The 72,089-nt window shown below is 33.4% G+C and overlaps 2 protein-coding genes across 2 annotated transcripts; both read left to right on the top strand.

The window, feature by feature from the left end:
• Positions 1-24,190: 24,190 nt before the first annotated feature.
• LOC141687433 (uncharacterized) lies at positions 24,191-25,334 on the top strand. The gene has a single exon (XM_074492708.1). It carries the CDS (start codon positions 24,327-24,329, stop codon positions 25,311-25,313), a length of 987 nt encoding a protein of 328 aa, XP_074348809.1. The 5' UTR covers positions 24,191-24,326; the 3' UTR covers positions 25,314-25,334.
• A 31,302-nt stretch (positions 25,335-56,636) lies between these two features.
• Positions 56,637-58,933, top strand: LOC141686619 (LOB domain-containing protein 25-like). The gene is made up of 2 exons (XM_074491649.1): positions 56,637-56,862; positions 58,093-58,933. Exon 2 carries the CDS (start codon positions 58,125-58,127, stop codon positions 58,704-58,706), a length of 582 nt encoding a protein of 193 aa, XP_074347750.1. The 5' UTR covers positions 56,637-56,862; positions 58,093-58,124; the 3' UTR covers positions 58,707-58,933.
• The last annotated feature ends 13,156 nt before the right edge of the window (positions 58,934-72,089 follow it).

The raw sequence follows: 72,089 nt of genomic DNA on the forward strand, positions 1-72,089 counted from the left end.
GCAAGAAAGGGTATTAAGGAATAAATTTGTACCGTTAGTAAGAGTTTTGTGGAGAAACCCAGTAGTTGAGGAATCAACCTGGGAGCTTGAGAGTGATATGTTAGAAAAGTATCCTCAGTTATTTCCATAGCGTGATTCTGAGGACAGAATCTTGTTAAGGGGGGGATAATGTAACGACCGAGAAAATTGCGCTTGTATTATATTATAATAAAGGTACATTATGTGTATTATTATGTGATTAAATGTGTTGAGTCATTAAACCCTAATTTCTATGTGCTACGTGTTGTCTATTTTGATCCGAATGTGATTTGGATATTTATTGAGTATTTAATCGTAAGTTATATATTTTATATCAAAATCCGTACAACTCAAACAGTGTTTTAAAAGCCCGTATTTCAAACAAAATCATTGGCCCTATTTTGCCAAAAACGACCTATACCACATCGCTATTCTGAACCCCTAGACGTTTTACAAATTTACCTTTTTCGCGCAAAATGACTTTTCCGGACCCCTTCGGGTACCAAAAGCCCCACAAAAATCACATTTTTATTTTTATATGATCATGAAATTATCATACATCATTTTTCTTTGCATTTTGGTAATATTCATAATTTTTGGGAATTTTTAGCATTAATTTTGTATTTATTGGATATTTAAAAATTCATTATTAATACCCAAAAATTATAAAAATTGGGGCCAAATATTTTTATTAGGTGTGTAATTAGACCCTTAATTTTATTTAGGGGTATTATTTTCCATAATATAAATAGCTGATTTATTATTAATTAATTAGTTAATTATTATTAAAAATTCTGAAAATCAAGAACAAGGAGTTGTTGGTGAAGAACAAGCAGGGAATTAAATCTCAGATTTCATAGTGATTCTGTTGTCCGATTTGATCATGTGAGTAACCAAAACGATCCTCTCAATCTCTACTTTCTATTGATATAATCAATTTCATGTTTTATAGTTTCGATTTTCAATTCGTTTTCTTAGGGTTTATGCTTGATTTAGGGATTTTCGATTTAAGAATTCTTTGTTTGTTTTGAGGAGTTGTATAGTTTTATAATGATGCTGGGAATGATTTGGTATAGTTAATTTGATTATATGACCCCTGGAAGGCTATAACCGAGTTCTTGGTTTTTATAAAATTTTGAATTCGTTTTTATCAAATTGTAGATGTTGTTGGTTATTGTGGATAGTTGGGTTAGATTAAGGGACTCTGTAGCTTTGATTTGGCATATCAATGTTGAAGCTTGGGGTACGAACGAGGCAAATTTCCTTTTCGCCGGAAATACGGCAGTGACAGGTCGTCGGTTGGCCGTAGAAGACGGTGGGGCTCCGGGACGGGGTTCGATTGCAACGACGGGGGGAGGGGAGATCGTGGTGATGGAGTACAGGGTGAGAGGGGGGTCGAATCGGTGAAAGCTGGAGGTGAAATCAAGTCGCCGGAGTGTTGGCCGGAAACACCCGCTAGTGTCGGGCTTTTTCTGGGCAACCTGCTATTCTTGATCGACCCGAGGTCGACCCGGTTTTGACCCGGGAAACGACCCGGGTTTGATCCAAAAGAACCCTGTCTGATTTCCAATTTCCTGTTTCTGGATTTTTGATTATTTAGTTATATTTTTAGAAAATCAAAAAAAAATCAGCTTTTATTAAATCTGAAAATTAAATAAAAATTTGTTTTTAAAATCTGAAAATTTTATATATAATTTCTAAATTATTTTATTAAAATAGAAATTCAAATTTTATTATTTATTTTATTATTTAGGTAATTATTTAATTATTTAGTTACTTGCTAATTATTTAATAAATAATTAATTAATTAATTAATTTATAAGTAAAGATTAATAAATCAAATAAATTGATTAGTGATTCAATAATTAGTTAAATAATGTGAGTAACTCGTAGTGATACGAGTAGTCGATCGATGTGTTGAATTATTATTCGAATGATAATTTATTTATTCGAAGAGTGTCGTAATAATTATTTGTATCGATTATTTAATTATAAATAGTCAATCTTATCGGATAATTGATAATAATTTATAAATAATTGTAATAAATTGTAATTAATTCTAATAATTAAGGATTAATTATTTTAAAATGCAATAAATATCAAATAATTATTTAAAAATATAAATAAGGATTATTCTATTATAATTAATTATTTATAATTGATTATTAATTAATTAAATCATGTTCAATTCGTAGTAATTAAACCGTTAGTCCGATTTAAGTAAAACTGTGACGCCCTCCAAACCCGGGGTCTAGATTTGGGGGTCACTCGCCAATAAACCAAAATAAAATAATCACAACGGAATAATATAATAAATATGACCCCTTGCTTGCAACTGGATCAATCACAGGTTATAGTATGGAAATGCACTAATACAAACCAAGTGTTATTACAAACCATTAGTCTAATTAGTTTTACAAATTATTCAAATTTTATTACAAACCTCTAGACTTATTCAAGCGTCCCAAAACAGTCTATCTGGAAAATACACCGTACTACCTACAAGAACTTGACTTCTGATCAAACCTGGATCTCAAGCCTGCTCTGGCTTAGCTGAAAGATTATATTGATAAACAAGTATGAACGAAAGAAATACTCAGCAAGCAGTATAAAATGTGCTTGAAATGATAAACCACATTCTGATAATAATTGAACAACAGAATAAAATCAGTAATATTTGATTAATAATAAAAGCTTCATAAGCTATCAACAATAAATGATAATTTTTAGATTGGAATCTAAATCCGACGGACGTACTATCACATGCTGATCAGCCCGTGTGATAGCATAAGGTCATGATTCATAGAAACATGTCCCCAAAATAGGAGTACTCAAATAAAAAGGCAATATACCTGCCTGTGGCAAAAATGGTGTCATAATATTTCATATAACACATAGAAATAGCCCTCCGCTGGACCGTCCGTCCCGGTCACTTACGCATTCATCCAATCCATAAAACATTTTGATCAAAGGAGCCGAATCATAGGACATCCTTAACCATATAACTCTCCATTTCTCATGGTCCAGAGTTATCTCAACAATCGATGGCAAAATAACCAGAACAATTAGTTATTCGCTAATCCCAATTCAATGTTCCACTGTATAGAGTGATTTATAGCGAAATATATAAAACGTTTAACTATTCTGAACTTAGAATAGTTTGGAAATTAAAAGAATATAATTCAGAGACAATATTAATTGAATGATAAATTTTACTATAACTCAGCTTATAACTGATGGCTACTATCTCCGTCTAACACTTGACTGAACTCCTTGCTACTCGATTCTATAAACAAAAGAACTATCTTAATTGACAGAACCAAACTCAATCGACGTAACTATACGTCTTGACATCTACCCGATCGTTTATAACTAGCATGGTATTTTAAAACTATAAACAGATAGCCTGCATTTCACGTAGCACATAATCATGGCATTCGTATAACACGTAATCACATAATTCATGTAATATATAAGTCGGATCGTTAAAAGATACGTCTCAGTGCGTTCAGAATGAAAATTAAGTCAATATTAACATTTACCGATCAAATACCGACTCAAACTGATACACAAATCAAATTACATTGCAATACAAAAGAAATTAGGGCTCAAAAGTATTTTTATTGGAAGCGCAATATTTTTCTGAGTCTGTACGCGTTCGTTTCGTATTAAACGGACGAACGATTTAATTATTATGAATAAAATAAGAAATAAATAGATTTAAATCAATTAATAAAAATATTAATTGATTTTTATATACCAAAATATAATTTTTAAAACCTTAAAATAATTTTTAGGAATTATTTGGAATAATTATAAATAATTTACATTTATTTAACTATTTATAAATAAAATTAATTGATTAATTGATTTTTAATCAATTAATTAAATTCATAAATAATTAACTAAAATAAATTATAAATAATTAAATCAAATTATATTTTTGAAAATAATTAAAGAGAATAATTTTAGGAATTTAAAATAATTAAGAAAATAATTTTTAGAATTACAGATATTAAGTAATTGATTTTTGAAATTAAAATAAATAATTTTAAAACAGAAAAATGAATTTTGATTTAAAAATAAACAAAAACATAGAAACAGAAACTCAGGGCAAGCATAACCGAAAAATGGATCAAAGGGCGTCCGTCCAAGAACACGGCCGGAGTTCTTGAAGAAAACCGCCGGAATCTGGGAAAACCCAGAAACCGGCCGGTGAGATTCGAACTCCGGTCGAGCTCCGGCAGGCCCCTTAGAGGGTCTAAACCACACGAATCACCCCGTTTTTCTTAGCCAAAACATTCTAAACAATCCCCTAACCCTCATGGCAGTCTCAATTCGTCCAAAATCATCCCGGAACTCAAGTTCCGATCAAAATCGATCCCCCTCCGGCGAACCAATTCGGAAAAATCCGAATTCGATCAAATCTCCACCAAAAACAACGTTTCAAGCATCAAAATAAAGCTGGGATCATTTGTAACCTAACTACATCATCAAATACTAACCCAGATTCAAGAACAACCAGAAAAATCAAATCAAAAAAAACCAAAACTCAAGAACGCGGTTTCAATAATCCTGAATTAAAACGATACAACTAAGTACATAAATCGATCATAAACATCATTCTAAAGATGTCTGTAACATCAAAATCAACTCAGAATCATCCGAAAACAAATACGATTTTCAAGAATAAAAAAATAAAAATTGACTTTTCGATTTACTGTACCTCAGATCAAGATATTGGTATCAATGGGAAGCTCTCTTCGAGAGGAAGATTTTGGTTACTAGCACGTCTGATTTGGTTTCCAGAATCGATCAAAAATCGTGTTTGAAGTTGAGGAAGAAATTCTCACCCCCAAAGTTGTTCTTGGTGTTTATGAATTTTCTGAATTTTTAATAAAATAAAATGAATAAATTAATCCTGTTCAGCTATTTATATTAATTCTGAAATTATATCCCCAAAATAAATTAATGGTGTTTTTATCCCTAAATTACAATAATTAAGCCCCAAAATAATAATTAGAGGGAATAATTTTAAAAACGATAAAATACAAAATTAATGTCAAAATTTCCCAAAAATTGTGAATAATTCAAAAATGCAAAAATTAAGGATATTTGAAATACAAATAATTTTATAAAAATAAAAACATCGATTTTGTGGGGTTTGTCATCTCGGTGGGGTCCCGGTCCGTTGATTTTTGAAAAACGGAAACGATCCCTAAATTATCAGAAAATCCCGAAAACACGTAAAATACATTCAAACGCACATAAAATCAAATAAAACGGGTATCTTAATAAAGATGCTGATAAATACGCATCCCGATTGCAGATAAGTTCATATAATTGCAATTTAAACATATTTTTAATCAATTGAAAACATTTCTGGCCCGCACGAAACACACATAACAGTTATAACATCTCATATCATGGCATTAATCACTTTAAATTTATAAAACACTTAATATTTATTTATTTAACATATAATATTCACATAATTTTCCCGGTTATTACATCCTTCCCCCCTTAACAGGATTCTGTCCTCAGAATCATCCTAGGTAAACAAATGAGGATACCTGGATCACATTTCGCTTTCCAACTCCCAAGTCGACTCTTCAACCTTGGGTTCCTCCACAAGACTCGCACTAAAGATACAGACTTATTCCTAAGTACTCTTTCTTTCTTATCTAAAATCTGCACTGGTTGCTCTATAAAAGACAAATCTGGCTGAATCTCGATTGGCTCGTATTCTATCACATGGTTCAAATCAGGCAAATAACGCTTCAACATTGATACGTGGAACATGTTGTGAATATGCTGCATGTGAGGTGGTAACGCTAATTCGTAAGCAACCTTTCCCACACGCTTCAAAATCTCAAAAGGACCAACATAACGCGGACTTAGCTTTCCTTTCTTTCCAAATCTTGATAAACCTTTCCAAGGAGAAACTTTTAATAGCACTGCTTCACCAACTTCAAATTCCATATCCTTTCTGGCAAGATCAGCATATTTACGTTGATGATCTTGAGCTGCCACTAATCGTTTCCGAATGAGTCATATTTTCTCTTTCGTCTGCTGGATCAATTTTGGACCCAAAATCTTTCTCTCACCAACTTCTTTCCAACATATTGGAGATCTGCATCTTTTCCCGTATAAAGCTTCGTACGGCGGCATTCCAATGCTGGCATGATAACTGTTGTTGTAGGAGAATTCAACCAATGGCAAATGTTCGTCCCAACTTCCTTCAAAATCTAGAGCACATACCCTTAACATGTCTTCGATAGTCTGAATCGTCCTTTCACTTTGGCCGTCTGTCTACGGATGATACGCGGTACTCATGTTCAGCTTCGTTCCGAGACAATCTTGAAAACTTCTCCAAAATCTTGAATTAAATCGAGGATCTCTGTCTGAAACTATGGATACTGGAACTCCATGTCGGGTCACAATTTCCTTAAGATACAACCGAACCAATTTATCCATTGAGAATCTTTCGTTGATAGGAAGAAAATGCGCTGACTTCGTCAATCTGTCAATAATAACCCAAATAACATCATGATTTGCCCTGGTCCTCGGTAATCCAACTATGAAATCCATCGCTATATGCTCCCATTTCCATTCTGGAATGTCCAATGGCTGTATCAGTCCACTGGGCCTTTGATGTTCCGCTTTGACTCGCTGGCAAGTATAACACTTACTTACCCATTCTGCAATTTCCTTCTTCATGCTTGGCCACCAAAAGTTTTCTCTTAAATCTCGGTACATCTTCGTACTCCCGGGGTGAATTGAATATCTAGAGTTGTGATCATCTCGGAGAATTTCATCTTTCAGCTCGGCTACGTTGGGTATCCATATTCTGGAGGAAAATCTTAATATTCCTTTATCATCCTTTTGATTCCCTATCTCTTCTCCTGTCAAACTGTCTCGTTCATGGCTCATAACTTCTTCCTAACATCTTCTTATCTTCTCTAATAGTTCTGGTTGAAAAGACGTTGCACACAATACCTCTGTAGACATACTTAGGATACTAACCTCTATTTCTAGCTTCTCAAATTCCTTGATCAACTCCTCGGATGAAGTTATCATATTTAATCTTTCTTTTCTGCTCAGCGCGTCGGCCACCATATTTGCTTTGCCTGGATGATAGTTAATAGTACAGTCATAGTCCTTGATTAGTTCTAGCCATCTTCTCTGCCTCATGTTCAACTCCTTCTGGGTGAAGATATACTTCAAACTTTTGTGGTCCGTGTAGATCTCGCACTTTTCCCCATAAAGATAATGCCTCCAAATCTTCAATGCAAACACTATAGCTTCCAATTCAAGATCATGCGTTGGATACTTTTCTTCATATGGTTTCAACTGTCTTGAAGCGTAGGCTATCACCTTGTCATGCTGCATCAAAACACATCCCAATCCTTTGTACGACGCGTCACTATAGATCACAAAATTTCCTTGTTCATCTGGCAAGACTAGTACTGGAGAAGATACTAATCTATACTTTAATTCCTGGAAACTCTCCTCGCACTTCTCGTCCCATTCAAACTTCTGGTTCTTCCTGGTGAGCTTTGTCAACGACGTAGCTATCTTTGCAAAATCTTGCACGAATCTTCTGTAGTAACCTGCCAATCCCATGAAGCTTCGTACTTCCGTTGGTGTCTTTGGTCTCTCCCAGTTGATTATGGCTTCAATCTTTGCTGGATCCACTTCCACTCCTTTATTGCTAATCACGTGCCCAAGAAATCGTACTTCTTTCAACCAAAATTCACACTTGGAAAACTTTGCGTACAATTCCTTTTGTCGTAGTATCTCCAGAACTATCCTCAAATGCTCTGCGTGCTCTTCTTCTGTTTTAGAATAGATCAAGATGTCGTCTATGAACACGATCACGAATTTATCCAAATATTTCTTGAATACTCGATTCATCAGATCCATGAAAGCTGCTGGTGCGTTGGTTAATCCAAATGCCATCACTAGAAACTCATAATGCCCATATCTGGTTCTAAATGCGGTCTTTGGAATATCTTCCGGCTTGATCTTCAGTTGATGATATCCGGATCTTAAATCTATTTTAGAAAACCATACAACGCCTCGCAATTGGTCAAACAAATCATCGATCCTCGGCAACGGGTACTTGTTCTTAATAGTCAGCTTATTTAGTTCTCGATAGTCGATACACAGTCGCATACTCCCGTCCTTCTTCTTGACAAACAGTACTGGTGCGCCCCATGGGGATACACTGGGTCTTATAACTCCTTTCTCCAAGAGATCTTGCAGCTGAGTTGCCAACTCCCTTATCTCCACTGGTGCCATCCGGTACGGAGCTTTAGAAACTGGATCTGTTCCGGGTGCTAGGTCAATTGCAAATTCAATTTCTCTATCGGGAGGTAATCCTGGTAGATCGTCTGGAAAGACATCTGGAAATTCATTGACAACTAGAATCGCTTCTAGTGCTGGAACTTCTTTGCTGGTGTCTACCACATGGGCCAAATACGCTTCACAATTCTGACGCAATAACTTCTTCACTTGAGTTATCGTTAAGAACTTTTTCTCTTGCTTTTTCCCTCGAAATACCACCTTCTTTCTGCTATCCAATGCCTGAAGTCTTACTTTCCTATTCTTACAATCAATCTGAGCGTTATTTTCTGACAACCAATCCATTCCTAAGATAACATCAAATTCTCCTAACTTAAAAGGTATTAAGTTGGCATAGAAATGATGTCCTCCTATCTCAATGTCACACCTCGAGCACACTTGGTCGACGGGAACTTGATTCTTATTAGCTAACTCTATCATTAATGCTTGTTCTAACAACTTAACTTCGCAATGCAACTTATTGACAAAACTTTGAGAAATAAATGACCTTGTAGCTCCAGAATCAAATAAAACTTTAGCATCTACGGAGTTGACTGGAAGCGTACCTACAACCACATCTGCACTCTGAATAGCATCCTTCATAGACATGTTGAATGTTCTGGCTTTGGGTTGAGCTGGTGGTCCTTCAATCCTTGGCACACTCTGAGATGGAGCACCTGTAAGCCTTGGTTTGTTACTTGTTATACCTTGTGTTGGATAATTTATGGAAATATGCCCTGGCTTCCCACACTTATAACAACCAGTTCCCAAATTCTGACCTTGAGTCGGATTCTGACACATATTAGCAAAGTGTCCCTTCCTGCCGCACTTGAAACACGTCACATTGGCATTACAATTCCCAAAATGCTTTTTACCACAGAATTGGCAATCTGGCACTAGTGGACGATTGGGCCTCTGCTGATTTAAATTTTGAAAACGGTTGCCTTGTCCTCCATTTCCTGATTGTGGTCTTCTGAATCCCATATTCCTATTACCCTGAAACTCTGGCCTTCTGTTGAAACGGCTCTGGAAATTACTTAGCTGCTGACCTCCTTCTGAGGTTTCTATCTTCCTTTTCTTCCCATCTTTTCCTTTCTGAGACATATCACTCTTACTTTCGATCACCATTGATTTCTGAACCACTGCCACATATGAAGTCAACTCAAACATGGCCACTCTGTTCTGAATCCAAAATTTCAATCCCTGCTCAAACCTTCTTGCTTTCTTTTCATCTGTATCAACCTGGTCTGGCACAAACCTTGCCAATTCAGTAAACTTAGCCTCGTACTCAGCCACAGTAAGATCACCCTGGGTCATATTCAAGAACTTAATCTCCATTTGATTCTTCATATACCTCGGGAAATACTTCTCCAGGAACAGCTCTGTAAATCTCTCCCACGTTATAAACTCACCTCCTTCCAATGCTCGTGTGGATTCCCACCAATAGTTCGCCTCGCCCTTCAGAAAGTAACTTGCAAACCTGGTCTTCTGTTCAGTTCCAGCTCCGACTAATTCAAAAGCCTTTTCCATCTCCTTGAGCCATGCATTAGCTTCCACAGGATCAGCACTTCCCTTGAACTCAGGTGGCTTTACAGCTTGAAACTGCTTAAAAGTCACTACAGGTGGTGTTGCTGCTTGCTGCTGTTGCTGCCATTGTTGCTGCTGCGTAAGATGTAACATTTGCTGTTGCATCAGTCCCAACATCTGGACAATCGCTGGATCCATCCGACTCTCGGTATGATCCTCTCCTGAATTATTCCTTCTCTTTGGTGCCATTATTCTGGTAAGAAAACAAGCAATATATATAATAATCTGTCAAGCATTATGTTAAATATGTAGCAATTCCTTAGCATATCAAAATTCGCAAACACTATCTCTTCTCGAAATATCATAAACTTGCTACCATATTAACACAAGCGACATGATTATCACATAATCCTGCTTATTATCTTGAGAATAATAACACAAAGAAAATTTAATCCGAATTATCCGAACTTTTTAAATCCTTGCTTGAAATCTCAACTAAACCAACAAAATAGCAGGGCAATGACACAAGTCCTAAGGCTAAACGCAAAACAGGGAACCTAAACACCTTAACTATAACCTAACCCAATGACCTAAATTTAATCCTATAAAAGCTAAACTACACGCGCCTATCTTATGTGATTTTCCTATGACTCATTTATGACAATCCTAAGCCTGTTTCAGTGACCATAACCTGTAGCTCTGATACCAACCTGTGACGCCCTCCAAACCCGGGGTCTAGATTTGGGGGTCACTCGCCAATAAATCAAAATAAAATAATCACAGCGGAATAATATAATAAATATGACCCCTTGCTTGCAACTGGATCAATCACAAGTTATAGTACGGAACAGGCACTAATACAAACCAAGTGTTATTACAAACCATAAGTCTAATTAGTTTTACAAATTATTCAAATTTTATTACAAACCTCTAGACTTATTCAAGCGTCCCAAAACAGTCTATCTGGAAAATACACCGTACTACCTACAAGCACTTGACTTCTGATCAAACCTGGATCTCAAGCCTGCTCTGGCTTAGCTGAAAGATTAGATTGATAAACAAGTATGAGCGAAAGAAATGCTCAGCAAGCAGTATAAAATGTGCTTGAAATGATAAACCACATTCTGATAATAATTGAACAACAGAATAAAATCAGTAATATTTGATTAATAATAAAAGCTTCATAAGCTATCAACAATAAATGATAATTTTTAGATTGGAATCTAACTCCGACGGACGTACTATCACATGCTGATCAGCCCGTGTGATAGCACAAGGTCATGATTCATAGAAACATGTCCCCAAAATACGAGTACTCAAATAAAAAGGCAATATACCTGCCTGTGGCAAAAATGGTGTCATAATATTTCATATAACACATAGAAATAGCCCTCCGCTGGACTGTCCGTCCCGGTCACTTACGCATTCATCCAATCCATAAAACATTTTGATCAAAGGAGCCGAATCATAGGACATCCTTAACCATATAACTCTCCATTTCTCATGGTCCAGAGTTATCTCAACAATTGATGGCGAAATAACCAGAACAATTAGTTATTCGCTAATCCCAATTCAATGTTCCACTGTATAGAGTGATTTATATCGAAATATATAAAACGTTTAACTATTCTGAACTTAGAATAGTTTGGAAATTAAAAGAATATAATTCAGAGACAATATCAATTGAATGATAAATGAAGATATAATATTTGCATAATATGATTCAAACTAAACATCACTTGAACAATAAGTGAAGTTAGGGATACTTGCCTGGTATGCTCGATAACCTCTTACTATAACTCAGCTTATAACTGATGGCTACTATCTCCGTCTAACACTTGACTGCACTCCTTGCTACTCGATTCTATAAACAAAAGAACTATCTTAATTGACAGAACCAAACTCAATCGACGTAACTATACGTCTTGACATCTACCCGATCGTTTAGAACTAGCATGGTATTTTAAAACTATAAACAGATAGCCTGCATTTTACGTAGCACATAATCATGGCATTCGTATAACACATAATCACATAATTCATGTAATATATAAGTCAGATCGTTAAAAGATACGTCTCAGTGCGTTCAAAATGAAAATTAAGTCAATATTAACATTTACCGATCAAATACCGACTCAAACTGATACACAAATCAAATTACATTGCAATACAAAAGAAATTAGGGCTCAAAAGTATTTTTATTGGAAGCGCAATATTTTTCTGAGTCTGTACGCGTTCGTTTCATATTAAACGGACGAACGGTTTGATTATTATGAATAAAATAAGAAATAAATAGATTTAAATCAATTAATAAAAATATTAATTGATTTTTATATACCAAAATATAATTTTTAAAACCTTAAAATAATTTTTAGGAATTATTTGGATTATTTATAAATAATTTACATTTATTTAACTATTTATAAATAAAATTAATTGATTAATTGATTTTTAATCAATTAATTAAATTCATAAATAATTAACTAAAATAAATTATAAATAATTAAATCAAATTTTATTTTTGAAAATAATTAAAGAGAATAATTTTAGGAATTTAAAATAATTAAGAAAATAATTTTTAGAATTACAGATATTAAGTAATTGATTTTTGAAATTAAAATAAATAATTTTAAAACAGAAAAATGAATTTTGATTTAAAAATAAACAAAAACATAGAAACAGAAACTCAGGGCAAGCATAACCGGAAAATGGATCAAAGGGCGGCTGTCCAAGAACACGGCCGGAGTTCTTGAAGAAAACCGCCGGAATCTGGGAAAACCCAGAAACCGACCGGTGAGCTTCGAACTCCGGTCGAGCTCCGGCAGGCCCCTTAGAGGGTCGAAACCACGCGAATCACCCCGTTTTTCTCAGCCAAAACATTCTAAACAATCCCCTAACCCTCCTAGCAGTCTCAGTTCGTCCAAAATCATCCCCGAACTCAAGTTCCGATCAAAATCGATCCCCCTCCGGCAAACCAATTTGGAAAAATCCGAATTCGATCAAATCTCCACCAAAAACAACGTTTCAAGCATCAAAATAAAGCTGGGATCATTTGTAACCTAACTACATCATCAAATACTAACCCAGATTCAAGAACAACCAGAAAAATCAAATCAAAAAAACCCAAAACTCAAGAACGCGGTTTCAATAATCCTGAACTAAAACGATGCAACTAAGTACATAAATCGATCATAAACATCATTCTAAAGCTGTCTGTAACATCAAAATCAACCCAGAATCATCCGAAAACAAATACAATTTTCAAGAATAAAAAGATAAAAATTGACTTTTCGATTTACTGTACCTCAGATCAAGATATTGGTATCAATGGAAAGCTCTCTTCGAGAGGAAGATTTTGGTTAATAGCACGTCTGATTTGGTTTCCAGAATCGATCAAAAACCGTGTTTGAAGTTGAGGAAGAAATTCTCACCCCCAAAGTTGTTCTTGGTGTTTATGAATTTTCTGAATTTTTAATAAAATAAAATGAATAAATTAATCATGTTCAGCTATTTATATTAATTCTGAAATTATATCCCCAAAATAAATTAAGGGTGTTTTTATCCCTAAATTACAATAATTAAGCCCCAAAATAATAATTAGGGGGAATAATTTTAAAAACGATAAAAATACAAAATTAATGTCAAAATTTCCCAAAAATTGCGAATAATTCAAAAATGCAAAAATAAAGGATATTTAAAATACGAATAATTTTATAAAAATAAAAACATCGATTTTGTGGGGTTTGTCGTCCCGGTGGGGTCCCGGTCCGTTGATTTTTGAAAAACGGAAACGATCCCTAAATTACCAGAAAATCCCGAAAACACGTAAAATACATTCAAACGCACATAAAATCAAATAAAACGGGTATCTTAATAAAGATGCTGATAAATACGCATCCTGATTGCAGATAAGTTCATATAATTGCAATTTAAACATATTTTTAATCAATTGAAAAATTTTCTGGCCCGTACGAAACACACATAATAGTTATAACATCTCATATCATGCCATTAATCACTTTAAATTTATAAAACACTTAATATTTATTTATTTAACATATAATATTCACATAATTTTCCCGATTATTACAGAAACGAAAACCCTTAGACTCAGAAAAATGAAACGAATTCAATAAAATTAATTGTAAGTCATAATATCTTCCGAAAGAGAGTCGTCTAATGATAGTTAATTGTTTATAGGCCCTAATATAGGTAGAATCGAGTCAAATAAATCCCAAAAAATTATAATTAAAATCAAATAGGGTTAGTTAATACAGGTATGAGTCTGGTATCGATTCTAAAAATATTTATAAGTCCAAAAATCAATTATATGCTTTATGTGCTATGTGCTTTACATGATTATATGAAACTTATGTGTTATGTAATTATATGTTTAGATATGCGAGTCAGATAGAAACGTATGGGTAGATAATTAAGGTTACGTGGTATCAATTCGAGATATGCGTATGAAGTAAGTTATCTAAACGGCTATCTTTCTATGATTGATCCAGTATCAACAAGGCAGATCAAGCAGGAGACAAAAGGTGGTGAGTTGAACCAGGTTAAGTACGCGCAAGGCAAGTTTTTCCCCTATTCTAAATCCGGAATAGTGAATTATACCCCATTTTTCATATCAGTTACACTTTGATAATTCTTGTTCATATACACTGTTACACAATTATTATTTCTTGTTTCTATTTCATTTCGATTCTTGATTTCTCCCAGTTTATTGAATCCTCTATTCATATTCCAGTAATTTTATCCTTGTTATATATACTCTGATATATCCTGATGTTGGGATATATCAAAAGCATTCCGATTATTCCGGATGCTAAGCTTTGGACTGGATGGTTACGATACGGACGGGGTTTTACCCAGGCCTTTAATTAATAGGCCATAGTTGCCTGAGTACTCCTTATGTTGGTTGGGTCTATGCAGTTGGGTATAAATCCGCACTGTATCCTGACTGATCAGCGGGTTATAGTGCATATGTTGGTTCTTGTTTCCAGTCTTGTTCATTTGGCACTCGCCAGTATTGGCAAATTATTATTCTTTACAGAAATAGAGGGTTGTTCAAACCAATAGCTTACCGATCCATTTATTCTTATCCTTTACACTATATATATATATATATATATATATATATATATTGTTGCAGGCTTGTTGAGCAATTTTGGCTCATCCCCTTTTATTGTTATTCCTATTGTTTTTCAGTTAAGGTAGAGAATGAAACCCATCAGAACCCGCATAGTCAAGAAGCGAGTCAAGCAGCGGGACCCTCTTATATCAAGAGTGTTCATCCCTATCCCATAAGAGAGTTTTGAGCTACCAGATCAGGTGTAACAAGATAAGTAATAGTGATGAGTTGAATAAAAGTTGTTTAGTATGAGATGTAAATAGAATAAAATTTTGTAACAAAGAGAGTTCTTAAGACAAATTGTTTTTAAACTGGTTTGTAATAAAGTTAGTGTGTCGTTCTTATTTTCAAATCTTAACCTTAAAAGATCCTGAGTAGTAGTAGTTCGGGGTAATTATTTTATTTATATTCCGTTTGTGCAAGATTAGTGAGTAGTTAATATTAGTAATGACCCAAATCTATACCCCGGGTTTGGAGGGTGTTACACTATCTGTAGGACCATTGTGAAAAATATGAATTGTTGATGATAAGGATGGAGCATAATGACATCATGCTCTGCAAATTATTCAAGACCTACCTGAAGGGATCTGTCTCGATGTGGTACAAATCCCTCAAACCCAGGTCCATCGGGCCGTATGAGTAGTTGAAGAGAAAGTTCTTGAAGTACTACTCGCTTCTATGCTGAAAGGCGAAGGACACCGAGGCCCTGGTCCCTTGTAGACAGAGGGAGAATGAGGAACTAGGGGATTATTTGGCTCGGTTCAAGGAAGAAGCTGGTATGGTCGCAAATCTGGACAAAGTCAAAGCTATGAGCTTCCTTACGGTAGGGCTAGACCCCTACAAAGGTAAAAAACTTCGCTACTCTCTTTACGATTTCCCCCCAAATTCCTAAATGATATAAATATGAGGGGTGAGAACATTCGACGAAAGATGAAAAGTATTGGGGTTACAAAAATTCCCGAAGGGATGACCGATCGAAGCGAGGAGAAAAATATGAAAGCTCAAGATCTGGGAATGACCGAAGGTATAGTAGGAAAGAAGGAAGAAAGGAGTCTGGCCTTGGGGCCGAACGACGCCAAGATAGAGATTCGACTGTATTCACCCCTCTGAATGCATCGATCTACAAGATTCTCCATGAGATTAAGGGAAAACCTGGGTTCGTTCGACCCGCCAAGATGAAAGTCCTAAATCATAAGAAGAACCCTGACAAGTACTGCGATATCACAGGGATAAGGGGCATAATATTGATGAATGCTATCACCTTAAGAAGCTCATTGAACGAATGATCAAAGAAGGAGAACTCAATCAGTTCGTCCGAAATCTGAAGGACAGACTTGGGCCGAAGTACAATCAGGAGGAACCAGAAGCTGAGGTGCCCGAACGAAGGGACATGATAAGGGGCTAGGTGAAGACAATATCTGGGGGTAGTGTGTTGGACAGAGATAGCAAAACTGTGAAGAAAAAATATGAATGACAAGTGTACAACCTCTATCAGTTCGTCCAGGCGAAGCCCCACATGCCTATAAATTTCAGTACGGAGGATTATGAGGACATCATTCGCCCCCATGAGGACCCCCTTATGAGAAATTAATAGTCATATCACATGTTTTAAACCCAACATGTACAACTTTAAAATAATAGTCATGATTAAAACTCAAAATCATCGGAGAAAAAGAAAAAAAATAGTCGATTTGAATAAGAAGAATACGAGAAGAAACAATAATCATATCACATGTTTTAAACCCTAACATGTGAAACTCAACCCGATATAACTCATCATCAACCTATCCTGAACCGAACAATAACTCTTGATACCATGATAAATTATAGAGAGGAGGAGAAAAGTAGGGTTTTATTATAATATGACATGTTCTTGATTACAATGAAAGAGGTGCTTATATAACTAACAACCATACATAATAAAGGAAAATATCCAATTAGGAAAACTATTATAATAACGAAATTATCCAATAATATAATATCATTATATATGTTAACAAGACATGATCCAACCCAATTTTTTTGATATATAGAACATTCGGAGGTAGGAGAAACATAAAAGCAGGGTCGATAAACATTAATTGGCTTGTTTTATCGTGTTTTCTTTTCAATACATGATCGTAAGATAATGTTAGCTTACAGAATTAAGTTAGGAGAAAAAATTCAGAAGCTAGCCAATGTTAAATTTATTTTCTCCACCCTTGTCGATAGGCTTCGGCTTAATTCGGATTTCAAATAAGAATTTGACCTAATTTTTATAATAGACTCGGAATTTGATTTAAATGATTTTCTTTAAGTATTACATTAATTTTAAAATTTCCTAAGGTCAATTTCAAATGAAGCTAAAAACTATATCTGCTATTAGATGAAATTAAATATTTGAATGTAAAACATAAAAATTCTAAAAACAAGCAATTTTGAATTATTTCTTGATTGATCGAGTCAATTGAACCTCATTAAATTCATGCCATCAAATTTTAGGTAAACACTCCCGATATTTCATTGATGTGGTGAAATTCCTCTGTATGTTTGGTGGAATACGATCAAAGAGAGATTAGAATGGTGTAGCCTGGATGTTTGTCTTTCACCATACAAGGTCATTTTTATACTATGAACAAGTTTTTGACTTGCAAATTATTCGATTCCATTGCTTTTGATTCAATCATATACAGGCAATGCCAAAGCAGTGTCGGCATGTGTGTATATAATAAAAAGTATATCTGCAGTCTTCTTCCAACTTGGATTTGAATACGGCAGCCATCATTATTTTATTTACCAACATTATCTGTCTCACCTTTATTTCTTTTTTAATCAAATATCTTTGATTAGTTTTCGCTTTTTCAATATTGAATATCTTTGTTAAGTTCGAAAACATAAATAATTAACATGTTTTATGTGTGGCGGCAATGCATGCTGGCAATGCAGAACTAACGTAAGGATTAAATATATATTTATATTTGAAGTAAAGTAATGCCTCTACTTTAAGTTTGATCTTCCTTTTTACTCATTTTTTCCTTATTCTACTGTTCATTAATATATGAATGCAAGTGAATTTTGTTGGTTGATATTAAATTCTTAAAATATTTAATTTAATTATGATATTTTATTTAAGGAAATATAATATTTAATCGCAAGTTAATAAATCGGAATACAAATAAAGAACGGAAAGTTTCTGTGTTTTTTATTTTTTCATTTTTACAATACTGAAGAACGAAAAGTTGGAAGTACAATCAATACAGGTAAAAAAACGTAGATCGTAAAAAGAAAAATCATCTTTAAATTATGTCTGTATGGACTTAGAAACAAGGACGAACCCACAAACTCTTTTTGGTCCGGCATAACAAATACTCCCTCACTCACATTTTTCTTGTTCTAACAATTAAAAATTCATATTTTATTTAATTTAGCCCAAATAAATAAATAGTGGCCATAATATAGAACCTGGATAGTCATATTTCCCTCATTTTTTTTGTTCATATCTTATTTATCAGGACTATTAAAAGTTGGCAACTTTTTTGGGATAAATGAAAATAGCAATAGTGGACAAGAAAATTGGGATAAATGCAGTAATATGCTAAAACAGGTCTAATAAAGGCAGCTTGAGGTTAGTCAAATATTATGTTAGAATATTACTATAATATTTTGAATTTTTGATTAGGGTAAATTTTTTACTGCCTTGAGATTTTATAACACAGTTCCTTACAATTTGTACCTGCTTGAGATTTCATGGCACCGATTCTTTATAATTTGTCAGAGCTATTATTTTCTTAACATATTTCAAACACATCATAAATGATGTTTTTTATAGGCACTTCTGGTTAGATCCATACAAGTAGCAACTCTCTTATATGGTCTGTCGAAACCAAAATGCCGGGGAGACTGGCTTCATTTTAAGCCATACTCGTACATTGATTCATTACCAAAAGTGCATGGAATTGGAAGCTGCATATAAATGAAGAAGCTACATGCTGTATATAATTACTTGGATTAAACTCGATCCATCCAGTTTGGTATATCACATACGCGATCGACCATATAGAAACCGAAGCTACATATAATTACTTATTACTATTGTTAGTCTAAGTATGGTCCCTGATTAGACTTAGAAGGTACCCTGATATGTCAAGGCTATGTGATTACAACTTTTGACTTTAACATGACATGAGAATAGAATAGGTATGTAGACTAGGAGTGTAATGCATGCATGGATAATGATTTATTTAGAGGGACCAAACAAGGTAGCTACTAGCTAGGGGAAGCTTCATACAATAATATCTTATTGAAGGAGCTAAGATTAACAGAAAATAACCCAATAATCCCCTTTTGAAGTTAACTGCTTTTGATTATGTGACAAGATAAATTCCACTAAACCAATTCATGAAATTATGAAAGATTAAAATGATGAGAATATTGGTATTGCAGTAATGATATCAACACCTAATGATGCTAATGTCTTTCCTACCAAGTACTCATCAAATCCTTCTTGGACAAACTCAGCCTCTTTTTGTTACTACCCCTAGAGAAACTTGCATATGCATTCTGAAAATTATTATAGTCATAATTTTACTATTACACCCCTCTTATATAGTTTGTTAAATTACTAGGTTGTGGGTTACATGGTTCCGGGTCGAGTTACTTTAGTTGAATTATGGATGTGGGCGTGGCTTAAACATGTCATTTTTGTTGCATCATTGCAAGCTTTTGAAATTATGTAGTAGCATTTGAAAACATACATGGAAAGGAAATGTTTATTTTTCTGAAGTGTACTGGTAAAATGAGCAAAAGTTGGAGAAACGAAAAGGGACCAGATAATTTGGGAAAAGAAAGGTGACGAGTTCTCCGAGCTTTACTTAATAGTCTTTCAGTGATCATCATTTAACCTTTATGCCTTTTATTTCGGTAAAAATAATTTCGAAGGGTCACCCGTATCAGGAAAATACTATACGTGATAACTTCAATTCACGACCCCGTCTTTCTACGCCGCTCATGTACCCTTCTTGAGGTGTAATTGTATTGAATATCTGCAAAACAACATCGAAAAGAGATTTAAACCCCCACAATGTTTTCGGTGTGAAAATAAAAAATGATTTTTGAATAATGAAGGTAAAAATGTAAGGTGATTGTGTGTGCGTATGAATTGTGTAAGAAAGAGTGATTAATCTCTAAATCTCTCTCCCTTGGACTATTTAAAGCCCAATGGTAGGGTTTAGGGGTGGGTATCTTTCAATCAAGGACGTTCGTTGTTGGGAGTAGAGGACGTCTGGCTTAAATGAATGCCTTACACGTGTCACATCAAAAATTGCCGAGGAATGTTTCAAGGATGCTCTGACACGTGTCTTGATCATTCCCGTTATCGGTAATCAATAGTTGTCATTGTCACGTGTCTAGACTCGCGACTCACGTATTATGCTCTAGTTGGGCCGTCTGGGTCAGGGGTTGTGAGGATATTTGGTCTCGGGTCGTGCATGAGCCGGGCCCTTCTGGTCCATGACTAAACTGGAGCTGGACCTACCCGGAGCTGGACCTATCCGGTCCTAGACTAAGTGGTCCAGAACCCGGGTTGGCTTGGTAGAGCTGGACTTACCCGGTCCTGGACCAAGTGGTCCAGGCCCGGGTTCAGTGAAGGCTTATATCCCATCATTTTCCCCCACTCTCAGATTTTCTGAATGAAGGAGTAGAGTAAAACGTCTTTGAGAAAAAAATTGGAGCTTTCTTGCCCCCCAGTCCGGGTTGTGTTGTAGTAGACCAAGCCAGATTATAGGATGAACTTTAGCAGGATTGTAGAGAAACTTTTGAGCTTTCTTTTCCCCCGGTCCAGGTTTTGTTGCAGTAAATGATAAGTGGATTTTATATATACTTGGAAAGCTTCATTACAAACTTAAGTTGGTGTTTTAGACTCAAGTTATTGGTATTTTTGAAGTATTTTTTGTGTTATTATATTGCAGGCAGTAGATGGAGGAAGAAAGAAGTTTAATTGAAATATGTTGAAAAGAGGTCAGAATTGCAAGCCTAGGACATTCTCAAATTGTAGAAAATCTCTTTAGTTTCGCGTGGGCAGTTAAATCGCCTAATTCTGACGAGCAGAATTCAAGATACGGTCAAAAGAAGAATCAGCAGAAAAATCCAGAAGTCATGCACGACCGCCCCCAAAATCAGCGCGGCCGCCCCGCCTTTCTGCCAAAAAACCAGCGCGCCCGCGCTGATTTGAGCGCGGCCGCCCCACCCTTTTTGCCCCAGAATCCTGATTTTAGTATAAATTGATGATTTTGAGGGTCCAGGTCCACTAGGGGCTTATATATACAAATAAAAAGGCGTTTTTAACAACAAGGAGCGAATGGAGAGCAATACGAAGACCTAGAAGAGCACATGACAGCTATGGAGGAGAAGACTTTTGTTTTCTTTAGTATAGTTGATACTTGGATGCTTGTTTTCGATTTATCTTTGAACCCTAATACTCTTATATTGTTTATTATCATGTTTTCATTGGAACACATGGTGACGATGAGTTCAGTTATGAACTAATCGTTGTCATGGAGGTCTAACAGATTTACTTATGGATTTCTATAGTTAATTTATTTCAATATCTTGGTGTGTGGTGATTGATTGATTTGCTAGTATTGGTTGTGCTTATTCATCTTATGTGCGTAGCTAACATATAAGATATTGTGTTAATCTCTATTGAAGCGAAAGTGAATATAAAGGTTTAGAACTTATCATGCTAGCATAGGTTCATGTATTTATTATGTATAATTCGTAGGTAATTTTAACCATCTTGCTTGCCCTATGTAATCACGATAGATAACTTGTTCATTAAATCTTAATGTTGTCAAATTCTATAGACATATAGGGTCGCAACATAATTGGTGTCTATTCAGCTTCTATCTCTTTTGTGGATGTCTAGTAGTAGGTATTCGTACAACGAAAGTAGGCATTTACTAGTTTCGTGTTATCTGATTAGTTGTCATCATCATTGTATGCTAAGTTTAAGAACTATGACTTTGAATGAAGTATTATTGAAGTTAGAATCCCATGTTTGTCTCATATAGTTAATTCAATCACTTTTATTCTTAGTTAATTGCATGTTCGTTTAATCTTAGTTATAAACATCTCAACTTGTTATTGTCTTAGCATTGAGCGATAGCCATACCATTGTTGCATATGTGCATAATCTTAAGTTAACTAATTGCGAACGCGTGTTTTCGTGTAATTTTAGCGCGTGTTTTTGCCTTAACAGTAGACCAAGTCGGGCTATGGTATGAACTTTAGCTAGCTTAGAGAAAATTTTGAGCTTTCTTGCCCTCAGTTCGGGTTGTGTTGTAGTAGACTAAGCTTGACTATGGTATGAACTTTAGCTGGCTTGTAGAGAAAATTTGGAGCTTTCTTGCCAAATCATCGCTGGTTATACTGGCCACGTGCTCGGCATTAGTCAGAACATTGGCATACTTGTACTGATTAAACTCAATGAGGGTCCGGGCATAAGTGGGTGAGACTATTCTCTCCAGGGTCTGGGTTTCAGGTGGTTGGTCTTGGGGGAGGTCCTGGTTGAGGTCCGGGTCTGGTTTAGATCCTGACCCTATCTCTGCGTGCTCACAGAAGATCTTCCAGCTAAGGTTTTACCTCCTATAGCTATGGTTTCGATAAATCAAAATGTAAGAGTATAGATTTGCAAGTGAAAAGATTTTACGAGAAATATATTTCGCAAGCAACAACTAACACCGGACTACAAGATTTGAAAATAGATCTACGGTTGCTTTCAACATGAATCAATATCAACCAACACAATAACAGTCAAGTTATGGGGTCAAGAACAGCCAAATTTAGGTTTAATCTAGCAACTGAGTATTCAAGAGTAAAGCAAATCTGGGTTAATACCTAACTCCTTTGCTGATAAGGGTCTATGAATTATTTTCATACTGCTTTCAATAAATTAAATGAGTTGTCACATTTCACATGGTTGGCAATAATGACACGTACATCAACAAAATTAACAGCCTGTACATCTTCATCCACAACTGTTAAGCTTATCAAAATGTTATTAACTTTTCATTATCACCCAACTACTTACACTATATAAATTTTACACCCTTACACATATTTCATCCAAACATTACTAGGATGTCATCGTCCACAAATCACAAGTGGTTGCTACAAGAAAGAGATGACGAATATCGTAGTCTTAGGGTAAGCGATCCAGTATAGTAATTTGTTGGTGTACGCCGAGAATGAACATTTCGACGAGAAGAATCTGAAAGTATTACACATGATCTGATTGCGATGAGTGTAAGGGTTCCAATTTGTCGTTCCCTATCTATATATCCTCGCTCTGAGGAAAATCTTCACCGGTTTGAATTTAGTCGAAAAGTGGTTAAAGCTGTGACTCATATTCGGAGAGAAAATAACCGAATATTGTTGCGTAGAAGTCGTTATTATATGTTCGAACTAGCACAAGATTCCGTTCGTGCTTCTGGTAGAGAGTTTACGGAAGCGGAACAACACAGACTATTACAAAATGAGGATTACATTTGCGATGACTACATGTCCGATGAACAAATTTGACTTAAATATTTTTCATCTTTTTTATGTTGTATTACTATTTTCACCAGTTTCATGAATGTCCTTCCCATTTCATAATTTTATTTTCAATTTATAGATGTACTATTTCACACACTTGTAGTACCATTTTCAGACGGTACAAATTGCTATGTTTTCAATTTTTTTTTGAAAATAATTTTATTTTTAATGCGCACAACGCATTAAATGTACGTCTACATCAAACAAATAACATTTTTATAAATTATATAAAACTACACTTCTAAAATTCTTGATTGTGAGGTCTCGTCAAGAAAAAATATATTCCCCCATAATACCCTTTTTCAAGCAACTAAAACCATACAAAAAAAATAAAAAATACATATTACAAATAGGTTTACATCACTACTCAATAAAAAAAGAATTAAACCAAAATAATTTTTTTGAAAATTAAATATGAGCGTTCCAAAACATGCACTCACATAATTTTTACGCTCGACTCGCAAGTCACCTTTTTTTAAGTTACAGAACTCATATATATACAATTTTTTGATTAAAATAAAAAATATATACCAAAATAATTTTTTTAAAATTTAATTTGGGAGTTCAAAATATGCTCTACACAGACAGAGGAGGAAAGAAAAAAAAATTAAAATTACCCCACAACACAAGTAGTTTTGGGTGTCTGTGTGACGGAACCTCGTGGCATTTGTACCATCTTCTAATCTTCTGGTTCCCAACCGAAAATCCAAACAATCCTACGACGCCGATGTCAACAACACTTGCACTTTCAACTACTCTCAACCGTCTCCACACTCCTCTTCAAATCCAACCAAAACTCTCTCACTCCTCAACACCTTCATATTTAAACCTCCGCCACTCTCTTAAACCCCAGCTCATTGTAAAAGCCCAACAAACCCGAAAACTTGACCCGGAAACAAAATCCCAAGATGGTATCGCAATTGATTACGTTAAAACATTGGCTAGTTTCAAATCCAGATACAATTTCATTCGGGTTATCGAAGTTTCTAGAAGATCCGACCACCCATTTGCCGGGTCAAGGCTTCTTTTACTTGATGGACCCGGTAATATTCATAGCATTTCTTATCTTTTTAAGTCTTTAACTAGTACTTATTTTGATGTGTTTGCTATTCTCCCGCCAATTTTGCCTCTGGGTCCTTTGGGGATTCTCGGGTTCGGAGCCGGTTCAGCGGCCCGGTTGATTTTGGAGATGTACCCAAATGGGGTTATTCATGGGTTTGAGATTGACCCGGATGTGGTTTCAGTTGGTAGAGAGTTTTTTGGGCTTGCCAAGCTGGAGAAAAAGTATGATGATAGGTTGTTTGTGTATGTTGGGAATGCTTTGAATGCTCGTGTCGAAAATGGGTATTCAGGGTTTTTGGTTGATTTGTTTGGGAAAGGGTGTTTGATTCCGGAGCTTCAGGATCCGGGAACGTGGGAAATGTTGAAGAAGAGGTTGAGAAAAGGTGGGAAAATAATGGTGAATGTTGGTGGGAGTTGTGTTGAACCTGAGGATTCCAGAAGAGATGGGAGGGTGATTATGGAAGAAACTTTGAAGGCAATGTATGAGGTTTTTCCGGGGGAAGTTTATGTTATGAGTCTTGGTAATGGTAAATATGATGATAGTTCTATTGCTTTTGTTGGTGAAATGCCTAATCTTGAATTATGGAGAAATGCATTGCCTAAGTCTCTTAAACTGTATGTAGATATGTGGAAACCTTATTCTTCAGTTTAATATACGTAATTCTTAGTTGTAGCATTGTTTTTTAGTGCTATTAGTTTAGTTTCTAGGTTGTAGCATTGTGATCATGCATCTTTTGTAGCGTCGATGATTCATGTTATTGGAGGCATGTGTCCTTGAGTATTGGACTGAAGTCGAATACTAGTATTGGGCTGAAGTCGAATCCTCACTGTAATGCAAGTTTCATGTGGTAAAATGAGTCACAGTTTAAATTGTTAATATTTGGCTGATATTTCTGAAAATGTTGTCCAAAGGTTAAAGCACTACCTCTTCTCTTTGTCGCAAAGTGGAGCTATTGTTTTCTGTCACCAATTTTTACCACTTTGTTCTAGATTTCTGTCGTTATCCAAAGCAAAATTGACTTGGGAAACCAAATTATAGGTAGTATCAGTTGGTAAATATTTGGTCTAAAATTATGTGAATTTTGTAAAGAAATTTTCACTACTTAGGTTTCAAGATGTTTACTTATAGAAGTTATTAATTAAGCAACTATAGATTAGTCAGTAGTGTCATGATGTTGAGCTGATGATATAATTGCAAATTCCTGTCATGTTCAAGTGAAATATGCAATTCCTGCAACAGATAGTATTACCTAACCTTTACGTTTCGATTTTCGATATGCTGGCATTAGTTCTGTCTTAATTTTATTAAGGTGCATATTATATAATTTGCAGTTCTTGCTTGAGACGTTATGCTACAGTCACACACAAAAAAACTACCTGTATACCCTGTTTAGTTATTATCAAAAGCTGGCCAGAAGGTATATTGAAGAAAAAGAGTACTTTAATTCCATTAATATTAGTTAGGAGAACGTTGTGCTGCCCATAGTTGTCGTATTCTTTGGATAGCCCATCAAAAGGCAGTAGAGTTGCATTTCAACTTTCAAGCTTCAAGTTTAACCGGTTAAGTGCTTGGCTGTGGTGTTACCTATAGCATCGAGTACTCATATAGGTCCTTTAACGTTGACACTCTTGGATTGAATTATAATTTTATCCTAGGTAAAGGAAGGGTGCGGGGGCTACTCTTCTAAAACGCAAGCAAGCTGCTTCAAGAAAGCCTCAGCATCGTTCTTAGTAGGATCGACTCATCCTTAGCAGAGTACCAAAGAATTTTCATTCTTTTCCATTATTACATGCAGCTCTAAATGTTTGTCATCTTTTATGCAAATAGTGCTAAATCCTAAGCGTTTGTAAGCTCTTCTAAGGCGGAACTTTGTTAGCCCAGGACAAAAGATAAATATTCTTTTCAAAATTGAATGATTTTAGGATTTTGGCAATGAGCAATCTAATACTGCAGGTTTCTTCACTTGATACGAAATATGCTGTTTTTGTTTTCTTCTGGAGAGCCTAAATGAGGTAACTCGGGTAAGGAATACTGCAATACCATCTGGCGGACTGGCATCCCATGATGCACAACTGTCTTAAAACATTTATGTCATAGTTAACACTTTCCTAACTATTAGTTGACTGAGCTAACCGGGAAGAAATGTAATAACATTTCGGTTAAATATCAAATAGGTAATTGACTGCTTACAAAAGATTCTAGTAATTTTTTAATTATAAATTTCACTCAAACTGATTAGTAGTTAAATTAATTTGATAATTTCGTTAAAGCTGGAAATTAAAATTACCCAAAATTAAAAAATAGTAACGTAAGAGGGTAGAGCTCATTTTGTGGTTTTAATATAGTTATTAAAATTTGATATTTAACTTACAGAATGATACTCTCTCCGTCCCTAAAAACGTTTTCTCTTTGTGTTGTACACGTTTGCCAATACACACTTTTGATCGTTAATATCTTTAAATTTGTATTAGTATTAAATATAAAAATTTCACTGTATTAAATTACTGATAAATACGAATCCAACGAGATCACCCATGACTATGTTTGATATTATAGATTAGACGTAAATTAGTAGACAATCGCTTACCGTGAACAGTACCGAAAGTCAAAAGAGGAAACGTATATTGGGACGGAGGGAGTAATAAAATTGGGTTTTAATTCTCCCAACTTGAGTTATTTTTGAAATTTCAAATAATCAAAAACAGACTGAATCACGATTCCATGAGGCAAATAGCTAATTTTAGTAACCATATATAAGTTCAAAACAAACTCTATCCTCATAAGTTACCATTTTTTAGGTACTTTCAATTTTCAACTTTAATTGAATGATTATATTAAGTTAATTGATGATCAGTTGAGTCAAACTTGTAATAAGTAACCGTCACCTCCTCATAATATTTAACCCAACAACCTTCTCTCAAACATGATAGAGTGCAATACACATTTTCTGGGAGAACCCATCACAATGACCCTCGTCTCTAAACTGAAATTGAAAGGCTCGATAGATATGTATTATATTCTAATTGTCAAAGTAAATGAGACATTCTCTTATACAAATGAGACAGTCCGTTTACAAATGAGACAAGGAATGAGACAGTCTCAAAGTCTTTTCCTTGATTACAAATATAGTGATGAGGATTAAGGAATGAATATGTTATTTTGGATTTGCTTATGCGTACTTGTGGTGATGTTCAATTGGAGAGGATGCAAACATGGGTTATGAAGCTTACTTGGACAATAAGGAATAAAAGAGCGATACTTGAAGTTGGACAAGTAGCTGATTATTATATAATTATTAATTAGAATTTTGCTTTCAAGTTTTTACCTTTCACTTGAAAGGGTTTTTCTTATTTTAAGCACTTAGGATTTTATTTTCCTATTTGGATTTGATTTTTGTCTTTTTTCTATTTGGGTTTGGATTTTCAATTTGTTTCCTGGAAAGATTCAGATATTGGCTAATTCAAGCTGATATTGAATTTCTCTTGGAATCCTATTGGGTTTGGGTTATTGTCTAAACCTATAAATACTCTTCTCATGTAATCTTTTAAGGGAGACAATGGATGATATAAAACTTGTATTTTGAGATAAACTATGAGTAGTTTTTCTTTTCTCTAAACTTCAATTACTGGATTGTTTTGAAGATTAGATTCAAATTACTTAGTTTGTGGATTGATCTAAGCAATTTGAGATTCAAAGTTCACGTTTCTGGATTGATCGTGTTCTTTTGAAATATCCTCTTCTTCTCTTATCCCTTTTCTTCTTCTTCTTCTTTTCTTTCTTTGTGGAGAGATCCACATCAATTTGTTTTTACCTTTCACTTGAAAGGATTTTTCTTGTTTTAAGCACTTAGGATTTTATTTTCCTATTTGAAATATCCTCTTCTTCTCTTACCCTTTTCTTCTTCTTTTTCTTTTCTTTCTATGTGGAGAGATCCACATCAATTTGTTTTTACCTTTCACTTGAAAGGGTTTTTCTTGTTTGAAGCACTTAGGATTTTATTTTCCTATTTGGATTTGATTTTTGTCTTTTTTTATTCGGGTTTGGATTTTGAATTTGTTTCCTGGAAGGATTCAGATATTGGCTAATTCAAGCTGATATTAAATTTCTCTTGGAATCCTATCGGGTTTGGGTTATTGTCTAAGCCTATAAATACCATTCTCATGTAATCTTTTAAGGGAGACAATGGATGATATAAAACTTGTGTTTAGAGATAACTATGAGTAGTTTTTCTTTTCTCTAAACTTCAATTACTGGATTGTTTTGAAGATTAGATTCGAATTACTTAGTTTCTGGATTGATCTAAGCAATTTGAGATTCAAAGTTCACGTTTCTAGATTGATCGTGTTCTTTTGAAATATCCTCTTCTTCTCTTATCCCTTTTCTTCTTTTTCTTTTCTTTCTTTGTGGAGAGATCCACATCAATTTGGTATCAGAGCCAAGGTTTTTTCTCCAATTTCTTAATTGTTGGGAGATCTAGGTTTCAAAAAAAAAATACTATTCACGAGTTACTGTTCACGGGGTACTGTTCGCGAGTACTGTTCATCGGCACTGTTCACGGGCACTGTTCATCGGCACTGTTCACGGGTGCTATTCATAAAAAAATTCAGATTTTTCTTATGGCTACCGTTGAATTGCTTAGAAATTTAATTGGAAAATTGGATGAGATTGATAAACGTACTCAAAAGCTTGCTAATTCAACGAAATCGAGGTTTGATGAATTGGATAAAATTTTTAGTTAAGGTGAAAGATAGTGATGAAGTCTATGATCCTGGTATCAGAGCTTGGTTATTTTACAGGTTTGGGTAGCATAGATGATTTTGTTAAATGGGTTACACAAGTCGACAAGATTTCTGCTTATACAGGTTGGACTGAGATGAGAATATTCAAGATTGCAGCGCTTAAACTTTCAAAGAAAGCAGGCTTGTGGTTTGATAATCTAAACACAAAAAGAGTTAGATCTGGAAAAGAAAAGATTATGACTTGGACATCTCTGAAGAAGAAACTTCGTGCAAAATATATTCCTTTGCATTATAAATTCGAATGTAAAATGAAGATGACATCCCTCTCTCAAGGTACTATGAGTGTTTCTGAGTATACTTTTGAATTTTATAGATTGCGCCTTATTTGTGACTTGGAGGAGACGAAAACAATAAAAATTGGAAGATTTATTCTTGGATTGAATTTGCCTATTTATCGAAAGGTTAAATCAAGTCCATATATCTCGTTTAATGATGTATGCAATCTTGCTTTGGAATTTGAATCTTTTCAACAAAACGAGAAATTGAAGTCTTCCCTTCACGAATTTACTCTTTCACAAGAAACTAAAGAAGAAGACTTTGTCAGTGGGGCGAATGTCGCGGGTCTTGTTGTTGATTACCAGGTGTTACATGCGGCGACTACATCAAGTTTGGATGAAAAGGATGAACCAGTTACAAAAGAAGCTATGATAGAGAAGCATGAAGAAAGAAAGTCACTTGTTGAGAAAATTTTGGTTGTTAAAAATAATCAGATAGATGCATCGCCTAAATTTGTGTGTGACGACATTGTTGAAGGAGAAGAGATACTAAAGGCGAAGTTCGAAACTAAAGAGGTTGTGTATAAGGAAAACAACATCATCATCATGGAACACATTGATTTTCTAGGGGTAGAGAGCTTGTTGAATGCACCTATCTCAACAAACTATCTTATTCTTCCTAGTTTACTTCCTAAGATACTGGTCATGGAATTACAATTTAACGCTTTCAAGTTCTACGAGAAATCACCTCGTTATGTGCTTATTCTTAAATACTTGAGAACTCGAGGACGAGTTTTCTTCAAAGGAGAGGAGAATGATGAGGATCAATGAATGAATATGTTATTTTGGATTTGGTTATGCATACTTGTGGTGATGTTCAATTGGAGAGGATGCAAACATGGGTTATGAAGCTTACTTGGACAACAAGGAATAAAGGAGCGATGTTTGAAGTTGGACAAGTAGCTGATTATTATATAATTATTAATTAGAATTTTGCTTGCAAGTTTTTACCTTTCACTTGCAAGGGTTTTTCTTGTTTTAAGCACTTGAGATTTTATTTTCCTATTTGGATTTGATTTTTGTCTTTTTTCTATTCGGGTTTGGATTTTGAATTTGTTTTCTGGAAGGATTCAGATATTGGCTAATTCAAGCTGATATTGAATTTCTCTTGGAATCCTACTGGGTTTGGGTTATTGTCTAAACCTATAAATACCCTTCTCATGTAATCTTTTAAGGGAGACAATGGATGATATAAAACTTGTGTTTTGAGATAAACTATGAGTAGTTTTTCTTTTCTCTAAACTTCAATTACTGGATTGTTTTGAAGATTAGATTCGAATTACTTAGTTTCTGGATTGATCTAAGCAATTTGAGATTCAAAGTTCACGTTTCTGGATTGATCGTGTTCTTCTGAAATATCCTCTTCTTCTCTTATCCCTTTTCTTCTTCTTCTTTTCTTTCTTTGTGCGGAGATCCACATCATATAGCACCTGAAAAAAACCCTTTCCCAAACTATCTTGCTACCTAACCCACTGTTATTCCTTAGCCTTCTAACTTCCTTGCTATACTTTAAAATCAAGCATTTCCACAACCCGACACAAAGTTGATATGAATACACGAGTACAAGAATAAACAAATTAATTACAACTCAAACTATATCTTGTTCGACTGGATTTGTATTTGGAGAATATTGAACAAGAAAGTATTTTCTGATGAAGAGAAAATAGACGTGAAAGCATCAATCAGCAATCTGAAATACTAGAGTTGTATTTATAGATAATGTCTAACAGATGTTTGTTTCAAACAATGGATAAGATAACCGATATATTCAAAACAATTTTATTTGAAGTAATTTGAATTAGTCTGTTAATGTATTTGTAGAAAGATAAACTTAGTTAAAGATAATGATTTGAAAGATTCAAACTAAGTTTAAGATAAGGTTTGTTTGAAAAGAAGTTTATATCCAGTCAAACGAAGATGTACATTAAATCCTAAACCTTATCTGCTAGAATGTTTCTGGAAACTGCAATCTTGTTGAAAATTCTCATTCTGTTGTATTTGGTTCATAATCAGAAACTCTGGAAACTAACAATCTCCCCCTTTTATGATGATGATAAATCCCCCTATCAAAAATACTTTAATCCCTGTAGAAGAAAATTAGTAGCAACATAATGTATAACATATATAATATGAATACAATAGTATAAATGAGACAATCTAATTTAGACAACTAAATGATATAAGATAAGGATGAATGAGACAAGAGACATAAGATATAAATAAGACAATCAAAAGAGATAATCTCAAATATATAAACTTAATGAAACCAAATAAAGAACAACCCACCCATTCAACCAGGGTATTCAATTGTCTTAAATATCTAAAATCATTCAACCAACATAAAACCATAGTCAACATAACATCATAGTCTGAAGCAAACAAAGTTCACCTGAAGAAAACATTCAAAATATTCAAACATTTCCTCCCCCTTCATCATCGTAAAAGGGATCAATCTGAATCTTCTGAAGAAGACAAGTCCACCCGAGTCTTCCCTTTGTCTTTTCTAGGGCCTGAAGCTTTATCCTTTGCAGTTGGAAAAACAGGAGCTGATCCATATTCAGACTAGAGCTTGTTGAATGCATCATATGTTGGTGCTTTGTCGTCTCGTTCCCAAGCCATTCGAAGATCTTTTCCTTATATTCGTCCTTTGTCATACCAAAAACAGAGGGTGGAGGGATGACAGGAAGTGGCAAAGGAGCAGTAATCTCTTCAAATGTGCAGTCCCCAATCCAATCACGCTTCTTGTGCCAATACATTTTTCCTTTGTCCTGCATAGCGGACAACTGCTGCGACACAAACTTGGTTTCCGAACCCAGCTTAAAGAACAACTTTACAAACTCTTTCTCCCAGGCCTTTGCCGAGGACACCATACCCACTTAAAGGGTTCCAAACTCAAAATCCAAGGTTTTAGACAGCTTAACATCATGAGCATGCAAGACGAACAGTTTTGCATTAATAGAATCAAGAGAGGAACAAACAAATTTTTGAAACATTCAAAACACGCATGAATCATATTGACTTGTGAAGTTAGTGAACCAAGGGTTTCAATAGAAGCAAAGTGTTGATTAATATTGGCCAACGAAACAGAGTTTTCATTTAATTTAACCAATAATGAATTTAACAAAGTGTTTGTGGGTTGATCGAAGGGATCAGACACATAGTTCGGGGATTTTGGAATACTACCGACATGCTTATGAGTTTCATCAAAAAATAACTCATTGAACTCGGACACAATCAAATTATTTGCTGTTAACACAAATAAATCAAATACATTGATGATTTTCTCAGATTTAACAGAAGCAAAAGACAAACAGAAATACCGAAAAACTTTAGAGAACAAGGCTGAATAAGGCAAATGCATCGACTCGTGAGTCGAGCAATGATGCATGTTTTTGATTATCAAAGAAGACACATCACATGGGACCGTTTTAACAAACATTGACAGTAAAATCGAATCTTGAAAACTAATTCGATCTTGACCACTTTTACTAGGCCACAAATTGGTATGAAACAATTTAAACAACAATAAAGAGAGTGGAGTTAGAACTGATACCGAGGGTTTTACAGAGACGCCAATAAAATTCTCCCCAACAATAGCCTTAAGTTGTTCCTCTTTTCCTCATACTGAAGCCCCAGAACATCCATAAACGCTTGGTGTGTAGTGAACGAACACACTCCTTGATCAGACAATCCTCCTATTCTGGCAAGCGCGTCGGCCTTGAAAACAACAGGAGTCCTTCGAACATTCGAAAACACCATTCCTTCTTGAAGTAACTGAAAATTGGCATAAAACTCTCGAATGAGTTCTGAGTAGACAACTTCATCCGGTGATAACAGTGACTCACATCCTTGAAACTTGAACAAATCGAAAATGCCAACATGGATCAAAAGATCAACATCACATATACGCTCTTTTATAATAGGCTTTGATAAGATTTTGGATCCGCTTCCTTTTGTATGTTGTTCAAACGAGTTGGGAGATGCATCGCTGGACGCTTAAGAATCAACGACATTAACACGGCGGCGCTTAGAGCTTGATGCACCGGCGGTTGGGGTTTGGTGAGCGGTGGATCTCGATCGAGTAAAAGGGGTTGATTTACCGTCCATGGTTAAAGAAAGTAGAGGGTTGAGAGAGAGAAAGTAAAGATTTTTAGAGAAAATGGGAGGATGTAGTGAAGAAAACGAAGAGATTGAGAAAGAGAAATTATATAAGAGTGAGAAGCCAATGAGTTAGAAGTGGAAGTGGAAACGAAAAGGAGAAAGATGAGATGTACTGAGATAGAAGTACATGCACGAAGAACGAGGAAGTGATAAGTCAAATCAAATAGATAGCCTAAATCTATTTGCATTCCACACGGAGAAACACACGGACAAAAATAATAAAACAATTATAAAACTAATAATAACAAAATCACATACATAAATACATGTAATAATTATGCATTAACACGGAACTATATTCTCTAATAACCACACGAATAAAAGATACCATAAAAACACACAAATATTATAAAATAATGCACAAATAATCACATAAAAATTACATGGAACACATACCTAATTCATGACGCATTACACAAAAACGATCTTCAGCTAAAGGCTTAGTGAAGATATCTGCACGCTGTTTCTCAGTGAATATATAAATAAGCTCAATATTACCTTTAGAAACATTATCTCGTACGAGAATGCATGACAAGATTTTTAGAGACATTAATTACAAAGGTATTATCACAATAAATAGAAATATTTGTATAAAAAAAATACTAAAATCCTGCAATGTTTGTTGCATCCATAAAATTTGAGCATAACAACTACCAGCTGCTATATACTCTCCTTCTGCAGTAGAAAGAGCTACATATGTTTACTTTTTACTATGCCATACAACCAAACAATCTTCTAAAAATTCACAAGCACCATTTGTGCTTTTTTTATCAACCTGGGACCCTGTATAGTCAGCATATGAAAAACCGATTAAGTCAAAGGAAGATGAACTAGGATAAAATAATCCCAACTCACTCGTACCCTTTAGATATTTAAAGATACGTTTAATGACATTCAAATGTGATTCCTTAGGTTGAGACTGAAAACGTGCACATAAGCATACACTATACATAATGTCACGTCGTGAGGCAGTTAAATATAACAATGAACCAATCATACCTCGAAATTTAGTGACATCTACAGGTTTACCTTGTTCATCCTTTGTGAGCTTAACTGAAGTACTCATTGGAATCGACTTAGGTGTGACATGTTCAGGTGCAAACCTTTTAAGTAGATCCTTAATATATTTGACTTGGTGAATAAATATTCCTGCATTAGACTGATTAATTTGCAAACCTAGAAAGTACTGCAATTCAGCCATCAAACTCATGTCAAATTCCTTATGCATGCAGTTAAAAAACCACTTACACAAAGATTCATTAGAAGATCCAAATACAATATCATCTACATAAACTTGAACTAAAAGAAAGTTTATCATGTTTATGAAATATAAAAAGAGTTGAATCGAGTGTACAGCGTGTGAAACCATTGTTGACAAGAAACTGACTGAGACGTTCGTACCAACAACGAGGGGACTGTCTCAATCCATAGACAGATTTCTTGAGCCTGTAAACATAATTAAGGTACTTTTCATGAATAAAACCTGGAGGTTGCTTCACATATACTTCTTCCTTAAGATAGCCATTAAGAAAAGCGCTCTTGACGTCCATTGGGTAAAGTTTGAACTTCTTGTGAGCTACAAAAGCCATTAAGATTCTAATAGCTTCTAATGAGCTACTGGAGCATATGTCTCGTCGTAATCAATCCCTTCCTTTTTGTTGTATCCCTGATCAACTAAACGAGCTTTATTGTGAATGATATTTCCATCTTCATCCTTATTATTCTTGAAAACCGAATTGGTACCAATGATCTTGGCATCTTGAGGAGGTGGGACAAGTTCCCAAACATCACAACACTCGAACTGATTAAGTTCTTCCTGCATTGCAACTGACTAGTGTTCATCTGTAACAGCTTCTTGAGCATTCTTTGGTTCGAATTCAGCAACAAAAGCATAAAATACACACAAATTATGAAGTCTGCTTCGTGTAGAGATTCCTTGATCTAAATCAGTGAGAAGATTATTTAGTGGATGATTCTTCATAGTTCTAGATGATTTAGGAAGATGAATATTACTCATCTATTCCTCATTAGAGTTGTCAGCCTGGAACTGAATATGAGTTATCTCATTTGAATGAGACGGTCTCATATCTGCTTGTGAAGATTTATCCAGAGGAGTAGTAGAGAACACGTTTGAGACACTATCAGGATTCTTTGGAGAGCCAGAAGATTTATCTGAAACTTGAGAAGAACCTGACGAGTTATCAGAAGACTGCGATGGACGTGGAGAGTCTTGACTGCTTGATTTTTCAGAATGAGACTGACTCTTTTCAGAATGAAACTGTCTCATTTTGGGATGAGACGATTAATCCGCAATGTCTTCGTCAATTTGAGATATATTGCTTCAAGATTCATTGAAAGCAATATTTATGGATTCTTCTACTTTGTTCTTGACATAATTAAAAACTCGATAAGCTTTGCTTGTTGTAGAATAACCCAAGAAGATTTCTTCCTTATGAATTGCTTGCCTCAATTATTTTGAGTATCTAAAATAAAACACTTGGAACCAAATACTGGAAAATAACTAATGTTAGGAGTCTTTTTCTTAAGCAATTCATAAGGAATTTTAAGCAATATAGGAAGGATAAGAACTCTAATAAGAACATAACATGATGTATGAACAGCTTCAGCCTAAAAATTACGAGGAAGCTTACTCTCATGCAGAAGAATTCTTTCTGTCTTCTGTAATGTCCTGTTCTTGCGTTCCACTACTCCATTTTGTTGAGGAGTACGAGGAGCTGAGAATTCATGAGTTATCCCTCTCGATTTGCAAAAGGTTATGAAATCCTTCTCGAATTCACCTCCATGGTCACTATGGATAATCTTGAGCTTATATGGATACTTAGTCTCAAGGTTAGTAATAAGGTCTTTAAACTCAATAAAAGCTTCATCTTTAGTGCGTAAAAATAATACCCATGTAAAACGTGAGTAATAATCAATTATGATAAATGGATAATTTTTACCTCCAAGACATACATACCTTTCAGGACCAAAAAGATCTAGGTGAAGAAGCTACAAAGGATTAGTCGTTGACACACGATTCTTAGCAATAAACTATGTTTTTACCTGTTTTTCTAGCTGACAAGGTGTGTATTGACCATGCACTCTCGCGTCGTGTAATGTCGTATGTATTGTATGATAGAGGTGTGCCAAGCAAGGTTCAATCTTCTTATATTTCAGCTTGGGCAGACCTCGTACCAGATCATGAGAAGATATCTTCTGAAGGAGATCCATGTGAACAAGACCTAGATGTCGATGCCAAAGATTCTGCTGATCTTGAATAGTAGCAAGACAGATTTCTTCCCGCTGTTCATCAAAATCTAACACGAAAATATTCCTTTTTCTTTTGGAAACTAAAGCAAACTCATTAGATTGAGTACCAATATAGCATACATCTTTATCAAACTTAACTTTATAACCAGCATCGGTAAGTTAACTTACACTAATAAGATTGTATTTCAAACCATCTACTAAACGAATGTTAGAAATAGCAAACCTGTCATTACCTAAGGTGCCTTTTCCAAAAATTCGGACGGTGTTAGAATCTCCAAGAGTAACTAAACTACCTTCCTTGGCAACTAAAGATAGAAACTTGGATTTATCACCGGTCATATGATGTGAACAACCACTGTCGATGATCCATTTATTTCGCGGAACATGGACCTTCAAGCAGACCTGCAAAAATTGCATTATCTTTTAGGTACCCACTTAACCTTGGGTCCTTGTTGGTTAGTATCACATATTTTATATAAATGTCTATCTGATTTCTTAATCCACATCTGAACAATATGAGTAGAAGCGTTAGCAGATTTATATCTAGCAGACGATCTATAAGACGAGTTAGAAGAGTGGCCCTTGATACCACATAATCTAGATTCAGAAGTAGTGTGACCAGATTTGCCACAATCTCGATATTTCTTATAAGGCATCTTATATTTCATTGGAGCTCACTTGTAACCACCTTGAAATGCATGTTTCTTGTTTGATTCGCATCCTAATCCTCCTTTATCAAGAGAAGATTTTTGTTCAATAAGTAAAGCATTCAGAGTTCCTTCACCATGAAAACACTTTGCTAAATCTTTTTCAAGCTATGCCACTTTCTGCTTTAGTTCTGGAACCAAAGGGTCAGGAGCACTGTCTCTTTTGACAGTTTCTGGAACAACTGAGGCTGTTTCTTTCTTTAATGCTTCCAGACATACATCCTTCATCTCAATCTCATTCTTGAGATATTGATTTTCCTCAGTAAGCTTAGAAACCTTTTCAAGCAAAGATCTGTTTTCTGCAATCAAAGCTTCATCCTTCATAGGATCGTCTATTTCACTAAGAACTTCACTTAATGCTTGTTTTAAATAAGCATTCTTTTCTTTTAGTTTCTTAACCTGGACCTGCAAATTTAACATAAATGAAGATATATTTGAATTATATTTTATATTCTGTACCTCCTCGTGGTCATTGGAGCTGTCCTCGAGTCCAGCAAAGCAGAGTGAGCAACTTCATCATCTGAATCAATCTCAACATCAGACTCATCATCACTCCAAGTGATTAATGCATTCTTCTTATTCTTCAGCTTGTAGTAGTCCTTTTTGAAATGCCCTTTCTTTCCACATTCAAAGCATGTATCCTTGCTTTGATTTACTTTATTCTCCTTGCTAGAATTAGATTTGAAGTCCTTCTTTGGAAACTGTGACTTCATAGGTCGTTTAGAGGCATTCCGTTTGGCAAGAAATTTATGAAACTTCTTGGTCAGAAGAGCCATTTCCTCATCAAAATCATCAGGAGACTCATCAGCTTCAGCATTGAGTGCAAGAGTCTTTTTACGAGGAGCTTCATCTTCTTCATCATATTCGTGTAGCTGATTTTCGAATTCTTCCAATTCAGTGAAGAGTGTTAAAGTGTCCATATTCGAAAGAAGTGTTGAATCCTGTAGAATGGTAACGTTTGGAGCAAACTTCTTTGGCATTGCCCTGAGGATTTTCCTATTGATTTCAGATTGAGGAATGATCCTTTCCAATAGTGAGATAGAGTTCATCAAAGTCAGGAATCTTCCTTGTGCATCTCTAACACTTTCATCTCTTTCCAACCTGAAACCTTCATAATCACTCATTAGCATGCTAAGTTTGACTTCACGTACCTTAGAAGTGCCTTCGTGGATGACTTTGATCGTATCCTCTATTTTGTAGTAGTACAGGCAGACACTTTTCGTAACTCGGTAGCTACCATGCCATTAAGAAGTGAGTTCATAGCTTTAACATTGGAGTTCATTGCATTCACTTCTTCAGGAGAGAGATCCTTGAGGGATTTGGGCTTCCCATCTTTCATTGGAATTGTAAAGCCATTTTCTACAACATCCTACTTGAATGCATCACGCTGAAGAAATATCCTCATCCGGAATTTCCAGTCATTGTAGTTTTCAGCACCTTGGAGCAATGGTGGATAATTATTTGAATACCTATCTGGTTGAGTCATGGATCGCTAGCAAAATAAACACTAAAGAGAGAATTAAATGCACCTGCTCTGATACCAATTGAAATTCAAAGGCTCGATAGATATGTATTATATTCTAACTGTCAAAACAAATGGGACAGTCTCTTATACAAATGGGACAGTCCCTTTACAAATGAGACAAGAAATGGGACAGTCTCTTTTAAAGTCTTTTCCTTGATTACAAATATAACACCTGAAAGAAACCCTTTCCCAAGCTACCTTGCTACCTAGCCCGCTGTTATTCCTTAATCTTCTAGCTACCTTGTTATACTTTGAAATCAAGCCTTACCACAACCCGACACAAAGTTGATATGAATACACGAGTACAAGAATAAACAAATTGATTATAATTCAAACTATATCTTGTTCGACTGGATTTGTATTTCGAGAATATTGAACACGAGAGTGTTTTCAGATGAAGAGAAAATAGACGTGAAAGCATTAGTCAGTAATCTGAAATACTAGAATTGTATTTATAGATAATGTCTAACAGATGTTTGTTTCAAACAAAAGATAAGATAACTGATATATTCAATACAGTTTTGTTTGAAGTAATTTGAATTAATCTGTTAGAGTATTTCTAGAAAGATAAACTGAGTTAAAGATAATGATTTGAAAGATTCAAACTAAGTTTAATATAAGATTTGTTTGAAAAGAAGTTTATATCTAGTCAAACGAAGATGTACATTAAACCCTAAACCTTATCGGCTAGAATGTCTTTGAAAAGTGCAATCTTGTTGAAAAGTTCTCATTCTGTTGTATTTGGTTAATCATCCGAAACTCTGCAAACTAACATAAACTTCACATAAATTGTGCAGAAAATCGCAAGGAAGCCCAACAAGGTCCAGTCCAATTAGATTACTTGACTATTAAAGAAATTTGTGGTTGGACTGAGCTTACAACAGATGCTGCAGAAGATCTATTTTACGAGAATCAGTTTGACTGAACACCTGAATTTTGGTGGTCCTGCACAATATTACTGGGGTCCAAAGCCCCACATGTTGTATGGAAGTACAGGTTATTTTAATATAATTTTCCTACATTATTTTACAGAAAGAGATGATTGCTTTTTTTTCACAAAGGTAAGATAAATTACGGCTTAAACTGATTAACTGTTTCTACTCGCATGTTTAACTGCAGCATCATCTATCTGGATGAGTAATAATTGCAAGATTTTTTATTTGACTTCTAGATTTCTGAGGTAGCACTGTATAGCATTGTGCACCCTTTTGTTGTTTGCATTAAATCACCAGATCAGCTTGGAAGGTAGCTTGGAAGGTTGCAGATAACCTAAAGAAGTGGGAAAAAGATACATCAGGGATATATAATCCCTTGTGCATTCTGTTCTTTCCTGAATGAAAAACCCCAACAAAACTTGCTCATTCTTCATGATAATTCCGCGAATTATATGTAAAAAGCAAGACAGTGATGCTTCTTCGGCTCCTCAGGTGATGTTTAGTGGTAAAAAAATTCATTTTTCCTGCTTTGAAGAAGAACAAAAGGTTCTATGGATTTGAAATCCTATTGCTGCATTAAGATATTTTTAATGAATATGCAGTTCAGGAGGCTGCGGTCCATAGATCTGAGCTTAAACATGCATGGACATACCCATAGACTACCATTTGTGGGTCTTTCTGTACTATTCTGTATTGCTGATAGCTTATCAGTCCCTCCCTTCTATCTCGCATTCCGCATAAATGAAACCTTTATTTCATTAAACATGGATTTAGTAGTGCCCAAGATTTGTAAGGGCAAGAAGTAGCCAATAATTGGAGAATCAAGGAGTATTATCCTGATAAATGTGCTCCTAGGACCGGTGGCAGAGGGAGGCGTTCTTGCCAGCTCGTCCGAAGATGATAAAATAAAATACAAAAACAAAGTTAGAAGCGAAGTTGAAATCCAGCTCAAAAACTCATCAACTAGCTTCGGCTGCAGCTAGAATAGTCGAAATCCAGCTAAAAAACTCATCCAATAGCTTCCGCTATATGCTTGTGAGTTTGTACTCCGTGAGTTGAGTTGGGGTGGAATTAAGCCGAATGAGCGACAAGTATCAAACTAGAGCTTGAAATTCGATTAAAAAGTTTGGACTCATGTTTGACGAATTTAATATATTTCAAACTCGATATGTAAACTCGCTCAATTTTGGCACAAAATCTTGAATTAACTATATTAACATTGACAAAATTGATATTGGATACAACTCGAAGACTAGAATCTAATATATTTATAAACTACATTTGTATAATATCTATAAAGATATTTTTAAATTTATAAATTAAAAATATTTAAATGGCTCAAGTGCTCAAGGATAAAATGACATTGTTAGTAGGTTCTTAACTTCTAATTTAACATTCAAACATTCTCAGCTCATGTACAAAAAGAATTTTTGGTGTGTTCACTGTACATGGTTTGAGTGCATATCAATAATTGGCCTAGCAAGGGCCACGCTCATTTTCGGTGTGTCTTGTCAATTTCATTAAACCATCTTCCGTTTTACCCTCTTGATGGTAAATGAATCACGTGTCCGTATATAACATAACAAACACTACACCACTTAGCTACAAACCAAAACTAGATCAACATTACTACATAAACTCATGTGTGAGTGAAACTGTAGTGGAAGTAAATCATGAGAAACAATGCCAGTTTACTCTCTTCATAATTTAAAGAAACCAAGCAGCATGAATCGCGCCGTTATTCCAGTCAGTAAGGGGCAATATCATTTTCAAAGCTTATAGTTAAGGTATATATATGTGATGATAAATCCATAATGATAATAATGCATAGCATTCAAATCAAATGTTTACTGATGTTTTCTATCAATATCATAAGTACCTGTTATGAACTATATATATTCAGATGAATATGACTGCTGGGATGAGTACTTCTATGAATATGGATAGACTATGAGAATAGTGGAGGAAATATAATGGCCTGGGCTGGGGGCAACGATTAATAAGCTCGCATGGAGATGATAATTGTGAGTTGGTAGATCGGGCCAAAAGAAAAATGATGGTCTTTCTAGACTAGGGCTAGGGTTACCAGGGTGTTCTGAGGTTGCTAGAGACTCTTTGGTAGGACAGGCCCTAAGCTTAAGGGATGTTAGTTGAACTAAATTTTCCCATGGACCAGAAATACGTTTGTATCTTTTAAAGAGTAAATAACACTTTACGCCACTTTTTAAATTCGAATTCATCATATTTTTCTCCATCACGATTAATTTGCATAACATATGTGTTATATTTCGAAGTAATTTACAAAAAAAAAATAATTTATTTATAGTTTCTATTCTAAAATTGGTTTTATTACCGTAGTCTCTCTATCTATAGGCAAGTACTCAAAATACAAACCAATATTAGAATAAAAATTACAAATCAATAATAGGTACACGTTTAATCTCTTTCTCTCTCCTCAATATGCACTATGTATTCATTTATATATTTTCCTCTTCGTTTTTAATTTGACTTTTCCCGTTAGTCGGTTAACTTTTTAAAAAACAATAACTTCACCTTATTTTTCTTCATCTCTGACTCATCAATTTGCATAACATTTTTGCTATATTCTGACGACAAATCAGTATTTAAGCTTACCCAAACTACTAAACTGAAATCAGTACTATCTCAGGAATCCTTAGATTTTAGTGATTCTCGTAGGCATAGTTAGTGTTTTATCACCGAAATATATCAAATATGGTATTCATACGGGTGAAGTTAGATTTTAAAAAGAGTTTACCAACTAACGGGATAAATTCAATTAAAAATAGAGGGAATTATGTAGAGTTTTGTGTTGGAGGGTATATTTAAATTGAGTATGGTGCACTTTATAGTTTGTATTTTTATTTAGTTTATATTAGAGTAAAACTCTATATATATATATGCATTTGTTTAAATGAAAATAAAACTTAAAATGAAAATTAGAAACTAATCTACACTCTTAGATCAATCTAATCTAATCCTTGCATACAGAATCTCAGGTTTTCCCATGTGTTTTTAATTTGATTTTTTCGGTCAAACGATAAATTATTTTTAAAATCCGACTTCACTCTATTTTTCTCCATCTCCCAACGATCGATTTACATACCATATATGTTATATTTCGACATGATTTAGAATTTATTTTATTTTAATTTCTAGTTTTCATTTTAATGTTAATTCCAGTGGAATAGTACTATATAAATATATATATATATAAATATAAACGAGAGAACGTTTCAAATAAAATAAAATTTTAAATATTTTTTAGCTTATTTTAAAAAATAATTATTCATTATTATTATAATAGTCATAATATAAATTTTAAAATCAAGATTTCAATCAAAATTCACGCGATTCAAAAACAGATTCTTAGAATTTTTTAGACTCAAAAACAAATTCTTAAAATTTACGAGATTCAAAAGTAGATTCTTAATTTTTTCATGATTTTTTTGAGTTTTTTAAAAAAGGGTTGTTTGTAATCAATATTTATGGAAGTACTATGAAAATAAAAAAATATTTGCACTTTTTTAAATTTTAAAATTAATTTTTTTAAAAAGGTTATCTCGTTCCCTTTTTAAGGGGTTCTCGTATGAACTTTGGCATATGTATGTATACATAGTTAGGTTACAGAGAGAACCCTCTTAAAAAGTGAACGAGAGAACCTTTCATCTAAAACGAGATTCTAAATATTTTTTAGCTTATTTTAAGAAATAATTATTCATTAATATTATAATAGTCATTACATAAATTTTAAAATTAAGATTTGAATTAAAATTTATGAGATTTAAAAAACAGATTCTAATAATTTATAAGATTAAAAAACATATTCTTAAAATTTATGAGATTCAAAAGTAGATTCTTAATTTTTTTCATATTTTTTTGGAATTTTTTTAAAAAGTGGTTGTTTGTAATTAACTTTATGGAAGCATTATGAAAATAAAAAAAAACATTTGCCACTTTTTTTTTAATTTTAAATTTTTAAAAAAGGGCTCTCTCATTCCCTTTTTAAGGGTTTTCTCTCTTGAGTCTTGCCCTATATATATATATACTTTCCTAATATATATATATATATATATATATATATATATATGGGCGTGATTAAATAAAAACTAACTTATAATAAAAATTAGAATCTAGCATAATCAACTAAAGCCAAACCCAATTTATTGTTAATCCCACTTGTGCTAGATACGTGAAATCATCAGCATCACATTCTCCATCTTTCATTACAATCAATCAGTCACCCTCTCAAATTATTGCCACCATCTCTTATCACCCCAACATCTCCCATTTACCTACTACATCTCATAATCACTTCACACCTTCACTTTGAATATATAAACTTTTGATCACTGTTAGTATTACATAAATCACTAACTTGTATAACATGAAATGATGATGATGATCCGAGTTGAATGTATGATATCCCGTGTTTTCAAAAATTATTATTATTATTTGAATAATTTTATATGATTGTTTCAAATTGAAGTGAATAAAATTATGAATATTTTATTTTTGAGGATGATGTTGTCTCTTTTTATGGTTTAATGTTTATTGTTAAGTGTTGTATCGATCTAAACTGTTATTATAAAAATATTTAATTAATTTTACTATTTTCAAAAGTTAAATTTAAAAGTAGACCGTTTTATCGACATCGGTATATTAAGTTCATTTTACAGGTTGGGGATCGTGTGGATAATTTTATCCGCGTCAAAAAGTATATTTGGATTCATCCAGGTTCGCCCCCGTAGCGGGTGAATTGTGAAAATATTTAAATAATATTTTTGAATATTTGATTACGTGTTAAATGAATTATTATGTGTTTATTATTATTATTTAAATTGTTGTTGGCTGTCATTTATCATGTGGTAGATTTGTATGTGGTCTCCTAAGGACCAGAGTATTTTTCGGATACTCGTCACGTGTTAAAAATGCATTTGTATGAAATTATACGCAATTTGGACGCGTGTCAAAGTGCGTCTATTACGTGTTACCTGTTTTATCTTGTTCTGCGTGCATTTTCATATTTTATATTTATTTTCGGGGTTTGTTATTAATATAGAAAATATTTCGTTCTCCAAAAAATTATTGGACCGGGCACTTATTGGGACATCAAAGCCCACAAAATTCGTATTTCCATTTTTCTAAAATCGTGAGACTTTCAGATATTTCATATTTTCGCATTTTTGTAATATTCGTAGTTTTTGGGAATTTTGACATATTTTTTGTATTTATTCGATTAAATATCATTCCCCGTTAAGTATTAATTTTGGGCTACTTAATTTTATTAAGTGATATATTTAGGCCCTAAATGAATTGAGGGGTATTTTTCTGAAATTATATATAGATTTTATTTAATAATAATTTTCATAAAAAAACAGAAAATATCCCAAAAAATCTGGAAAAATCTTTGTAGTGTTCTAGATTCGTTCTTGAAGATCAGAGTTGTTTTGTAGATGATTTTGTGGTCCAAATGGAACACTCTAGTAACTGATTTGAATCTCTTAATCTGTTTTGTCCATTTTAACCATCAAAACAATCGAAAGATTGGTACATTTTTATTCAATTTTTTGGGTTTATGTCTGAAATTGGGATTTTTGTATTCGATGATTTTACATTTATTTCCTTGATTGTATAAGCTTCCTCAGATGTCATGGAGTCAATTCATGTAATTATTGGTGTTAATCGATTACTAGATAGGGTATTTTGAGTTTGTTTTATAAAAAATAGTTTCTTTTTCAATTTCTGAGATTATGAAAAATCGTTTGATTATATGATTAAGTTCATATGATTAACAACATTATTTTTAGATATTAAACGACGTGTTTCGTCAGAAGTGATCTATTTCGATCGATTTCCGAAAAATCGCGGTGTTGGTCAGAATTTTGTTTGAATCTCGTCGGAATAGATGATTCGATCATCGTCTTTTGTCGTGGTTGATTCCTCTATGAAGCTGGGTATGTGTTAAATGAATTGAGCTTGAAAAACTGATCGAACAATGGTGATTTGAGCCTTAACGGAACCTCGTCAGAGGTCCAGACGTCTGCCAAGTTCTACTAAATTTTCGGCGGATCCTGAATGTTTCTTCATGAGCGTGGCCCTGACCCGTTTTGCAACCCGATTTCGATCTATTTTTCCCCAATCCCAATTTCATAAACATGTTTCTAGGAATTATTTTCAGAAAATAAATAAAAAATTCATTTTATATTTCAAAATTCATATTTTTTATTTCTTAATAATTTGGTTAATTATTTTTAAATAATTAACTGAATTATTTTAATTCATAAAATTATATTATTTATTATTTTGAAAAATTCAAATTTGATTTTATTATTTATAATTTATTTTTATTAAATATTCATGATTTAATTAATTGATTAATTCACTTAATCAATTAATCTATAATTAGTAAAATAAAATATAATTATTTATAATTAAGCCAAATAATATTTTAAAATTCAGTGTGAGCTTTTAAAAAATATATAAAGGTATTGAATAATCAATTAATATTATTATTAATTGAATTATTCTTATTTTATTTGTAATATATATAGGTATTGTATATAATTAAAAATACTTTCAAGACATAAAATTTTTTGTATTGAAAGGTTTGTCATTTTGTAAACGTTTTTGAGTCGCGTATTTATCGAAAAGTCGTAGTTCGACTCGATTTCAGTTTTTAGCCCACCAAGTCGTATCTTTTGACGTACCAAGTTATGTGATATATAAATTATATTATTATGTGCTATTGAGTTATGTATCTACTGGGTCAAGATTCTTATGTTTTAATGTTGTAATTATGCGTGGGTTATCGTTTGGGTAGATTATAAAGCTTTGACGCGCAGTTCGTCAGATAATTATCACATGGACGATTAAAGTGTTATCTTTTAATTATAGATATGGGTCGTTCAAGAAGATCAAGACCAGGCAGTGGGATCCAGATTAAAGTTAAACAATAATGCATATCATGCTTCTAGCAATCGCAGGAGCAACCTATTAGTGAATTGACGAAATTGAAAAGACAGTAATGTCAAGAGATGTTAGACAAAATGATTGTGTTACTACGAGTGTGACTAACTGCTAAATACCAAAGACAAGTTTCTCTATACTATTTTAATTCCAGAATAGTTCAATGTTTTACATATCAAACTTCTTAATTATGATTACGCAAGTTTTCCTGCACTATTCTAATTTCAGAATAGTCAAACATTTTACATATTAAACTGCTTAGATCTTTTATGCAAGTTTTTCTTAAACTATTCTAATTCCAGAATAGTTAAATATTTTATATATCAAAATGATTGATTCTGTTTATGCAAGTATTTCTTCTCTATTTTGATTTCAGTAGATAAATATTTTACATATCGCTGAATTAAATGCTTGTTAGACAAGTACTCTTCTTCTATTTTATGTTCATAATAATTACGTGCTTTTACTTATCCAAATACTGGATTTATAAATGTTTTATACTTTGAGAAAAATAATTTTTATTGTGAGTATTCCTGCCAAAATAAATGGGGGAATAAAATTTATAAGGGTGTCGATTATTATGTCCCCTTTCAATAAAAGGTTTTAAGATTGAATGGTTGTGTAAGAGGCTGTGGCGGCGGTCCAGCGTGAGCTATGTATTATACTTGATAATAATACCTTGCTAGGCCAATGTGTGCCTTAGGTGCCCCTTTGTTTAGTTGTCTATGCTTCGGCATCCCGGTGTTGCTCCGCGGCTAATCACCGGCGGCAATACACCGTCGTTCGAGGATTCTAATCTAAATTATTGTTTTTAAATTATTTTGATAATCATATAATAAATGATTTATCAAGTATTTATGTTTTGGATAAAATGTGGAATATAGTTATGATTCAGCTTTTGACTGATGTTGATATTTAATTTGCTGTTAGCATCAAAAGTGGTATTGATATATAGGATTGACGTTAACTTCAATAATCCAGTATTGGTATGTTGTGGACATCTAAGATTATTATTGATATCTAATTTGATGTTGACATCGTATTAATATCAAGAGTGCGGTTTTGAATAAATTTATGATACAGTTTTTAATTGTTGTTTCATATTGAGTTGGTTGTGATATGCCTGTTAGTATTCATCACAAAGTGATTTGGAAAAGATAATACTTTTTCGTCAACTGATTTCAAATATGGATAGTTGACCAGATACTTGTTGAGATTTAAAATATGGTAAAAGCCTATGTTACTCAAATTCTAAAGAGTTTTAATGAAAAAATATTACAAATTATCAAAATCACTTAAAGTTTATTAAAATGAAGTTTTTGATTTTATTTAAGAAGCTTGCCAATGTTTTGAGGCTTTGTAATTATGCTTTTAATATACTTGTTGAGCATTTCTTTCGCTCATACTTGCCTGTTTTTAAATTTAACCTTCCAGTGAGGATTAACTTACGTTGTTTAGTCGCGTAAGTCGAGAAATGCAAAGGAAGAAGTTTTTGGAAGGTGATTGGTCCAGGTTTTGTGGAACTAGAGTAAGTTTTATTATGTAAAGTTATTTATATATTATAGTTGTGTTATCATATAATTGGGCGTAGTATAAATCTTTTCGAAGTTATACTAGCGGGTTAAGTTTTGAGTTCTAAGGTTGTTAAAAATAGTTTAAAAATAAAGGAAAAATTTATTTATGGAATTTGGATATCTTGTTTTAGAACTGTAACCTGAAAAGATATTGGTATAGTTTGGGGTCGCAGCTGTTATAATTCAATTGTTGAGAACTGTTTGCTATTAAATAAGTTTTATTTTATTGAGGTTTTATTGTGACGACCAAATCCTCTGACCCTGGATTTGGAGGTTTGGCAGGTTGGTATCAGAGCTGGGGTTATAGTAAACTAGAAACAAGAGTGTATATGAGTGTGTACAGTTATGTAAGGACGCCAGAGCTCGTATAGAGTACCAACGAGTAAGTTAAGATAAGGCGTGCTCGTTTGAAATAGTTGTGCTGAGCTGGATGGAACTCCTGGAAGCTGCAAACATCTATTATGGAATCTTCCGAGGCTATTATGAGTCGACGATGGCGTAGAATATCGATAACATTAGGACGTGGAGAAGAAGAGTTTGGAAGCGGATGACGAATCATCATAAGAATTCAGAAATAAGATAAGTATAAAGACCTTGGCAATACCTTCTCTTTCTATAAATTGTTGTGACATCTCTCGAAAAGAGTTATATGTTAAAAGATTTATTTCTCCTTTTGAAAAGAAAAAAAAATGTTATTTTGGCTGTTATGTTTAGTCTTGTTTATATGTTAAATGTGCCGGAGACTATTATGAAGCATATTATCATGCTTTGATAGCTCTGTCAAGTTGTGATATTTGAACTTTCACTTTTTTTATATGGTGGATAGTTTTATTGGTGATGTGACACCACTTGCTCATTTTGTGCCAGAATTTTGTTTTCTTGATTTCATTTTCTTCAGAAATAGTGACTTTGAAATCTTTTCAGTTTTAATCCAAGAATTGCATTAACAAGTCATTTATTAGAAATCCTTGGTTATTCGTTTAATTTTGAATTCCTTTCCGATTCTTTTTATTCTGACTGAGACGAACAACCCTATTTATAAGGGACGCCATAACTCTCTGTCTGTGTGATAGAAGTCAGATGGGACGCGCACCATCCCTGGTGTGTTGTGCATTAGAAAAAGGCTAATTATCATTACTTGTAAATATCTTAACTAAGACACACAACATAAGTTCTCTTGATAATATTGATCTCTCGGTGATTTTTATATTTCAAATGAGGTTATTTCAATACTAATAATCCCATGTTCTCAAATTCTGTGATACTTGTTATGATATAAATTTCTTTTCTTTTCAGATTCCATGATTTTATTATCTAAAATATTTAAAGGTATGCCAATCAAGTTGGGAAGGTAAGATTTTGATGGGATTACCACGAGTCCAGTGGATTGCGATGCGATTAAAATATCAGTGTCGAATAATAAAGTCAACTTTTTTCTTTCTCCACTATTTCTCTCTCTTTTTCTCTCTATACCTCCCTTTCTTTTTCACAATCTTTTTCTCCTGCTCTTGGTACCAAAGAAGGTCATTCTGTTGAAAGTTGGTCAAAAGGTATGTGGATGGAACAATAGTGCGGAGTGAAGCTCCCGTGATAATTATGTCAAACAAGGAATGCAAAAAAATTAATTTGGGATTTTGGAAAGTGATAAAGTTGGAAAGAAGATCCTTAGTGCGTTCTTCTGCTGATTCGGAGGACGGAATCCTTATAAGGGAGTAGATTGTGATATCCCGGATTTTAAAAATTATTATTATTATTATTATTTGATTGATTTTATGTGATTGTTTCAAATTAAAGGGAATAAAATTATGGATATTTTATTCCTGAGGATGAGATTATGTCTTTTTATGGTTTAATGTATTAATTGTTACGTGTTGTATCGATCTCTATCGTTATTGTGAAAGCATTTTATTTCTTTTACTATTTTCAAAAATTAAATTTAAAAGTCAGTCGTTTTATCGACATCGATAAATTGAGTTCATTTTACAGGTTGGGGATCGAGTGGATAATTTTATCCGGTTTAAAAAGTATATTTGGTTTTATCCGGGTTCTCCCCCGTATCGGGTGAATTGTGAAAATATTCAAAATAATATTTTTGTCTATTTAATTACGTGTTAAATGAATTATTAAGTGTTTATTATTATTATTTAAATTATTGACGGCCGTGATTTATCATGCAGTAGATTCGTATGTGGTCCCGTAAGGACCAGAGTATTTTTCAGATACTCGTTACGTGTTAAAAATGCATTTGCATGAAATTATACACAATTTGGACGCGTTTCAAAGTGCGTCTATTATGTGTTACCTTTTTTATCTTGTTCTGCGTGCATCTGCATATTTTATATGTGTTTTCGGGGTTTGTTATTAATTTAGAAAATATTTCGTTATCCAAAAGATTATCGGACCGAGCCTCTACCGGGACGTCAAAACCCACAAAATTTGTATTTTCCGTTTTTCTAAAATTGTGGGACTTTTAGATTTTTTATATTTTCGCATTTTGGTAATATTCGTAATTTTTTGGAATTTTGACATAATTTTTTTATTTATTCGATTAAATATTATTCCCCATTAAGTATTAATTTTGGGATACTTAATTTTTTTCAGTGATATATTTAGGCCCTAAATAAATTTAGGGGTATTTTTCTGAAATTACAATTAGATTTTAATTATTATTATTTTTCATAAAAAATCAGAAAATATCCCAAAAAATCTGAAAAATTATTTGTAGTGTTCTTGATTCGTTCTTGAAGATCAAAACTGTTTTGTAAAAAGTTTTATTGGTCCAAATTGAACGCACTAGTAAATGATTTAAATCTCTCAATCTGTTCTATCCATTTCAACCATCAAAACAATCAAAAGATTGATATTTTTTTATCGTAGGGAACCTGCAGCCGCTACCCTTCGGGTGTGCACTGGGTAAACCCCACGGGCTCACGCAATAGCCTGTAAACCACGTGAACCAAGGTAAACCGCATTTAAGCGACATGCTCTGGCTCAGGAGGTATAATCATAAATTCTCATCACGTGAGATTCGAACCTGTGACCAAGAGGATAGTAATCCCCTCTTTAACCAACTGAGCCAACCCTTGCGGGCAAGATTGGTAAGTTTCTATTTGATTTTTTACGGTTTATGTATGAAATTGGGATTTTTGTATCCGATGATTTTTGATTAATTTCCTTGATTTTATAAGTTTCATGAGATGTCATGGAGTCAATTCATGTAATTATTGGTGTTAATCGATTACTAGATAGGGTATTTCGAGTTTATTATATAAAAATTTAGTTTCTTTTTCAATTTCTGAGATTATGAAGAATTGTTTGTAAATTTTGAATATATAAGTAAGTTCCCAGGATTAATAGCATCATTTTGAGATATTAAACGATGTGTTTGCTTGAGAAGTGATCGATTTTGACTGATCGCCGAAAAATCACGCTGGTGGCCAGATTCTTGTTTAAATCTCGTCGGAATCGATGATTCGATCATCGTCTTTTGTTGTGGTTGATTCCTCTGTGAAGCTAGGTATGTGTTCAATAAATTGAGCTTCAAAAACTGATCGAACCATGCCTATTTGAGCCTTAAAATAACCTTGTCGGAGGTTCGGTCGTCCGCCGGGTTCTTCGAAATTTTCGGCGGATCCTAACTGTTCTTCATGACCCGGTCCTGACCCATTTTGTAACCCGTTTTTGATATATTTTCCCCAATCCCAATTCCATAAACATGTTTCTGGAAATTATTTTCAGAATATAAATCAAAAATTCATTTTATATTTCAAAATAATTTGGTTAATTATTTTTTAATTAATTAATTGAATATTTTAATTCCAGAAAATTACATTATTTATTATTTTTGAAAATTCAAATTTGACTTGATTATTTATAATATATTTTGATTAATTATTTATGATTTAATTAATTAATTGATTCACTTAATCAATTAATTTTATTCAATAAATAGTTCAATAAAATATAATTATTTATATTAATCCAAATAATATTTTAAAGTTTATTTTTAGCTTTTTAAAAATATATAAAGATATTGAATAATCAATTAATATTATTATTAACTGAAATATTCTTATTTTATTCATAATAAATAGACCGTTTGTCCGTTTAAAATGAAACGAACGTGTGTAAACTCAAAAAAATATTCTTCTTCCATTAAAAATACTTTTGAGATATTGAATCTTTTGTATCAAAATGTCGCTCATTTTGTAAACATTTTTGAGTCGCGTATTTATAGAAATGTCATATTTCGACTCAATTTCAGTTTTAAACTCACCGAGTCGAATCTTTTAACGTACCAAGTTATGTGATACGTAAATTATCTGATTACGTGCTATGTGAGTTATGCATCTACGTGGGTCTAAATTCTTGTGTTTAATTATTTTAAATATGTGTGGGTAGATGATACAGTTTTGACGCGCAGTTCGTAGGATAAATATTGCGTAGACGATTAAAGTGTTATCTTTTAATTATAAATATGTGTCGTTCAAGACGATCAAGACCAGAAAGTGGGATCCAAATTAAAGTTAAACAATAATGCATATCAGGCTTCTAGAAATCGCAGGAGCGGCCTATCAGTGAATTGTCGAAATAGAAAAGACAGCGAGGTCATGAGATGTAAGACATAATGATTGTGTTACTGCGAGTGTGACTAACTGCTAAAAATCAAAGACAAGTTTCTTTATACTATTCTAATTCCAAAATAGTTCAATGTTTTACATATCATACTGCTTAATTACGATTATGCAAGTTTTCCTACACTATTCTAAATTCAGAATAATTAAACATTTTATATATTAAACTGTTTAGCTCTTTTTATGCAAGTTTTTCTTACACTATTCTAAATCCATAATACTTAAATGTATTATATATCAAAATGATTGATTCTGATTATGCAAGTATTTCTTCTATATTCTCAGTTCAGAATAGATAAATGTTTTACATATCACAGAATTAAATGCTTATTAGGAAAGTACTCTACTACTATTTTATGTTCAAAATAGTTAAGTGTTTTTCTTATCCAAATACTATATTTATAAATGTATTATACTTTGAAAAAAATAATTTTTATTTTGAGTATTTCTGCCAAAGTGAATGAGGGAATAAAATTTATAAGGGTGTCGATTATTATGACCCCTTTCAACAAAATGTTTTAAGATTGGATGGTTGCGTAAGAGGCCGTGGCGGCGGTCCAGTGTGAGCTATGTATTATACTTGATTATAATACCTTGCTAGGCCAATGTGTGCCTTAGTTGCCCCTTTGTTTAGTTGGCTATGCTTCGGCATATCGGTGTTCCTCCGCGGCTGATCACCGGCGGCAACACACCGATGTTCGAGGATTCCAATCTAAATTGTTGTTTCTAAATTTTTTTGTTAATCATATAATAAATAATTTATCAAATGTTTCTGTTTTGGATAAAATGTGGAATACAGTTATGATTCAGTTTTCGACTGATTTTGATATTTAATTTGATGTTAGTATCAAAAGTGGTATTGATATATAGGATTGATATTGACTTCAATACTTCAGTACTGGTATGTTGTGAGCATCTAAGATTATAATTGATATCTGATTTGATGTTGACATCAAAATGGGTATTAATATCAAGAGTGCGATTTTGAATAAATTTATAATTCAATTTATAATTAATGTTTTATATTGATTTGGTTCTGATATGTAGGGCTAAGTTTTCGGTAATTCGGGAACCGAAACAAACTATTATTCGGTTATCGAATACCGAGTAATGGGAAATTATAAATGATTAGTGAACTGAAATTATTTCGGTTATTTAGCCAACCAAATTAAATATTTTGGTTAAAACTGAAACCCGAATTAAAAAATCGAATTACAAAAATTAAATTTTAAGATGAGAAGTTAGCTAATTTTTATTAAACATTTAATGATATGCTTACCCATCCTAAGGGCAATTACATTTTGACAAATATATTTTTCAAAATATGCAGAAAAAAAAAGAGATGAAAATATCACCACTAACTATAAGTATCAAGTAAATCCAAAGCAAAATATTTTACCAAAAAATGTGTGTTGCAGCGCTTCAGCCTTCATGGCCTTCTGACCCTGCCATATAAATAATATGATAATGTGTGCATTGTGCAAGAGTGCAAGTGCAACAAAGCAGCACATACAACAAAGCAGCACATGCAAGTCTGCATATTTGAATTGAATCAAACAAGCCAACAAGTCCTATAAGTTATAACAATATAAATAAAAAAAATTACCATTAGAAATTATAAAAATAATTTTGCCCAAGTTAATTGGATCTTGCAACACTGCAACTAACAACAAGTCTTTAAAATTAACAAAATATTATTCATATATATAATATATTAAATATATTTCGGTAATTTCGATAATTCGGTTATTTCGGTAAAAAACCGAAATCCCCGAAATACCGAATAATACAAAATATCATAACAGAATTAAAAACCTAATTACTTCAGTTCGGTAACCGAACCGAATTATTTCGGTAATTTCGGTTCGGTATTCGGTTAACCGAACCGAATGCTCACCCCTAGTGATATGCATGTTAGTATACAGTGCAAAGTGAATTGAAAAAGATAATCCTTTTTCGTCAACTGATTTCCAATATGGATAGTTGACCAGATTCTTGTTGAGATTTTAAATATGGTTAAAGCCTCTGTTACTCAATTCCTAAAGAGTTTTAATGAAAAAGTGTTGCAAATTATCAAAATCACTTTAAGTTTATTAAAGTGAAGTTTTTGGTTTTATTTTTAATTATGCTTTTAATATACTTGCTGAGCATTTTTTTCACGCATATTTACCTGTTTTTAAATTTAACCTTCCTGTGAGGATTAAATTGTGTTGTTTAGTCACATAATTCAAGAAAGCTAAAGAAAGAATATTTTAGAAGGTGATTGGTACATGGTTTAGGGAACTAAAGTAAGTTTTATTATATAAATTTGTTTATATATTATAGTTGTATTATTATATAATTGGAAGCGTAAAAAACCCCGATCATCGTAGGAATCATAGTATCATTATATGGCTTCCGCTATTTGTGACGTTATTCGGTTAAGTTGGTTACTTGTAGATTTGAGTGTTAAGATTACACTTCATGCACCGTTATATTGTGAAAATAATTCTGCAGTTTTAACACTCGTAATTCTATTTTTTATGAGCGCGAATATATTTAGATTGATTGTCATGTTCGGCCGGAGATCCGATTTGCTCTGAGGATCGAGAGCTTGAACTTCTTTCCTCTCTTGCCGGTCGAAGGGATGCTAATGGCTCCATATCTACTTCTTTATCATTTGCAGCAGAGTACTATAGCATTACCTTATCTCGGTTCATATCATGAGTTTGAGGAAGATATTGTAGTATATATTATCAAATATATATTGTATTATGGGTATTTTAATAATTTAGCTAAAGCTTTATTATATAAACAATTAAACAGTGAGACTTATATTTTTATTATTACTTTCACAGTTCACTATATAAAGCCCTCTGTACTTTTATCAATTCTAATTTTGTTTTCTGAGTAATTTTCTCACAATTAAAATATTTTTGAATAAAAATTACATGTTTTTTTGAATGAGCGAAGCTGGCCTAAATACAACCAGAATTTCCGCTTAAACTTATTACAGTTGTACGTTCTTTGCCATTATAGTCAAAGACATCATCTCTTATGTGTACCGCTCATTTATTATTAAGTCCTTTGTATTTGTGCTTCATTCCCTTGCTGTTCACTAAATGCCTTGAATTGCTTCACCTTTTTCTACTATACATTAAATGGTTAGTTTCTTTTTCTGCTCTCCCTCAATAAAATTAGGGTTTCTGTAATCATTTCACAACTCTATCTTACTATCAGACCTTGTAAGTGTAATAATTAATTAAGTAAACAAGAACAAAGCTTACAGGCACTGAAAGATGAGTCTACAGAGCTTGCCAGCTAAAAGTATACTATAATATTATCTTTGAAAAGGTAACATGATCTCTTCTACTCTATTTCCTTGCTTAACTAATTTAATTATTGATTAAAGTAGCCTAGATCCATATGGATCATAATTATGTGTGTCTGAAAGTATTTGTATATGCGTGTGAATTAGTTTGCATTAAATCTACTTTGTTAATGTTGTTTGCTTAGAAAAGGTAAAATATCTAGGGATGTGAATTAGTTTCAGAGTTCTATCTAGGGTTTGACTATAAATGTTTGAATATCAGAAATCAGAATCTGCTTTTGTTTTTGCTGTTTACGTGTTAGGTTATACTTGCAGAGAAAACACCATTATTGATCATCCCAGTGCTACAGGTCCCATAGACTCATTCACTTTCATATATCAGAATGTATGACCATCACTACTACTTTAATTACCATCACTGACTCATAAACTCAAGCCAGATCTTTTTAATCTGAACAGCAGTACATACACACACCTTACCTATTATATGGAAAGTACAACTGCTAAAGCATGGATGTGAAAAAAATGGCAGGAGTTGTTTATTTGAAACAAATTGAAAGTGTTTATATAATCTAAGTTACTTGTGTACCAGAAGTTATCATTGAAAATAGATTTTAAGGGTGTGCTTGTTTTATCTGACAAGTACGTAGCCAGAACAATAATTTTACCAGCTTTAACTTGTTAAAATAATAAATCATGAGAATATTAGGGTGTATGTGAGACCTCACCTCCGCCACCATGAGACCATGTTAATTAATCAGCCTTAGTAAGATCTTTTTATATTCTAACAAAGATGAGTGAATTAGAATTAAAATTATTTTTTTTCTTTTCAGGAGTAGATGTTAAAATAGTATAAGAGCGATGCTAGTGCTCCGACACAGATAGCTAATGGTATATTATGAAAGTTAAAAAGTGATTTTGTGATGTAAAAATAGAAACAATTATCCGATGCATAATTCTGAATATGCTATATTTCAACCACTTAATTAGCACACTTACTTTAATTATTGATTTCTCTTCATTTTGTCACTTATATTATATGTGTATGCCGCAAGAGGTGTGTTTTATAACTGATATGTTATATATTATAGAAATATCACATCTTTTAGCATTAAATTGGACATGTTCTAATGTTAAAACGGATCGATAGATAATTTTCAAAGTGAATTTTAAACAATATTATAGTAGATGTTTTGAGTGGGAAGAATGAATCTAACTTGGCTTTTTGGTTGACATCCTGATAATGATTGAAGCGCGGGCAGTTGAATTAAACTGCAATTGATCAATGGCTGCTTCATCTGTGACATATAACACGCCATGCGCTGCTTGCAAGTTCTTGAGAAGAAAATGCGTTCCAGTTTGCATATTTGCCCCTTATTTCCCACCTGAAGAACCACAAAAATTCGCAAATGTGCACAAAATATTCGGTGCAAGCAACGTAACGAAGCTCCTTAACGAGCTCCTCCCTCATCAAAGAGAAGACGCGGTGAATTCCCTGGCCTATGAAGCAGAGGCACGAGTCAGAGATCCAGTTTATGGTTGCGTTGGTGCCATTTCATTTCTGCAAATGCAAGTTGAGAGGCTACAGGAGGAGCTGGATGCGGCTAATGCTGATTTGATTCGATATGCTAGCGGCCGTTACCCCCATCAACAGAATGTCTCTGGAGCCTCATTGCCAGCCACAATAAATGCGGTGCCAATTCAAGGCAGTACTAGTCATTATAGTAGTCGAGCACCGCGACAAATGAGGCCAAATGAGTCGATGATTAGAGGAGGAATGACTTACTATCCATCACCAGCTTCTAATTTTTTGCTTCCATGGAATGATGATAATGCTTCTGGCCGAGGAGGAGATGGAGGAATTTGACCCCAGCGTTACGAATACGGAGACCATGACCCACTTAGGGTTTGAGAGTCTTGCATATATTGTTGTTCATATAAGTTTGAGATATATGTGTGTAAATTTTTATTGAGTGGTGAAGGGTCTCGGCCTGGCTCTTCTGTTAAAGCTCATCACTTGAGGTTGAGACCTTAAATTAAGGCATTGCTTCTCTCCTATCTGGCTATCTATACACTTGTTATATTCACTGTTGACAGTGTGTGCACTGTGCAAAAAGGACCGGGCGGGACTGGGGGAGTAACTAGAATGTGTATGTGATTACCAGATTATGTACATGGTTTTGGAAGGGGGAGGTAAGATTTTAATAGAAGTTTTATATAAGCATTAATCTAAATGTAATTATTAAATTTCCAACTTGTAGATTTTATCATGCATAACTCTGTAAAACAGATTTAAAAACTGAGGTTATCTTTGTACCTAATCAATTCCAACTTGTATTTATCATGAATAACTACATATTATTTTAAATAATTTATAACATATTATACATGTTATTTTGCATTTAACATATATATTTTAACTTCAAAATTGTTTCATTTGCGTGGTCTCCCCAAAGACTTTGCCTCTTTTTAAAAGTTAATATAAAATCTGTAATAAAGTTAAGAACCAAAGAAAAAATTATGTCCATCCTAAATTACATTGTTATTAAATACTTTTTTCGGTAATTGAATATTTTATCAATTTACTTCCCGCCTAAACAAAAATCACCAATCTATCAGATTAAAATGAAGCCCGTGATCCAGATACAGAATAATTTTTTTTTAAATATATGATTCAATTGCATGCTAAAGCTAAAAGTTCAATATATGGGTTAAGTGATCTCGACACAAGTATATATTATGTTATGAGATTAATGTTCCTATCCCTCCCAAGCTCAGTTTTTTCAATGATTTTTTCTTTATATACATGAAAGTTGTACATGTTAAAAAATGTTAAGTTCAAGTCACATTTTAGATATATCCTTGACAAAATTATAGTAAACTAATTGCTAAGGTTGTTTCCTAGTATGAAAATTTAATTTTTATATTTATATTTAAATCATTTATTTAGTAAAATTTATATATATATATATTGAATTAAAATTAATAGTTTGAAATCATTTGTGTAAATTTATTTAACATTAATATTGTGAAGAGAGATTCTGTGTTTATATACGCAAGAGTATTGGTGTGCCCGGTGTTATAGCCGTTGCATCACCATGACTCCACTCCACACAAATGGGGTCTAAGGGAGAATATCTTGGTTTGACCCGAGAATAAGCTGTTTAATTTTCTGGAGTGCCAAACTACTCAGCTATTTGATCAGATTTTGATAAAGTTTATTTTAGAGTTAAGTGATCTTTCATTTAATTTGTCAATTCAGTATCCGATTATATATTACTTTGCCTTCATCTTTATTTTGTTAATTAGTTATTTATCTTTTTTAAATTCTTAATAATATAACTGTTTCATTATTATTTAGATAGTTTAATATTCCCAACACTATATATAATTGTAAAATATACAAACCTTCAAAATTTACACCATTAAATGACAGATATCTGTAAATATTTCAGCAAAATCTTCGTTTATGGTTAGTTTTAATCCCAGGATGATAATTATATTTTTCCTTACTATTACAATTTTCTTGCTTAGGTTTTCATACACCAATTGTGTTTTTTTTTCTTAAAAATTGTCGTTGTTATTCAAAGTATTCAATTAAAATAAATTTTTTAAATATTGTATTATGTATAAATTATGTCTAGTGTTAAAATTATAATAAGTGAATAATAAAGTAGCAATAAATATAAAATAATGAGTTTGAAAAATTAATACATGAATATTAAATAAAATGTAAATAATAAATGCATATCTTAAATGAAAAAGATCTTAACATATAATTATAAGAAAAAGTTTAGTATTTTCAGTAAGAATAAAATGGCCCTGATTGCTCTATGATATCCCCGTAATACGGTAAAAAATAAATATTTATATAATTATTATTTGTATTATTATTTGTATTATTATTATATAAAATCCATATGTTTTATATATATAGCCAAAAGAATTAGTTCTTTATTTTTTTTTAATTTAATCTTACCCTTCTCTACAAATTTAATTGATTTTCACAATTATGATGGCATCAAAAACATGATAAATGTTAACTATTGAGTCCACAACTCAATATTGACAAATTAAATCAAGATGAATTTGTAAAGAGAAAAAAGAGGAATACATTGTAATTTAAATCAATTGATTTTGTTAAAAAAATGAGATATTTAAATTATAATTTCTTGAAACTCTTAATAATGGCAAAAATGCGTTTAATTAAGAAAGATGATGATGATAAAAAAATTGAAATTTCCTTGAAATAATTAACGGAGTTAGCCAAATTTGATGGCATTATACATATTATATATATAAAAAATGTCTGTTATAGCATGTGGTAATTTTTAAATTCCAGTATCTTAAGTGATTTGATATTTAATGTGTGAACAAGTAAATTGCACTTTACTCTTAATTAGAGTGAAAAGTGTAGGATTGGGATAACTTGAGAAATTTTTACTTTTTATTAGCGAAACATTGTTTGATTTGCAAATTTATTCATCCTTAGTTTTACATAGTGTTTAAATTTTTGGGCTTTTCTAAAAATATCGAAATATCAAAATAATTTAAAAAAATAATTTTTGAAAAAAATATTGTAGAACTATATTTCACAATTTTCCAACCATATTTGCAATTAAGATAAATTAAAATTGACCACAACTGCAACTTTAAAAAATTAATAATTTAAATAATATTTTATTATATAATACGTTACTTAACAAATTATATTGATTAAAAAAATACAAACTCACATGCAACAAAAAACATACTTTAGTTATTTAGGTATAAAGTCCCTAGTATAGGTTCTCATTTCTCTAGCTACCATCAGTTAAAAGCATTTTCGATCATCACCGAATATTAGGTAAAAATTTAATTTGGCATCTCTGTTCCGCTCATTTTTTACAATTTTTTTCTTATGATTGACACACATTTTAAGACTAATATAAGTATTGCTTCATAATTTATTTTTAAGATTTTCTTTTATTGTATAAAAATTTAAACATTACATTTTTATTTAGAAGGAATTTTTTAATAATTTAAAAGGAGCTACACTAGAGATGGAAAAGGGTTGGTATAAGCAAATTAGACATGGAAAAATGGTCCCAGATTCGAAGAACCGAAATAAAATTCATGAAACCGAGATCTAATCCAAAATCTGAATCACATAATCCGGTATTTTATTCGAAAACTAATTTAAATCGATGAAAATGACCTAAATAAAATTATTTACCAAAAATGATCTGAAATACTAGATCTAATTATAACTTAGAACCGATCAAAATCAAGTAATATATTATCTTAACCGAATATGATCTGAAGTAAGCAAAATTTATAATTAAAATAATTTTATGTTTGCGTTAACATAATTATTTAATCATAACTGTATATAAAACTAAATTATATTATATTAAAAGTACTAAATTTTTTTAAAAAAATATTAAGTCTCACAAGTTGTAAAAATAAAAAAACTATGGTCCAAAAATATGCGTATCGAATTTAATCCAATCCGATTTTTGTATGATCTTAATCCGAATTTCATCCTATTTTAATTTGAATTAGAACAAAACTGAATTACATCTGATCTGAATGGTGTCCAGATATATCATAATCGAAAAATGGTTCTGATCTTTAACCGACCGATCCGATTATCTGAATTGACAGGTCTAGAATAAATGACTTAATATAGTAAATATTTTAATAATATTAGTAACTATATATATACATATACATATACATATATATATATATATATAAATATACATATACATATATATATATATATACATATACATATACTGTTAGAAAATGGAGTTTTAGAGCATAAGTTTTTTATGTTCTTGATATTAATTTCGGATTTTAACAATTGTAAAGTGTTCATTTTTATGGGAACTTAAACTTTTATATATGGATCTAAGTAATTTTTTTAGTGAAATCCATAAAGAAATAGAAGTGAAGTGAGTAGCGTGTAAAAGTTTGAAATAAGAATGTGTTGTTGGTCCCGCATTAAAAGTAAATGTTAGATATATTTGATAATGTCATGGCTAATATATTTTATGTTTAGCTTTCAGATCTTACTTGAACAGGATAAATCAATACTTAACTGTTGATCAGTACTTATACTGGAAGTCAGGACTTAAGGATATCAGTACGTATGTTATCAGGAGATAATCATCAGAAGATAGATATCAGAACTTAAGTGCTGAAGGACGACCAGATAAGGACAGTAGCTGATTAAAGGAAAGAAGATCAAGATAAACATAAGAAAAGATATGCATGAAGAAGGAATTCTGTAAAGAATGGAATACTTGGAAGAAAAGATATATGATTGATATATTTTAGGAAGCAGAATTATATTTCATATCAATTAGCGATTATCTTGTAACTGTGTAGTATATAAACACAGACATATGGTTTACACTATAAGTGTTATCATATTCGAGAAGATTATTTATTGTAACCCTAGCAGCTCTCGTGATATTTGTTCATCACTGAGAGGTAACAGTTCCATACTGTAACAGAGTTTATTGTTTCAATAAAGTTTGTTTTCTGTTACTTAAGTTCTTAAAGTTCGATTTGAGTATATACTATACACTGTATTCACCCCCTCTACAGTGTGTGTGTGTGACCTAACAATTGGTATCAGAGCCTATCTGTTAACATACATACAGTTAAAGATCCAAACACAATCATGTCGGACACAGAAACTCCAACTAAGCCTACCAAAACTGAGGAACCACCAAAGACACAAATTCAGAGTCGGTATGAGACCATCAGAGTTCCCATACTGAGACCATCTGAATATCCCATATGGAAGGTAAGGATGACCATGTTCCTGGAAGCAACAGATCCAGAATACCTTGATAGAATCAAGGAAGGCCCTCACAAACCAACCAAGCTCGCAGTTGCAGTTGCAGGTGAAGCAGCAAAGACCGTACCAAAGGAGAAGAGTGATTATACTGCTGAAGACATAACATCAATTGCTAAAGATGCTAAGGTACGACACTTACTGCATAGTGCCATTGATAATGTAATGTCAAACAGGGTAATCAACTGCAAGACTGCTAAGGAGATATGGGATGCTCTGGAAACAAGATGTCAGGGAACTGACACAATTAAGAAAAACAGGAAGACAATACTCACTCAAGAGTATGAACACTTTGACTCAAGGACTAATGAGTCATTGAATGATTTATATGATAGATTTGTCAAACTTTTGAATGATTTGTCATTGGTTGATAAAGAGTATTATCTTGAAGATTCAAACCTTAAGTTCCTGTTAGCTCTTCCTGAATGCTGGGATTTGAAGGCAACGACAATAAGAGACAACTACAATCTTGATGAAACAACTCTTGACGAAATCTATGGAATGCTCAAGACTCATGAGCTGGAGATGGAACAAAGAAGCAAGAGGAAAGGAGGAAAGTCAAGGACAGTTGCTCTTAAGGCTGAAGAAGAATTCCCCAAAGCAGCTTCCTCAAAGAAAGACAAGGGTAAAGCTCTTTTCATAAAGTTTGATACCGAGTCATCAAGTTCTGAGAGTGATGATGACTCAGATTCTGAAAGCTTGTCTGAGACTGATGCTGATGAGGAGATGATGAAGCTGTGTGCTTTTATGGTGAAAGGAATCACAAAGATTGCATACAGGAAGTTCAGGAAGGGAAAGAAGTTTTCCAGGAAAGGCATAAGTTCTGATAAGAAGAATTTCAGAAGATCTGAAGGCAGAGGAGGAAAGTCTGACAGAGGAGATTACACCAATGTTAAATGCTATAACTGTGGTGAGAAAGGCCACATATCTCCTGATTGCAAGAAGGTAAAGGGTGACAAAGGCAAGGCTCTTGTCACAAAGCAGAAAAGCTGGACAGACACCTCAGACTCTGAAAGTGAGGAAAACTATGCATTGATGGCAAATGCTGATAAAGAAAGTGCTGAGAGCAGTTCTGAAGCTGCTGGAACAAAGGTACCTCAGACTACTTATGCTTTTCATACTGATGATATTAATGAGTTGAGAAGATATCTTAAAACCATTTTTGTTAGTTATAGAGATCAAACTTTAACATGTGAAAGATTAACTTCTGAAAATCTTGCATTTAAGAAAAGAAATGATTTCTTAGAAAAAGAGTTAGTCATGTTCCATCAAACTCAGAAGGATAGAGATGATGCTTTTTATGTTAGGAATGAAGTGCTAAAAATAAATGAATCTTTAAAAACTGAGTTAGAAAAGGAAAGAGAGATTATCAGGACTTGGACTAACTCTGGCAAAACAACTCAAAATTTGCTAAGTAGTGGAAACTGGAAAGAGGGTTTAGGTTATGGAGAAGATAAGAATGATAAAGGAACTGAAGAAATTAAGTCTATTGATAAGCAAAAGCCAAAGTTAAAACCTGTTAAGTTTGTAACTGTAAAGTCTGAAAATGAAAAATCAGAAGTTACAAAGAAATTAACTTCTGACAAACTAAAACAGGAAAAGACAGCTGAAGTGAACATAGGCTTAATGACAAAGAAGCAGCTTAAGCATAAGCTGAAAGATGTTAAGAATGCAAACAAGGTAAAATCACCTAGGAAAAATAGGAATGGAAAGGAAGGTGTGAATAAAAGCAATAATTATAAACCTGTTCCTGATGCTTCTAGGAAAACATGTCATAACTGTGGAAGTTCTAACCATCTGGCTTCTTTTTGCAGGAAGAATAAGAATATTAACTCCTTACCTTCAAAGTCAGGAGTTAAGAGTCAGTCTGTTAGATACAAACCACAAAATCCTTGTTTTCATTGTGGTAGTTTATGGCATTCCATTTATACTTGTAAGGAATATCATAGCTTGTACTATGATTATTATCAAATAAAACCTTCTTTGAAGAAAGTTTCCATTGTTCCTTCTAGTGTAAATTCTGATACAAAGTCTGATAGTGTAAGTTCTGATAAGAAAAATGTTAACATAAACTCTGATGCTAAATCCGCTGCAAATGTTAACAAACTTAATAAGGGCAACAGGAAAAATATTCTAGTTTTGGACAGTGGATGTTCAGGACATATGACTGGAAATAAGGCCCTGCTATCAGACTTTGTGGAGAAAGCTGGCCCAAGTGTTTCTTATGGAGATGGCAACATTGGAAAAACATTGGGATATGGCAATATCAATCTTGGAAATGTCATAATTAAACAAGTAGCTCTGGTCTCAGGACTTAAACACAACCTACTGAGTATAAGTCAAATCTGTGACAGAGGTTATCATGTTGATTTCTTTGAAGAACACTGTGAAATTGTGAGTAAATCTAAAGGCAAAGTTGTTCTGAAAGGATACAGGCGTGGTAACATTTATGAAGCTAAGCTTTCAACAAGTACTGATGGTTCTGCAATCTGTCTGATAAGTAGAGCATCAATTGAAGAAAGCTGGAATTGGCATAAGAAACTCTCTCATTTAAATTTCAACAATATAAATGAACTGGTCAAGAAAGATCTTGTGAGAGGATTTCCAAATACAGTATTTGATCCTGATGGTCTTTGTGATTCATGTCAGAAAGCCAAACAAAGAAAATCTTCATTCAAGAGCAAGACTGAATCATCAATTCTTGAGCCTTATCATCTACTACATGTTGATCTATTTAGTCCAGTAAATGTCATGTCTATTGCAAAGAAGAAGTATGCGTTGGTCATAGTGGATGAGTTCACCAGATACACATGGGTGCATTTCTTGCATACAAAAAGTGAAACTGCATCAATCTTGATTGATCATATCAAACATCTGGATAAAATGGTCAAAGATTCTGTGAAAATTTTAAGGAGTGATAATGGCACTGAGTTCAAGAATTTGATAATGGAAGAGTTCTGCAAAAGCCATGGAATAAAGCAGGAATTTTCTGCTCCTGGAACTCCACAGCAAAATGGAGTTGTTGAAAAGAAGAATAGAACTCTCATTGAAGCTGCACGTACAATACTTGAAGAAGCAAAGCTTCCAACCTATTTCTGGGCTGAAGCTGTGTAGACTGCTTGTTTTACTCAAAATGCAACACTCATTAACAAGCATGGAAAAACACCATATGAGATGGTGCAGAAAAAGAAGCCAAATCTGAAATACTTTCATGTATTTGGATGCAAGTGTTTTGTTCTCAAGACTCATACTGAACAACTATCAAAGTTTGATCTAAAAGCTGATGAAGGAATCTTTGTTGGATATCCACTTTCCACAAAAGCCTTCAGAGTCTATAATTTGAGAACAAAAGTAGTCATGGAATCTATCAATGTCTCTTTTGATGACAAGAAGATTACTGGTCTTGAAGATTTCATTGACCATGATCAGCTGAGATTTGAAAATGAAGACTCAAATTCTGATATTGAAAATCCTGAAAGTCTAAGTCCTGATACTGTAAACTCTGATGGAATAAACTCTGATGATATTGAAACTGTGGTGGCTACGCCAAGGGAAGATGCACCGATGCAGGGGGAGCATACTCAAGATCCTACCACAGCTCAAGAAACATCAGGACATACATCTGACTCTTCAAATTCTGATTCATCAAGTTCTGATAAGCCAAGTTCTGATAGTGCTGAAAATTTAAATACTGAAGACTCCAACTCAGAGAGCATAGTTTCAGGGGGAGCATCAGAAAATGAAAATAAAGATAGCATAGATCATGGGGGAGCATCCAGTTCTAGAGAAAACCTTCCATCTGCAAGGAAGTGGACAAAATCACATACACCTGATTTGATAATTGGAAATCCTGATGCAGGTGTCAGAACTAGAACAGGTACTTCAAATGAATGTCTTTACAATTCTTTTCTCTCTCAGACTGAGCCAAAGAAAGTGGAAGAAGCTCTTCAAGATGCTGATTGGGTGCAAGAAATGCAGGAAGAGTTGAATGAATTTGAAAGAAACAAAGTCTGGACCCTAGTGCCAAGACCAAAGAATAGATCTGTTGTTGGTACAAAGTGGGTATTCAGAAACAAAACTGACAGTGATGGCATAATTACAAGGAATAAGGCAAGGCTGGTTGCAAAAGGATATTCTCAACAGGAGGGAATTGATTATGATGAAACATTTGCACCAGTTGCTAGGTTAGAAGCCATAAGGATATTCTTGGCTTATGCTGCTCACAAAAAGTTTACTGTCTTTCAAATGGATGTGAAAAGTGCTTTTCTCAATGGAGAATTGGAGGAGGAGGTATATGTTGAACAACCTCCAGGTTTTGTAGATACCAAACATCCAGATTATGTCTACAGGCTTGATAAAGCACTTTATGGACTTAAGCAAGCTCCTAGAGCATGGTATGAGACTTTAGCTCAGTTTCTTCTGGAAAGTGGATTCAACAGAGGGACAATAGACAAAACATTGTTCTACCTCAACCATGGAAAGGACCTACTTCTGGTCCAGATTTATGTTGATGATATCATTTTTGGATCTACAAATGACAAACTTTGCAAAAAGTTTGCCAAACTAATGCAGTCAAGATATCAGATGAGTATGATGGGGGAACTTAGCTATTTTCTGGGCCTTCAAGTCAAGCAGAATGAAGAAGGCACTTTTATTTGTCAAACCAAGTACACCAGAAACTTGCTGAAGAAATTTGGAATGCAAGATTGTTCAAGTGCATCCACTCCAATGGCCACTGCAACAAAACTGGATAAGGATACCGGTAAATCAGTAGATATTACTGACTACAGAGGTATGATTGGCTCTCTACTCTATCTAACTGCTAGTAGACCTGATATCATGTATGCTACCTGTCTTTGTGCAAGATTTCAAGCAGATCCAAGAGAACCTCACTTAACAGCTATAAAAAGAATCTTTAAGTATCTTAAAGGAACAGTTGCTCTGGGATTATGGTATCCTAGAGAATCAGATTTTAAACTAATAGGTTACTCAGATGCAGATTTTGCAGGTTGCAAAATTGACAGGAAAAGCACAAGTGGAAGCTGCCAATTTCTTGGAGGCAGATTGGTTTCTTGGTACAGCAAGAAACAAAAGTCAATTTCCACATCAACTGCAGAAGCAGAGTATATTGCTGCAGGAAGCTGCTGTGCACAGATTCTTTGGATGAAGAATCAGTTACTGGATTATGGGTAAACATATTTCAAAATCCCTATTTACTGTGATAATCAAAGTGCTATTGCTATGACAGGTAATCCAGTTCAACACTCTATGACAAAGCACATCAGCATCAGGTACCACTTCATCAGGGAACTAGTGGATGAAGGTACAGTGGAATTGCATTTTGTTCCCACAGATCAACAACTAGCAGATATCTTCACAAAACCACTGTGTGAAGCTACTTTTACAAGATTGGTAAATGAACTTGGAATGGTTTCAGGTTCTTTCTCTAAATCTGCTTAGTCTTGTTCTGTGTTATCAGACTTTATGCTCAGTATTTACAGAATTAATCTCATTGTGTATTCTGTGCTTAATTGATAAATGTCTTTAAGTACTGACCGTTGTCTGATATATGTTTCTAAACTCTGATAAGTGATATGTATGTTCTAGTACCTATTCAATCCTATAAGGATAACTGTGCTAGATACTGACCTAGTAGTCTTCAATAAACAAATGATTCCATGTAAGAAGTAATTATTTCAGTGGAAATCTTATGACACTAGCAAATTCTGATAATTGAGCTTAGTTAAGTTTACTTTGTATATCTTATTACTAAGTCACAAATTAGAATAATGCTACTCATCTGTTAAGTTCTGATACTAGTAAAACTGCTGAATGTACTAAGTGGTGATAAACCTCACTTATCAAAAGAAAAAGCAAAAAGGTCAAAGAATAAAATCAGGTACTCCTTTGAGATCTAGAGTAAAAAATATGGAAGGGACGACCCAAGTGCATTGCTGGTATTAAGTAAATATGCATTAGAAAAGCAAAATATTTTCTTGGTGACTTTTCACACTCTATGATTACTGGAGAAATACTCTGATAATAGCATAAATTCTGATAAACAGTCGTGACTCACTTACACTGAGAAGCCACTGTAAAATAGAATTTCAAAAGATGCATAAAATTAGCACAAAACAGTTGAGGTGGACTCAAGCATGAACTCATTCATCAGTAGGTTTCAGGACAATGACAGCTCTTTAGCAAAATTTTAGTTATGCCTTATTTCTAAGATGTACTGAAGTGACTCAGACTTTACTCTTTGTCTGTTATTTAGCTTAATGCACACACTAATCACTCCATATGAATGATGAAAATTACTGTGGTGGTCTATGTTATTCTAGATAAACAGTCACTGTGTTACTTTGCACAAATTCTGAGGACAAGTTCTAGTTACACGTTCTAATGATTAAGTTCTGAAGTCTATAACTCAGAACTTGTATGAGGATTTACTAAGATGGGCATTCCTTTTTTGAGTTAAGAAATTATGTTCTGATGACTGTTAAGTTCTGATATAAGTCTAAGTTCTGATATTACAGTCTAATCCTTTACTTGGCTTATCTGCGAATAAAATTTGGTAACAGTCTCAGTTCGAACTTGAATATGTTGAAGTGGAAGATTAATAGTCACTATGGTTAGGGTTAATGGTATTTGTACCTGAACAGTCCAATGTTACTTGTTTCTTGTGCGCTTTAAACCATGTTTCCTCTTTTCAATGAATGTTATTCTTTTTCACAGTCTAGGGAGACGAGGTAGAATTAATTCTACCTGTCAGCATTCAATTTCTTTGCGTCTCCTGGCATTCTCTTGCCTATATATGCAACCACTTCACATCAGCCTTCCCATCACAGTTTTATCACAAACTCACTCTCGTTTTTCATTTATCATCACAAATGGCTGAATTTGGCTGGTTCTACAATTATGGTGATGAGACTTTTCATGTCTTTTTGAATGGAATTCCAACTCCATACCCTATCACCAACATTCCTCACAATCTCTGGATTCAATTTCCAGAGGTTATCAAACGTGATCTGGTGGCCGTTCGAAGAGAACTTCATCTTCATCGTCTTCGCCAGCAAGAGCGAATCATCCGACTCGCCATTCTGTTTGTCGAGAGTAGGAAGAAGAAGATGACTTAATCTCGTCTTCTTCCTGTTTTTCTTCATCATCAGCTTTGTCAGGCTTCTTAGCTAGGACTAAGGCTGTTGATGTTAGGTTTAGAAGCTTAGGGAAAATCTTGTATAAGTATTGATGTAATTTCCATTTCATGAATGTATTGTCTTGATATATTAATGAAAGTTGTTTTTACTTCAAGATTTTGTCTCTGAGTTATTTTATCTTGTGTTGATAAATCCTGATTGATATTCTGATGACCATATAAATTTTGTTTTATATTAAGTTCTGATTCATTTTCAGCACTTACTTATCTAATTTATCTTGGTCATTTTCATGTGATGTATTTTCAGAATATTGATGATGCAGTGAAAAATAATTCAATCAGTGATAACGGTTTAAATTTTGAATTAAAACTGTTTCTCTTGATAAATGGAACGGTTTTTTCTTGAAACTAGGCAAATGGGTAAGTAATGATTCCTGTTTTCTCGAGCCCAGTAACTGTCCGTTATTACTGCATGTCTGACAGGTGTCCAACGGTAACATTTTTGTTCAGAGTATAAGTACAACTGAGAGAGGATTTCTTTAATCTTTTATTTTCTTCATATTTTATCTCTCTCCTTACTTTTACTCTCTTTCTCTTTATTTCTCACGTTGGTTTTTCATACAGACATTATATCAAACACCTCACAGGCATACTTGAATCTCAATTTTTTTACATGGCACCAAAGGATTTAATCATTGATGGAGCTAAGTTTGTCTCCAACAACTATGCTGCAGTTCTTGATCACACTGAAACTCCATCTGAATTGCACTTTGTGCAAGATCTTCTTGCACATAGTGAGGTTGGGTATGCATTAACACAGCCTGAATTCTTTTCAAGCCAACAAGTTCTGAGGTTTTGGAGGACTGGACTTTTTGATGATGGTGGTCAACATGGAACTCCCAGTATTATCTTCCAAGTGGGTGATTCATCCTTTGTAGTCACTCCTGGTACAGTACGCAGGGCTTTACATCTTCCAGAAGATTGTACTTTCTCAATTCCAGAGGACTCAGCCCTTCGGGAGTTAATGGCTGAATTGAGATATGAAAAGAGTCTGATGAAACTTGGACAGTTGAAACGGGCTAATATCAGAAGAGAATGGAGTTTCTTCTTTGATTGCATCACCAAAGCTTTTGGGAACAAATGTTCAAATTTTGATGCTATCCCAATTCTGAGTCAGCACATAGGGTATGTTATTATTCATCAAACTCATTTTGATTTTGCAACTGGAATAATTGGTTTTATTG

The sequence above is a fragment of the Apium graveolens genome, chromosome 9 (genome assembly GCF_009905375.1).
Source record: "Apium graveolens cultivar Ventura chromosome 9, ASM990537v1, whole genome shotgun sequence".
Lineage (NCBI taxonomy): Eukaryota > Viridiplantae > Streptophyta > Magnoliopsida > Apiales > Apiaceae > Apium > Apium graveolens.

Bases quoted from the DNA above. Each gene is read 5' to 3' on its own strand.
- LOC141686619 (XM_074491649.1), top strand. From the start codon at position 58,125: ATGGCTGCTTCATCTGTGACATATAACACGCCATGCGCTGCTTGCAAG.
- LOC141687433 (XM_074492708.1), top strand. From the start codon at position 24,327: ATGTCAACAACACTTGCACTTTCAACTACTCTCAACCGTCTCCACACT.